Source organism: Typha latifolia, chromosome 7, assembly GCF_019914945.1.
Source record: "Typha latifolia isolate L0001 chromosome 7, TyphaL0001v2, whole genome shotgun sequence".
NCBI lineage: Eukaryota > Viridiplantae > Streptophyta > Magnoliopsida > Poales > Typhaceae > Typha > Typha latifolia.
In genome coordinates this window covers 9,513,708-9,585,796 of record NC_133092.1, presented here as the reverse complement: position 1 = coordinate 9,585,796, position 72,089 = coordinate 9,513,708, and the positions used below count along the sequence as shown (strand labels likewise).

The window sequence follows — 72,089 nt, the reverse complement described above, 5'->3', positions numbered from 1 at the left end:
ATATCTTTTCCGAGGCTACAATATATGAAAATATCATGTCGATCTGACAGTTGCATCTTTCAGGATCTATTTTCAAACTTCTGTCTTAGAGGACCTGTCCAGATCTAAAAACGGGAAAGATTGAACCTTAGCCTAAAGAGATCTTTTCATGGTCAATCACTTTCTGTTCCGCTAGTAGAAGCTAGAGGTACTCTCCAAAGGAGTACTTCTAACACAATTGATAAAGAGGGCGAAGAATCATAGCAATCACACTTGTAAGGTTTGAATGTTTCTTAAATAGAACAAAAGTCAACCAATTTCAAAATTTTAACCTATAAATAGAACAAAAGTCAACCAAATGAACTAAGTAAAATTACACAAAACTTTACTAAAGCGAACAAAATCACACCAATTGCAAAACTTATCATAGTACTATTTATCAAAATTTGGCTCAAAGCAAATCCAAATTTTGACATCCAAATCATATTCTATCATTTCCTAAATATTACAATATCAATTACTTGTATCTTGCCAAATATTACAATAAAATCCACTAGTATGCCAAATATTACGATTAAATTTATTTGGCACCTGTAAAATATTACCGTCAAGGACTCTTTAACACCAAAAAGAAGCTTGATCCTATAACTACAAAAACATAAATGGAAGTATAATAAGTTAGGGATTGTTTAGCTAACAAAAAGAAAGGAAGTATAATATGTTATGAATTGTTTAACACGGTCACTACCCCTATTGACATAACTAAATTAGGTATAGGGGTGGCATACAACCTATGATACTTGAATATGAAACTGCAGCACATTGAACACAAATGCAATCTCAGCAATAATATGGTGCTTTCTTTTGACTATTACTTTCTTCTTTCTTATTAGTTTTATTATCCACTTCATCAATATCAATTTCAATAGGTTCATTTTCACTAAATGCATCAAATGATTGAAAAAATTCTTAGTTAATGATTCTAACATCTACATAAAAAACAAACAAAAATAGAAATATTACTTAAATTTTTATAATATTTTATTAGCACAAAACAAAAGCATATGGATAACAAGCTAAGCATATAGCAGAAGTAGGATGGGTACCTGTCTGAAAGGATCAAGCTTAGAAAGCAAGTAGATATATTTTTCCCAAGTCAGAAACACAAGTCGTCAATTCTTCACATGCAACGAAAAAAAATTTACCAAGCAAGTAAAATATAATCATTCTTAACACAATTTTGCGATGGTTCGTTGAACATCTCTAGACTAAAATAAATGATTATCTAAATAATTGATCTAATTAAATGATTAGCTATAATAAATTTGCAAATCAATGAACACATTAAGATATAAATAATAATATTAATTAATGCGTAAGAATACCTAAGTGGAGAAGGAGGGCCAAAGCGACCGAGTGAGTGAGGATTGAGCGAGAGCTAGGGAGAGTTTGACCGACTGTGGAACTTGGGATGGGAATTGAGGCAGACTCACTAGGGACTCAGGGTTTGACTTGAGAAATCCCTTTTATACCGAGCCTGAGCAAGCTGGCTCCAACTCAGGCTCGGCTCAAAATTAGAGCTGAGCTCGAGCTTCAATTGAGTCAAGCCCGAGCTATTTGTTTATTTTGATAGTCCTATGTACAATAAAGGGTTAAATTAATGGTTTCTCTATTAATAATTTCTATGTATCAATGATTTAATGTCGATAGCTTGTTAAATCTTTAACTCTGGGTGTTAACTACTAAGATTTGTAACCTTGGATTCTATCAATGTTGCACAAGTGAAGGCTTATATTTTAATTTTGAGGACGAAATCTGTTTTTGTTGGAAGTGTTGTAGCATCCTATTAAAAAATTAGGCGCACATATTTTTCATCTCGCTATTTTTTTTCTTCTTTTCTTCTTTCCTTTCTTCCTCCCACCCAGCAGATGTTTTCCCCCTTTTTCTTCTCGCCACACTAGAGCATCATCAATGCTGGCTGACCTCGTCGATCAATTCATAAGTGAGTCCTTTACACCCCCTCTTAAATCAACATTTAATGGCTTAATTAGCTTTTCATCTTCTCTTTCCGTGTGTTTCAACACGTCGAGAAATCTACCGGCTGACAAACCCGTCTCCCCATGCCTATCTAAGAAGTTTCTCCTCGATGTCCACTTTCCCTATGTACACTTCTTGGGTACTCCAAGCATTCGGTGGAGGCTACACCCCATAGTCTCTCGTCACCGACTTCTTAGTGTGTTTCTAGCCGTATCTGCCGACATCTTCTCTCTCTGTCCAGTTGGGAACCTTCCCCTTCTTGGGACGAAGCTGTTATCTCACCCTTTGAGACTCTTGTGGCCTAGTGATGGTAGTGGAAACGCCGGCCATGGAGAGGGTGTCCTGCCGTCGACCACCCTAATCGACTAAGCATTGGACTTTGCGCACGCTCCTCAACTTCCTTGTCCTTTTAGCTTAGTTCTTTTTGCCAGTTACCTTGGTGGTTCGTAGGTTTATTCTTCTTTTGATTGTTGGGGCCTTTTTCCTGTAGAGGTGAACCCCCTAATTCACCACCAGATAGGTCACGCCTCGTGTCTTATCCCTAGCCCGTGGGAGTTTCGGTTCGCTAACCTCTACTACTAGCGGTAGTGATCGTTGGCAAGCCCTCTTTCTCTCGTGGCTGGTCTTCTATCTAGAGAAAGGAATGAGAGGGTGGGTTAGGCTAGTCAAACACTCATCCCCAAATACACGTACCAGTCACGTGGGTAGAACCCACATGATTTCCACGTGACCTTTTACTCAATGTTTATACATAATATATAGGATAAAACTTAATATTTTTATAATTAAGAAAAGTTAAAATAAGTCCAAAATATTATAGGCCAAAATAAGCCTCAAAATACATATCCATACATCTCATCAAATAAATGCTCACGTAGGGGCTACAACCATCTAACTTATCTTACAATAATAAAATAAATAAAGAAGTATAAATAGATCTTCGCCAGCTCCTCCATAGACTCGAGGTTCATCTATTAATCTGAAAATATTTTGATACGATTCAGACTTCACCAATGTCGTCTCGAGCATGGATACACCTTATGGGTGTCTTATCTTATTATTTTAGTGTTTTATTTCGGAGAAAAATAAGTTTTTTGTAGGTCACTTTCGAATACGGGTGTGTGCGTTCGAACGCGCTTGCGAACGCCTGCATCAAGTTCGCAAAAACAAAGAACATGAAAAGTGCGTTCGAACGCAATCGGGCACATTCGAACACTCACTTTCGGACGTCTGCATCATGTTTGAATCGACAGAGAATGTTTTTTGTGCATTCGAACATGGTCGACAAAAATCCACTATTTCTTAGGTTAATAATTGCCATTTTGAATTATTTGGTTAGCCTCTAAAGGTGTGGATGGCAACCAAAGAATCATTATTGAATGAATTGAGATTTTGCCATAATCTTCTTCTTCTCCTTCTCTCTCGTCCCCTCATTCCCCGGCTCCACCGCTTCTAGCCTCCCTTAGGGGCGGCCCACTTCTCCCCCTTGTTCAAATCTATCTACCCTTGCCCTAACCTTCCATTATCTATAACCCTTCCACCACCACACTTACCCACCGGTGCCACCCCATTACTGCCGGTCTACCACCTCCATAATCCACCTAGGATCTCATGCTTCCATCCACGGATCCATTGATAGACTCCTTGATGTTCGTCTACTTATCTGACTATATCTCTAGATCCCGCCGTCCGATTTCCCTAAAACTAGATTCATTGGAAAGCTCTTTCCAAGGGCTACAACATATCATATTTTCACATTGCTCTAATGGCTAGAAATTTCGGAATACTTTTCCAAAATTCCGTGCAAGATCCTGTCTAGATTTGAAAACGGGATAGATCTAACCTTAGCCCAAGGGGAGATCGTATCAAGACTGGTATCAAAGCCACCATTTCTCGGACACGCGCTTCCAATGACGACCACCAAAGCCATGGCTGTATGGCAAAATAAGCAGGAAGAGATCTCCCTAATAGAGGAGGGGGAGAGGATTGCAGGAACTTCCACTCGCGGAATTGCCCGACCAAATCTGAATACGGAAGAGCCTCAAAGGGTCTCTTTCTGTTTAGAATATGGAAGAGCCTCAAAGGGTCTCCTTCCGAACAGATGGCCATCAATAATCAAATGATGATAGAGATGATGCGGGAAATACGGGCAACAAGAGAAGCTATGGCGATCAGAAATGAACCAACGACTAGGGCTGGCAAAACTTGATTTGACCCAATAACCCAACATGATAACCCGACTGTTAATCGGGTTTGGGTTTAGGTTAATCAGGTTTGGGTCATAAACGGGTCAACCCGCCTAACCCGATTCGGGCTGTGTTCAGGTTTATACCTCTGACTCGCTTGACTCGTTTAATTCATTTAAGTAAACGGGTCGGGCGGGTCAGGTCAACCCACAAACCCGCCAACCCGCCACACACACACATATATTCTAAATTTCAAATTTAACCCAAATACCCTAATACCCTAAGATCCAAGTCACCCAAACTTATTTCCTCAATCCTCACACCAACCACCAGCACCGTCGCCCCCTTCCCTTACCTCCTTCCTTTACCCATGCCCGTAGCCTACTTTGGCGTCGCCCCTTCCCTCCTCACTCTTCACACTGACACATCGTCTCCTCACTATCGGCACCCAAGCTTCTGATGACGCCCAAGGACCAAGGTCCTCACGCCGGATCTCCCCCCTCACTCACGCCGGAGATTGTCACGTCGGATCTCCCCCCTCACGCCGCACGAGCTTACCGATCTGGCGATCCCCTTCAATCACGCTGTCGATCCCCCTCACTCACGCTTCCTCACGCCGCCCGAGCTCAACGATCCCCTTCACTCATGCCGTCGACACCCGAGCTCCTCGCGCTGCCGGACACCCGAGCTCCTCGCACCGCCGAACACCCGGATCGGTCTTCATACATTGAGGTTCTAATACATTTTAGTCATGATATTTTTCAGATTTATTTTTAATTTTAAAAGGCAAAGTTTTATCTTTAATTCACCATGATATGTACTTTTCGATGAAAGTTTGAATCTTTTTGCTCTGTTCCTTCTAATTCAAGAAAAGCTCTCCTTTTTCCTGCTCTTTAGTAATACAATTACAAGCTTGTTGTTTTCAATGCTTACAATGGAATTACCATTGTTTTAGGAGATCAATGATATCATCATGTTATGAAGGAACAATCTGAAGTATAAAATCTATATATTGCTCAACATATGTTATGTGGTTCCGGTAATGTAACGCCCCCACCTAGCATGGGCACGTGCACGCCCACGCGCCCACACGGCATGCGCGGCACACACGATAAGTCGAGTGGGACCCGTCACGCACAGATACTCTCCTGTGCACATATAATTATGACATCATCAAATAAAAACCTACTAACATATCCATGATTACATAATCCATCACTAGATAAATCATACTATTAACCAAATAAACCTGTTAACATATGAATATCCCAATCCACAATAATATACATTAAACAACTACATAATCTGGAAGGACCCACATAGGCGACAACAAACCATCAAGATACAACTAAAACAACTAATACAAGAGTACGCCATGATTCGACCTATATCATACAAATCATCGTCTAATACAAAAGAGTACAAATATCAAATACTGGTACAACTCAATTTCTATATAAACTATCATCTACACCATCTCGCATCTATAGCTTACCTCATCTTTGCTCTAAAATATCTCATCACGGTATCTCAAGGCGATATCACGTACCATAATATCTGTGTGGGTTAAAAAGAAAGAAATAAAGAGATTCATGTGCAAAAAGCTCAGTGAATAGACCTTACCCAGAATTAGTGATGCCAAACAGAGAATAAATTATGTACTAGATAAAATGAATCAGCAAGAGCATCATGTCATGAATGAGTATATAAAGGTATCCTCAATAATATATAAATGAAAAGTAGATAATATGTCATAACTGATAAAAGTATATAATCCTCGACAATGAGTAAATAGATCTCCATGTTATACTATCATCACAACTCTCTCTCAAATATAACACATGATGCATGCCGACTATGACCATACTATGATATCAAATACAAACATATATGATGCATATTGATCACTAGATAATCAGGTAACCAAATGATAATGAAATCATATGCATTTCTCAATATCACAATTATCACCGACATCTCGGTATAATATCATCATACTAGACCACTATGCACAGTCAACACCCGGTACACGGTCTCAAACATCATGTCTGTTAGGTTTTTATTTGTTGGCAATTGTGTACAAAATATTCTAAGTGTATTTTTTCATGTATATGAGCTTTACACAAGTCTAGAATATCTCTGGTTTGAAGAATTGCAAGATTATTGGAGAAAAGCCGTCAAGTTCACATCGCGTTCACAAACGCGTTCGAACGCGGGTACTGCGTTCACACAGACAGAGAGCCGCGTTCACAAACGCGTTCGAACATGGGTACTGCGTTCACACAGACCGAGAGCTGCGTTCATAAACGAGTTCGAACGCAACCTGAAGAATTCAAGTTGTCGCGTTCGAACGCACTCGGGCCCGTTCGAACGCACCTGAGTTCAAGTCATGCCGTTCGAACGCACCCATGCCGCGTTCGAACGCACCAATGAAGTTTGATAAAATTAGACTTTCGTGAGTACGAATAAGACTTGGATTTGTGAGTACGGATAAGACTTGGATTTGGCTCTATCTTGGAGATCATATATAAGGATTGTGATGCCCTATCTTGAGGGTGGTTGAAGAAGCATTATTGAAGGAGACTTCTTGAGGCTACATCGGTTCTTCAACTAACAAGGTTCCACTCATCTACAAAAGTTAATCTTTCATCTTAAGGGCTATCTAGACGAAAGATCAATCTCGAGGGTTACTGAGATTGGACTTCAATCACGAGAAGCGGTGAATCGTGGGATTTAGCGAGCAAGACTGAGAGGAACAAAGTCGTTTGGATTGACGGGTTGTTTTGTGAGTCAGTCTTGTAACTACTACTATTCTAGTGATTGGTTTTTGATCCGAGTTTGGATCCGTGGTTTTTTCCCGTTTGGGATTTTCCACGTTAAAATCTTGGCGTTCATCTCTACTTTCGTTCTGAATATTTCTTCGGACTTTTACTTAACCGAACGAGTGATATCATTGCCTAGTATTTAGATACATACTTGTGTCTAGGGATTTTTTCAATTGGTATCAGAGCAGGTTCTCTCACCCTTTGAGAGAGATTAAATAGGCATGGATTTTCATAGAGATGGACCATCATCTATTAGACCTACTATCCTAGATCGATCAAATTATGGATATTGGAAAACTAGGATGAGAGCTTATTTGAAGTCTATAGATGAGCGAGTATGGATGGCCATTGTGAACGGTTGGAGTCTACCAATGTACATGGTGAATGATAAGTTTATTGAGAAACCGATTGAGTCATGGGATAAGACAGATTATGAAAAAGTTGGATGGAATAGCAAGGCAATAAATGCAATTTTTAGTTGTGTTTTCTCGGAAGAATTTAAAAGAATTTCTTCTTGTGAGATAGCAAAAGAAGCTTGGACGATCTTAGAAACTACTCACGAAGGAACTATGGCTGTCAAACTTTCTAAACTTCAGAGGTTGACTACTAGTTTTGAAACTCTACGTATGAAGGAGAATGAGACATTTGATGAGTTCTATGCAAAGCTGAGTGATATAGTCAACTCCAGTTTAAACCTAGGAGAGAAAATTCCTGAAAACATAATTGTTCGTAAGATCCTTAGGTCTCTTCCAAAGAGGTTTCAGGCAAAAGTTATAGCTATTGAGGAAAGTAAGGACATCGATTCTATGAAAGTTGAACAATTGGTAGGTAATCTACAAACATTTGAGTCCAGCCTTTCAAAATCGAGGAAGTCCAAAGGGATTGCCATATCCACAGTTAAACAAAGTATAGAGGAGTCTGATGATGAAGGTGATTTAGATGTTGAGATGTTGGCCATGTTCGTTAAAAAGTTTAATAAATTCTTTCGGAAGCCAAACAAGTTGAATGCTGAAAAACTTGAGAAAAGCAAAGCCTTTGTGAAAAAGAAGAATACCGCGAGTTCGAATATAGGTGTGAGCAACAATAGTGTCAAGCAGAAAAGTAAGAATTCTGAGAATAAAGTTGGATGTTTTGAATGTTCTGGTTTTGGACACATAGCATAAGAATGCCCTAATCGCCTTAAGAAGAAGAGTAAAGCTATGAAAGTTACTTGGGATGACTCAGATGAATCTGATGATGATTCTAGAAAAGACGAAGAAAATTTTGTAGCTTTTGCCTCTTCTCTACTTAATATTGAGTCCGTTATTGATACTGATAGTACAGATGATCAGGATATGTTACCAGCTGAAGAAGATGAATCTGAAATTCAAAAGGCATATAATGACCTGTACCTGGAGTCGTTTAAACTCAAGAAAAGCAATCTTAGACTACATCAACGACTCAAGGTAATTGAACCAGGAAGAATTCAATTTGAGGAGAAGTACAAATTGGAGCTTGAATGTGTCAAAGACCTTTCTGAACAACTTGACAATGCGAAAAATAAAATGAAGGCTGATGAAATTGAACTAGAGCGATTGAATAAGGAAGTGGCATTTCTAAAAGAGAAGAACAAACTTGATGAGATTCTAAAAGCTCAGATCTCTGGAAAAGACAGGTATGGTGTTGGATACACTAGTAATTCAAATAATAACAAAACTGTTTTTGTTTCTGCAGGTATACAAAAGGAAGAATACCTGAAGTCATCAACCGCATTTACAAAGCAATCCTAGATGAATGCTTCTAAACTGAAGTTGAATCTACAAACTAGTGAAACTTCGACGGTACCAAAGGTAAACTCTAGTCACACTCCTCGACAAAAGGTGAGTAGAAAAAGGTTTGTTCCAACATGCTATCATTGCGGCATTCTAGGGCATATTCGACCTCATTGCAAACTTTTGCAAAAACCTAGAAGTGCTTTTATTTATGGGATGAAAACAAAGGCCATATAGGTCAAGAAAAGTGATTTGAAATGTTATGTTGTACATACTGCCTTGAAAGATTTAAATGCTGACTTGTGGTATTTAGACAGTAGCTGTTCAAGACATATGTCAGGTGACAAATCCTTATTTTCTAATCTCGAAAAACATGAAGGGGGAGTTGTGACATACGGAGATGGTAATTCATCCAAGGTAATAGGTAAAGGAAAGGTAAGTTCTCCGGGGGTTCCTATTCTTGAAAATGTTCTTTATGTTAAGGGCTTGAAATCAAATCTTCTGAGCATCAGTCAATTTTGTGATGAAGATTATAAGGTAAAATTCTCCAAAAATGATTGTACTATTCTAGATCATGGTGGTAATGTTATATGTTATGGATCTAGAACATCTGATAATTGCTATGTTGTTGGAAAGCCACATAAACTGAAATGTAACAGTGCCGCTTTCAACATTGCAGATCTTTAGCATCAATGTCTTGAACATGTGAATCACAAGGAATTATTTACTCTGTCCAAACAAGAAGTGGTAAGAGGAATACCTAAGATGAAAGAAATATCAAAAAGGGTTTGCGGTTCGTGTCAAATTGGAAAACAAACTAGGATTTCACACAAGAAGGTAAATGCAGCTACCACCGACCGTGTGCTCTAATTAGTTCACATGGACTTGATAGGTCCAACAAAAACGGAAAGTCTTGGAGGTAAACGCTATATTTTTTTAATGGTCGATGATTACTCCAGATATACCTGGGTTGCCTTTCTACGTGAGAAGTCTGAAACCTTTGATGTTATTAAATCACTATGCTTAAAATTGCAGAATGAAAAATCTACTACCCTAGTTAGGATTCGTTCTGATCATGGTAGAGAATTTGAAAATGAAAACTTTTCTATATTTTGCGATTCTCTTGGTATTCAACATGAATTTTCAGCTCCTATAACTCCACAACAGAACGGGATTGTGGAGAGAAAGAACCGAGTTGTGCGGAAATGGCTAGGGTTATGCTTCACACTAAAAAGGTTCCTCAAAGGTTTTGGGCAGAGGCGGTCAATACAGCGGTACATGTGATAAATCGTGTTTATCTAAGACCAGGTACAAAATTGACTGCATATGAAATCTGGAAAGGTAAGAAACCTAGTGTTAAATATTTTCGAGTTTTTGGTAGTATATGCTATATCTTGCGTGATCGAGAATATTTGACTAAATTTGACACTAGAAGTAACGAAGGCATCTTCTTAGGATATTCTAATAATAGCAGAGCCTACAGAGTATTTAATCTTAACACTTCTACTGTGATGGAATCTGCTAATGTAATGATAGATGAATCCACGACTGATTTAACTGAAGCTACTCCTATTTCTGTTTCTGCAGATACATATGACGAAGAAATAGGAAAGGAGCTTGATTTGGAAATTGAGAATCAGGACGAGGACAAAGTTGAAATGAACAAAGATGACTGCAACGTATCGGAATCATCTGCCAGAGTGAAATCAGATCATCCACTGTCACAAGTGATCGGAGATGTAAATGAACCAATTAAGACGATGACAAATCCAAAGTGAGGTATCATTTACTTGTTAGACATCTTCTTTTGAACCTAAAAATGTGAATGAAGCATTGTTAGACGATTCTTGGGTTAATGCTATACATGAGGAATTAGAACAATTTTCTAGGAATGATGTTTGGTATTTAGTTCCTAGACCTAAGAATGTGAACGTCATTGGAACAAAATAGATTTACAAGAATAAAAGTGATGAACATGGCAATATAGTTCGCAATAAAGCTAGACTCGTAGCACAGGGATATACTCAGATTGAGGGTATAGATTTTGATGAGACATTTGCTCCTGTTGCTAGATTAGAATCTATTCGTATACTACTTGCTATTGCTTGTCACTTAAAATTTAAATTGTTTCAAATGGATGTTAAAAGTGCTTTCTTGAATGGTACCCTGAATGAAGATATTTATGTGGAACAACCGAAAGGGTTCGAAGATCAAAAATTTCCTTCTCATGTGTTTAAACTAAAAAAGGCCCTCTACGGGCTAAAACAAGCTCCAAGAGCTTGGTATGAGAAGTTGACCACTTTTTTAGTGGATGCGGGGTTCACTCGAGGGAGAGTGGACAAGACATTGTTCATTAGACGGTCGAACAGAAGTTTAGTTGTGGCACAAATATATGTGGATGACATTGTCTTCGGGGCAACGAGTCAATCGTTAGCTAAGGAGTTTGCTGATCTCATGCATAGTCATTTTGAGATGAGCATGATGGGTGAGTTGAAGTTCTTTTTGGGACTTCAAATTACTCAATTGGAAAGAGGGATATTTATTGCTCAAACCAAGTATGCGAAGGATCTTGTGACTAAATTCGGTTTAGAAAATGCAAAATATGCTAGAACTCCTATGAGTACAACTACCAAACTAATATGGATATTTCAAGAAAAAGTATTGATCAGACACTGTATAGGAGCATGATTGGTAGTCTTTTGTACTTAATTGCTAGTAGACCTGACATTGCATTTAGTGTCGGTGTGTGTGCTAGGTTTCAGTCTGAACCTAAGATGACATATTTTTTTGCTGTGAAATGTATCATAAAATATGTCGGTGGCAAAGTTGATTTAGGTATCTAGTTTACTTATGACTCGGGAGCTATCATATCTAGATACACGGATTCTGATTGGGCAGGTTCATATGATGATAGAAAAAGTACTTTAGGTGGATGCTTTTATATTGGAAACAATCTGGTTGCTTGGCACAGTAAGAAACAAAACTCGATATCTTTATCTACTGCGGAGGCCGAGTACATTACAGCGGAGGCCGAGTACATTACAGCGGAGGCCGAGTACATTACAGCGGGTAGTTGTTGTTCTCAGTTACTATGGATGAAATAGATGGTCAAAGATTACGGCATTGAACAAGATACTATGGTGCTTTATTGTGACAACATGAGTGCTATTAATATATCAAAGAATCCTGTTCAACACTCGCGTACTAAACATATTGATATCCGACATCATTTTATACGCGAGTTAGTTGAAGACAAAATAATAGCACTAGAACATGTTGAGACAGAGAAACAGTTGGGTGATCTATTTACAAAACATTTGGATTTATAGAGATTTGAGTATCTTCGTACTTCTTTAGGCATTTGTCCTTTGGATTGATTTTCTTTTTATTTTGGTTTGCGTGTTTTGGTTTGCATGTTTCATTTTTTACTATTTTCTTTTCATTTTGTTTTAGGTTTTCTTTACTCTGAAATTTTCTTTTGTTTTTAGTTTCAGATTTGTCGAGAGTGTTTGTCATAAAAAAAAAATTTTGATGCACTCCTAGATTCAATAATATACTCTTGACATATAAATATGACTTTTCTCTTGATTATGAGTTATTATAGTCAATTTTGTCATCTTGTAGTATATTGTATCATTTCTGAGTTATTCACTCTCTCAACTTCTATGATAATTATATTGAAATTAATGCACTCATAACGTGTGTATATTCTTGAGTGAGCATGACATCATGAAATTCTTTTTAAATAGCTCACTATTGACCTTGATTTGCACAGTTTGACCTCATGCTTAGTCATCACAAATATGTTCATAAAAGATCAATGAAAATGGCTACAAAGAGTTAGTGTGAAAGCCATTTTGTTTAGAGTCCAATTTGACTCAGTACATTACTTGCAAATTAAATAAAAATTTTGCTATTTGTGTATATATTCTGGCACATTGTTTGATTTGTACTACAAGAAAAGGGCTACCTACTCATGTGTGAAAGTCATCATTGCACCTATATGGTTTATTTATAAAAGTGCAAATTTCAATACTAAGTCGGTTTGACTACTGTGTAGTATCATTTTTTAAATAGGAAAGTTTATTTAAGAAGAATGTTTCATGTTATCTATACTCACCTTGCATATGCATATTGTTATGATCAATCAAGATGAATTTAATTTTGAGTGATGCATTAGAATTGATTATAATATGCTTTTGATGATTTGGTTGATCTGTGTATGACTTATTTCATTCGATTGTCATATTCTATGTCTTGAATCTATTTTGAATTTCTAGAAGTGCATCTCCAAAAAGATTTTTTGATTTTTTTTTTAGACTTTTTACTTAAAAAATAAAAAATAAAAAAAAATAAAAGGGCGTTCGAATGCAGATTTTTGAGTTCGAACGCGGTGACTGGCGCGTTCGAACACGCAGACTGGTGCGTTCGAACGCACTCGAGGATTCTTTAAATATTGCGTCCAAACCCAAGGTAAAATTCTTCCATCTTCCAAACCCTAGAAACCCATCATTTCCTCCCTCTCAAATCTTCAAGATCTTAGTATTTTTCATCAAATTTCTCACTACAAACCCTTTTAGAGGGTAGTTCTCCTGTGGATCTTGCATCTTTCGGCCGAATTTCTGAGTTTCTCTTCACTTTTGCGAGGTATGATCATCCATCAATTTTCCTTTTTTTTTTATTCAATTAAGTCTTTTGATCTTGATTGATTTCGTGCGTTTTCAAGTTTTGATCACGTTAAAGTTACTATCTTGATGTTTCTTGTGTGATTGAACGTGATATCTTAGCATTTTCAAGTGGATGATGGATTTCATTTAGGGCCTTCATGGTTTCTTCATCGTTAGTTCCCTCCGAGTTCCTAGTCTTTGGCATTTGTGTCAAAAAGGGGGAGAGTGTCTAGTGTGTCGTGTGTGGTGCGAGTTTAAAGTTTTAGAGTTTACGTGTGTAGGGGGAGCATGGCAATAGGGGGAGTTTATTATAGTCTTTCTGTCTTTCTAATCTTGCTTATAACTTTGCTTGGAGAAATTGTGAACTTTGTCTGTTTAAGTACTTTTGAACTTATGCTCCTTTGATAACTTGTGGTTGGATTGTTTATTCATTTCAAGTTACTTTCACTTGATCTTGGATTGGTATATGTTTATTTGCAGGGATTGACGTGCAAAATATTCTAGACTTATTGATTGCTCAATTTGAAGTCTTTGTAATAACTTGTAACCTAGGTGTTTTGTCACAAATTGCCAAAGGGGGAGATTGTTAGGTTTTTATTTGTTGGCAATTGTGTACAAAATATTCTAAGTGTACTTTTTCATGTATATGAGCTTTACACAAGTCTAGAATATCTCTAGTTTGAAGAATTGCAAGATTATTGGAGAAAAGCCATCGAGTTCACACCGCGTTCACAAACGCGTTCGAACGCGGAATCTGCGTTCACACAGACAGAGAGCCGCATTCACAAACGCGTTCGAACGCGGGTACTGCGTTCACACAGACAGAGAGCCGCGTTCACAAACACGTTCGAACGCGGGTACTGCGTTCACACAGACCGAGAGCTGCGTTCACAAACGCATTCGAATGCAACCTGAAGAATTCAAGTTGTCGCGTTCGAACGCACTCGGGCCCGTTCGAATGCACCAATGAAGTTTGATAAAATTAGACTTTCATGAGTACGGATAAGACTTGGATTTGGCTCTATCTTGTAGATCGTATATAAGGATTGTGATGCCCTATCTTGAGGGTGGTTGAAGAAGCATTATTGAAGGAGACTTCTTGAGGCTACATCGGTTCTTCAACTAACAAGGTTCCACTCATCTACAAAAGTTAATCTTTCATCTTAAGGGCTATCTAGACGAAAGATCAATCTCGAGGGTTACTGAGATTGGACTTCAATCACGAGAAGCGATGAATCGTGGGTTCTAGCGAGCAAGACTGAGAGGAACAAAGTCATTTGGATCGACGGGTTGTTTTGTGAATCAGTCTTGTAACTGCTACTATTCTAGTGATTGGTTTTTGATCCGAGTTTGGATCCGTGGTTTTTTTCTCGTTTGGGATTTTCCACGTTAAAATCTTGGCGTTCATCTCTGCTTTTGTTCTGAATATTTCTTCGGACTTTTACTTAACCGAACGAGTGATATCATTGCCTAGTATTTAGATACATACTTGTGTCTAGGGATTTTTTCAATGTCCAAAGGCTCAGAGCATACTCTGTCACCCGCAAGAGTATCTCAAATATAACTATACCCCGCCACCCGCCACCCGCCACCCGCCACCCGCCACCCGCCACCCGCTATGGTATCAACATCCATCCAGACCGGGTACCCTTCCTTGATGATAGAAATCTCGTGAGGATAACTCGCCACATATGCCCTAGCACTGTGCAAAAAAAGAAAGAGCAGAAATCGAGGAAGGAGAAAAAAAAAGAAAGAAAGAAAGAAGAAAAAGAAGAAGAAGAAGAAGGAGGAGAAGAAGAAGGGAGGAGGAGAGGGAGGTGCGGACCTAGGCCGGCGGGGAGAGCATCGACAGCTGGTGGCCAGCCAGCTGCCGGCCTCTCGCTGGTGGCTCAGCTCCGACGGGCCCGAGCCCAAAGTAAGAAAAAGAGAAAGAGAGAGAGAGAGAGATAGTGATAAAGAGAGAGAGAAGAAAGAAGAGGAAGAAGGAGGAGGCTCACCTGCGGCAGCACGACGACAGCTGCGGTGGGTTGGCAGTGAGAGAGAGAGAGAGAGAGAGAGAGAGATCGAATGAGAGAGAGAGAGAGTAGAATAAAAAGATAGAGAAAGAGGCAGTGGGGGGGGTTAGCGGTCGCTGCGACAGTGCTGGGTCCCGCCGCAGCCAGCTGGCCGCAGTCGGTTGGCTGTGGCGACGCGAGGAGGGTGCGTGGCACCTCCCCTACGCTGCCCCCATTGCATGGGCATGAGGCCGGCCACACTGTGGCGGTCCACGTCGTGCCCATGCAAAGATAATTTATTTTTTTAAGGATAGGTTGTTACATTTTCTTTTCCCCCTTATAAAAATTTTGACCCCAAAATTTAAATCACACTGGTATTGTAAGAAAATCCACATATCTAGTTTCACCACCTTCTACTCAAATTGGCAACTATGTAATCTTATTTCTTTCAAATCTATAACTTATATCACCACAAGTAACTCCCTTACAAAATTAAAATTTCTAGCTCTAAGTCAGTCAAGTAATCATACCATGCCTATATACATCAATAATACCACTGGTCTGCCACAAAGAGTGCATTCATTCTACAATATAAAAAGTGTTGTCATCTATTACTTGAATCATATTCTACTCCAAAATACCTCAAGCTATCCAAATTTATCACTTTTTCTGCTAACTAGAACAATACACATCGTAATGCCATAATCACCTATGATAATACGATACAACATGTTTAAGTAAATTATTTTCAATCTACTGAATATATACTTTGATCCCAAACATACTCAATGGATTATCCTGCAATACTATCACTAATACCAAGTAGAACGATAAATACCAATTATTTCAAGGACATCCGAAATACTTAACTCATGCTTCTCTTTCTAGACAAATAATCTTACTAATCTAAACATACTCAGTATCATCCGATATCCTCCTAAAATTTAGGCGATAACACAAACTCTCTTATTTAAAGTGCATTGCTCATATGCTTAAATCATTATACAAATTACTAGATAAATCAATATAAGAGATCATTATACCTATCTATATTAGACTACAATATCAATGTGTATTCATAATACATTCTTTAGAATAACATGCAGTGCATTAAATCCAACCTATCAATGTAAATCCTAATGCAACTTCAAACGGAATTTATATCCTCTTCTGATTCTCTACATTATCTTCCTTCTTAATCTGCAATATCTGCAATATCCAAACTATCTCAAGAAATATGCATGATAAATTTTCTAATAATCTTTCTATCAATCATTTTCTATATCCAAACTATTCATTACTCGATTCACATATTTAAGTTTGATCATTATCTATTTAATTACTATTACTACTAGTATATCCACCAAAGTATCACTTAATAATATCGATATTCAAATCCAAAGACTATCCATTGAGTTTTACTAAGTAATCCAATAATCTCTTCAATATCTCGACAGATATAATATTCAATTCATAATATAACTCCATTGCCATCTAAATATTTACTAGTCTATCATACTTGATCTTTAAGAATACATAAACATATCTTAGACAAATCCATAAAATTATTGTACATGAACTAAAGCTACTAAGATTAATCTCCCGAATTGGTAATGCTATTATGATCTGCTAATAAAATAGCTGACACTAACTGATTCATATAGATTAGAAGACATCCAAAAATATAAATTACAACCTTACTAGTATATCTTTCATTTTACTTTAGATCAACTCACAACCTTAACATTGCAATTCATTAAAAGATCGAATTTTCACAACTATAATGGATCCAATGATGAAATCATTATCTCTCAATCAAGTATCTTTATTTTAAGACTCAATGGTAAGCTTCTACATCTTTACAATTATTAAGATCAATTTCATCATTCTAAAAAGCTCACTCAATAACCTCTAGTAATAATCGAACATGAAAGCCAACAGCTAAACAAATGCTAAAACAACCACTTTAATATGCATCATTAATATGTTTATCTTCTAGTAGTATAATAAACATCTATCGATACACTGAACATGATCCGTCCTATGAAGCAATTAGTTCAACTTCTAAACCATCTATCAGTCATAACAAGTGATTAATTCTATAGGTTCTATGAATAACTCTATCAAGTTATTTCTCCAATTAGTATCACCAAAACAACTAACCTGTAAAAGCACATAATACCTCAATTTAACATGTATGATTAAAAACCAACATATCTTATTTCTAATTAAATCACTTAAAACTTTATATTTCTTCAAGAGTCTCAACTTAATATTCTATCGCATCCTTTATATAAGGTGCACCGCATATACTGAACAATTTAGTCTTATAGCATCATTAAAATCCTTCTATAACATTATTAATATCACCTAATAATCACGAAAAATAAGTCTGTATATTTATAATCAAAATTCATCACCTTCATGCTATAATATTCTTATTCTCTCAATCAATGTCCAAAACTAAACTAATAATCAAAATATATTTTCACTGTCGTACAAGATATATCATGAGACTATCAGCTTTAGCAACTCTCATCACCCTATATAATTCATCTCATTATCATTCTTTCTATCTAATCAAATTCACAAGATCAGCAACTTCTAAACTAAACCTACTATCATGTCATCCAGAAAGATATACATTAAGTCTCCACTACTGAAATAATTCATAATCCAATAGCTATATCCATGTCATATTTTCTATGCTCATTACCCTATTTGCTAATCATCAATTTAAAGATTTAAACAAGACGTTAATCCTCTAGTGGTACTATTGGACAAACATATCCCTATTAAGTCATCCATCTTGTCGGTACAATCAAAATTTTATACCTACTAACACAAGTATCTTGCAAACATAATTTATCATATTAATCGTCCTAAAAATTCTTTTCCGTATACAATCTACATTCTATCTATATTACATCACCTAATATCTTTTCCACTATACCAAATCATCACATATCTTACTTATTCATCCATAATCAATAATTATAATCCTCATAAGAATCAGAATAGTCTCTCTGCACATATATCTCTTTACATCAATCTCCTAATCTCAAATATATCCATAAAGGATCAAACATCCCAAAAATATGCTATATCTGCTCAAAATAACCTCAAATCTACTGATAATAATCCTTCTGCACAAAATACCTATCTCCACATGTTTACAAATTTCTACACTTTATCACAACATATGAATATGTCGACATCTCCAATATTATGCTCCACTGAGTATAACACCTCGACCTCAATAACATCAATGCATGATTTAGTACTCTCTTCCTATTCATTAGTCGCTTAGATAAATTCTCAATATACCAATATCACAAATTATTTCTATCAATATCGTCAAGTATCAAAACTTAATAATCTCAACATCATCACCTAGATCTCTATCTCAACCAATTAATATCAACATCATCAAGTTTGACTACTAGGGTAACCCTAAAATAAACCGACAACTACTATACTTGATGGTTTGCGAGATCATCTCTAAACCTAAGCTCTGATACCACCTGAATTGTAACGCCCTCGCCCGGCACGGGCACGTGCACGCCCACGCGCCCACACGGCACGCGTGGCGCTCGCAACAAGTCGGGCGGGACCTATCACGCACAGATACTCTCCTGTCATCATAACTCTCTCTCAAATATAACACATGATGCATGCCGACCATGACAATGCTATGATATCAAATGCAATCATATATGATGCATATTGATCACTAGATAATCAGGTAACCAAATGATATTGAAATCGTATGCATTTCTCAACATCACACTAATCACCGATATCTCGGTATAATATCATCATACTAGACCATTGTGCACAGTCAACACCCGGTACCCGGTCTCAAACATTATGTCCGAAGGCTCGGAGCATACTTCATCACCCACAAGAGTATCTCAAATATAACCATACCCCGCCACCCGCTAGGGTATCAACATCTATCCAGACCAGGCACCCTTCCTAGCTGATAGAAATCTCGTGAGGATAACTCGCCACATATGCCTTGGCGAACGGTATATGTCCGAATGTTTGCTGCAGACACAGACTAACGACCTCAGACATAAGGCCAACAGGATCGCGACTATGTCAAGCGATCAATCATTCACCAAGCGTGTCCTAACCCTTGCACCCACTTGGGTATCCTCACGCTTTCTATCAACTATCCTATCAATCACATTTCATACTTTCCTTCTAAATGACAGATCATATGCATATATCTAGTATGGTAACAAGTTAATGCATAACAAGAATATAGGTGGAGTAGGAATCAAGAGAAAAATAATGCAATATAGTCTCCGATCATGTAGTCAACACATCTATACTCATGCTAATCTATTACATGCATACTCATGCTACAGATCAACTGGACATAACATTATAATAGTATAATCATCTCTCATGATCTCTATATATCACCATTGTGCTCATATCCCAGATCAATCTAATCAGATGCATGATAAAATATGCTCGACTATAATCATCTCTAGATAAAGTCATATAATCATGCTGAAGGCCAAAACATGCATGTACATAATATATAATATAACCTAATTTGAGAAAGGCATCTAGGGAATAAGACTACTCACTCTGATAAGAAGACGTAAACCATGTATCTCATACATTCGCCAATCAACTGAGTGACACTCATCACTACTAAGGTCCACGGGGTCTCAAATAAGGGGTTTGGGATCTGAAAATGTTCAAGTAACATAAAGTTAGTTGTTTATCCCTTTATAATCCGTTCAAGTAAAATATGATGATTTATTAGATTTTAGAATTTCTACTTATTTTTATAATTGGCTAGATTTTTAATTATAAATAAAAATATAAATATAGATAAAAACCTAATTATAATTAAATTATATCTTGATTAATTAGGGACTATGTAGTCATTACTTTATAAAATAATAAATAAATATGTAAGCTAATTATTTTATTTGTTACAAAATAATAATGTATAATAAATTATTAGAATTATTTAAAATGTATCTCATAAAAATATTAGTAGATAAATTTGATAATTATAATTTACAAATCTATATATTAATCTAATAGAGATATAAATAAATAAATAAATATGAGTATTACTTATATTTATACCTAATTAATCATTGATTATACAAATTATAATTAATACTAATGATATTGAAGATTATAGATTATTATTAAATTAATGTCTAAATAATCTTTTTGCATTAATTAAGAAGGAAAAACCTAAATAAATAACATCAATAAAATAAATAAATAAATAAATAATTAATTAATTAATTAATTAAAAAAAATTGCCATTAGTGCTGGGCTCGGCCCAGCACTGTGCAGAAAAAGAAAGAGCAGAAATCGAGGAAGGAGAAAAAAAAAAGAAAGAAAGAAAGAAAAAGAAAAAGAAAAAGAAGAATAAGAAGGAGGAGAAGAAGAAGAAGAAGGGATGAGGGGAGGGAGGTGCGGACCCGGGCCGGCGGGGAGGGCACCGATAGCTGGTGGCCAGCCAGTTGCCAGCCTCTCGCCGGCGGCTCGGCTCCGATGGGCCCGAGCCCAAAGAGAGAGAAAGATAGTGATAGAGAGAGAGATAGTGATAAAAAGAGAGAGAAGAAAGAAGAGGAAGAAGGAGGAGGCTCACCTGCGGTACCACGACGACAGCAGCAGCGGGTCAGCAATGGGAGAGAGAGAGAGAAAGAGAGAAAGACCGAATGAGAGAGAGAGTGGAAAATAAAAAGATAGAGAAAGAGGCGGTGGGGGGGTTGGCGGTGACTATGGCTGCGTTGGGGCCCGCCGCAACCAGTTGGCTGCGGCGACGCGAGGGTGGTGCGTGGGACCTCCCTCACGCTGCCCCATTGCATGGGCACGAGGCCGGCCACACTGTGGCCAACCACGTCGTGCCCATGCAAAGATAAATTTTTTTTTAAGGATAGGTTGTTACAGGTAAGTACGTTTCATGGGGTTTAAGTTTTTTCCAATGACCAAATTTTATGGTTTCGTACCCGCCTTTCCAAGTTCTAGCTCAACACTATATTAGTTTTGTAACACCCAAATCCTAAACACGTACATGGCACGAGCCCACACGACACGTGCGTGGCACATGACCATTTGGTTAGTTACTAACAATCAAATAAACTTGTAGCAACATCATAATTTTATCCACAACATCTAAACTAAGAATAACTCAAGTCTAACTGTCAACAGCATACAAATAACCCTACTTGGGCCCCACACAGGCCATAACACATCATCAAAAACTTTTTATAACTACATATACACAACGGTGGTATATACATAATTATTCAAGTACAAAGTCACCTGCTACCATATAAAACAAGAATAAAGACACACTTTGGAGGATGTCCACTTATACATCAGATAAGATAACTCATCTAGCGTATAATACTAACCACACTATACTCTTTACCCATTGGCAAGACCTCCAAGGGAGTATCTAGATCCACTCGTATACCTGGGTTTTTGGAAAGGAGAAAACAAGAGAGTCATAAGCTAAAGGCTTAGTGAATAGACCTTATCCCGAATTAGTGAAGTCAAACAGAGAATAAATTAAGTACTGGATAATATGAATCAGAAAGAGTATTATGTCTTGAATGAGTAAATAAATGTGTCCTCAATAATACATAAATAAAATATAGATAACATGTCATAATCGATAAAAGTGTATAACTTCGATAATTAATAAATAAATCTCCATGTTATATTATTATCATAACTTTTTCTCAAATATGACACATGAAGCATGCCAACCATGACCATGCTATAATATCAAATGCAATCATATATGATGTATAATAACCACTCGATAATTAGAAAATCAGATGATAATGAAATCATATGCATTTCTTAACATCTCAGTCATCAATGTCAGCTCTACATGTCATCATCATACTAGACCGCTGTGCACGAGCATACTCTTGCCACTCACAAGAGTATCTCAAATATAACCATACCCCGCCACTTGCTAGGGTATCAACGTCCATCTAGACCGGGCACCCCCTAGCTGATAGAAACCTCGTGAGGATAACTCGCCACATATACCCTAGAGAACGGCATGTGTCCGAATGTCTGCTCCGCACACAGACTAACGACCTCGGACGTAAGGCCAACAGGATCGCGACTATGTCAAGCGATCAATCATCTCTAGGCACGCCCTCACCCTCGCGCCTACTCGGGTATCCTCACATTTCATACTTTTCTTATAAATGACAGATCATATGCATATATCCAGTATGATAACAAGTTAATACTTAATAGGAATTTAGGTGGAACAGGAATCAAGAGAAAAATAATGCAATGTAGTCTCTAACTATATAGTCAACACATTCATACACATGCTAATCTATCACAGCATACTCATGCTATAGATCAATTGGACATAAAATTATAACAGTATACATCTTTAATCATCTCTATTTATCATCATCAAACTCATATCCAAGATCAGCCTAATTGCATGCATGATAAAATATGCTCAGTTTTAATCATCTCTAGATAAAATCATATAATATACTAGAGGCCAAAACATGCATGTACATAATATATAATATAACCTAATTTGAGAAAGGCGTCTAGGGGATAAAACTACTCACACTACTGCAAATACCAAACAACCACTCGTTCACGCTGCTACGACAATGATCAAGCCTCGATAGCTAAGTCCATGGGGTCTTGAACAGGGGGGTCGGATCTGAAATTATTTATAACAAATAATATCAGTCTTTCTATTAATTAAAATTAACCTGGCTAAAAGATAATTTCTTGTTGTAATCATGTACTCTTCATTTCTATATTTTTTTTATTTATTTATTAACCATAATTATATCATTTAATAGTGTATTTAAAACATTCTTATCTGTCCATTATTATCTTTAATAATTAAGAAAATAAGAATTAAGTTACTGCAAATAATTACGCAAGAATATACGTACATAACCCTAATAATTACTATTACCTACCTAGGATTAAAATAGTATTTTATGTTGTAGGTATTTTGCTAAACATGATATAATTAGATTTATTTACTAACTATGATATAATTATATTTAATTCATATAAATTAAATATATTAAATTAACTAGACTAATTGAATAATTAATAACATAAAGAAATATAATTAGTAATCAATAATATGCATATATATATATATATATAAACTATACACGGTGCTTGGCTCAGCCCGGCACCTTAACATAGTAAGTGCTGGGTCGAGCCCAGCAGCTCTTGCAAGGTGCAATCTGAGAAGAGGAAAGAAGGAAAGGAGGAGGAGGAGGAGGAGGAGAAGAAGAAGAATAAAAATAAAAGGAAGGAGAAAAAGTGAAAGGGGATTGGGCCGCAAGAGAGGAGGGGTATGGCCGCTGGTGGCCACTCAGCAGCCGGCCTCTCGCTGGCGGCTCAAACCTCCGGCGTCCCAAGAGGAAATTGACAAAGAGAAAGAGCAAGAGAGAGAGAGAGAGCCTCACTAGCGGACAGAAGGGCCAACGACAGCTTTTTTTGGCAACCGGTGATTGCTGGTGCACTAGAGGGAGAGAGAGAGAGCTAGAGAGAGAAAGAGGTTGGGAGAATGCGAGAAAGAGAGAGAGAGAGAGAAAAAATAATATTAGAGAGAGAGAGAGAGCTAGTCACGCGACGGCGACCTGCCACGACATGCTGTGCATGCTGGGCATGAGGCCAGCCACAGCATGGGCGGTCACGTTGTGCCTAGCAGTTTTAGTTTTTTTTTAACCCTACTTGGGTTATTACAAGTTTCCCCTGTTATTGGTATGATTCATGATTGCATGTTGACCTGAATAATGGTATCACATAGGAAACAATGTACAAGAATTGTATCTCTCTACAATAATGTTAACGGTACTTGAAAACTAGCCACCGTCTAAGATCTTATTATATAATCCCTCATCTTCTATTAATCATGTTTTCTTGCAGCACAAAATTTTCATAGTAGCAAATGTAAGTTCAGAAAGATCTATTTTAGAATTCCAATTAATTAGCGATTTAGCACACCATTCAGATTCATCCTAATCCTAGAATAACAATAGACTATGTTATAATAAAGTATCTTTTTTATTATAACACTGCATTTTCTTGACCTATAATTATCCTCAACACCTCATTCACTTTGGAGTACAAATGCATCTCATCAACAACAACATGGTGCTTGGCCATATAAATCTTTTTCTCCAGTCATATGGCATATGTTTGGTTTTTTCTTATTCTAATTATTCATAATTAGGGTCAAGGTTACACTTCCGTGGAATGATTACCCTAGCATAACTATAGCAATACTTGCAGAGGTCCAATCCAGATTCTTGCAAAAATCAATACATTAGTAATGGATTATATATGCTAGTGACGAACATTAGATCCATGTCAAGATATTATTTCTCTTGCTTTCATTTTAATTATGGGTGTTTTTTACTTAGATCTGTTTGTTAAATATCTTACTAATCTTATAGTAGCATCTTATCCATTAGCCTTTTTATCAATTATATACAAACTTTTTAATTAGTTTGAAGTGTTTAATTACTGATAATTGTTTAGTTACTTATTTTACTGTATTATTTTTTTAATTTCTTGTTAGATCTATTTAGTCAAGTCCATCTCACTTGATTTTAGTTCAATTTAATTTAGTTTCATAGCTTTGGTTCCATGTCATGATATTATTTCTCTTGCTCTCATTTAAGTTATGGGTGATGATAGTGTGGGGATATTTCCTAAAAATGGAGAAAATATTTCTAAGGAGGTTCCTCCTCCCATAGTAGGTGGAGAGAATTCTAGTAATAAAAGAAAACAAAAACAAACATCTAGTGTTTGGGAAGCATTTACAGAGCTACCAAAAGGAGAAGATGGGTTAAAGAGAGCCACATGTAAATTGTGTGGTGTTATATACATATTAGATAGTAAGTATGGGACTAGAAATATGAAACATCATATACATGTATGCCCAAAGTTGAAAACTAAAGATATAGGCCAATTATTCATTGCCAATTATTCCTTCTGCGTATGATTTGGCTTATCTTCTTCAGTTAGGACCAGTAGGAGATGAGCCTCAAATGAGTTCAGGTACTACCATTGAATTGTCTAATTTTATTAGATAATTTTTCTAGACTGTTTTAGGAGCTGTAGGAGTTGCCGCTGAGGAGAACGGCAGACCATCGCATAGAAATTGTACCTAGGGCTACACCAGCGAATATGAGGCCATATCGGTATATGTCAAGATCGCTGCTCCTCTAACTTCTTTGTTGAAGGACTCTTTTACAGCCTTTGAAAAATTGAAAACAACAATGATGATGGCACTCGTTCTAGTGCTACCGGACTTCACCAAAGAGTTTATTATGGAATGTGATGTGCCGGGTGTTGTTATAGGAGCTGTACTTATGCAAGGAGGATGTCCCATAGCCTTTCTTAGTAAATCTTTGTCAAAAAAATATCAGCAATTATCGACTTATGAGAGAGAGATGTTGTCAATTCTGCGTGCAGTGACAAAGTGGAGGCCTTATTTGATCGGTAGACGATTCATTTATCCAAACCGATCAAAGGAGCCTTCCATACTTTATGGGACAACGTATACACACTCCGGCATAGCAACGATGGGTCACAAAATTGCTGGGATATGATTATGAAATACAATACAGGAAGGGAATGGAAAATAGAGCGGTGGATGCACTATCGCGCCAACCTGATACTGCCGAGCTTGCAGCCTATTCTTCTCCTACCTTTCCCTTTCTTGACGAGCTGAGGTATTCATGTACATCTGATTCAAATATTTTGAGATTATTGTAGGAGGTGGTGGATGATCCAGAGCGCCATCCAGAGTTGGAGAATCGAGGCAGTTTGCTGCTGGACCGCGGATGTATTCAAGTGTCCGCAAATGATGGATTGCGGCAGAAATTATTGGAGCATTTCCATCACACTACAGAGGCTGATCGTGAGGGTGTCTTGAGAACTTATAGGAGGATATCTCAGAGTTGTACGTGTCCAGGATTAAGGCAGGATGTGAGGAGTTTTGTCCGTGTTTGCGAAGTCTGTCAAAGGGCTAAAGCAACCACATTGAAACTGACTGGATTACTTCAGCCTTTACTTATTTCGGACCGTGTTTGGGAGGACATTTCTATGGATTTCATTGAGAGTCTTCTGCAGGTACGTGATTATTCTGTTATCTTTGTGGTGGTTGATAGATTGAGCAAGTATGCGCATTTTTTGGCATTGTCACATCTGTTTTCAACCAAGTCAGTTGCTGTAATTTTTGTTAGAGATATTGCTCGATTATATGGCATGCCACACACGATTGTCTCGGATCGTGATCGTATATTTATGAGCACTTTTTGGACGGAGTTTTTCAAATTATAGGGGACTCGGTTAAACTTCAGTTCGACCTACCATCCATAGATGGATGGCCAAACCGAGGTGGTCAATCGAGGCATTGAGCAGTATTTGAGGTGCTTTGTGGGAGAGATGCCGAGACGATGGTTGGAGTTCTTACCGTGGGCAGAGTTCTTATAACACCACCTACCATAACAGCATTGGCATGACTCTATTTGAGGTGGTCTATGGACGCACGGCTCCGACGTTACGCGCTTATGATCTAGTGGCATCTGCAAATCGAACAGAGGTGGACTTATCATTGATGGATAGAGACGCCACATTGAGGAGGTTGCGTGCTCATCTTAAACTTGCTCAAAACTGCATGAAGCAAGTTTATGATCGTAGCCATAGGGAGCAGAAGTTCGACATCGGTAGTTGGGTGTTCGTGAGGGTGTAGTCGTATCGACAAGTGACCTTACATTTGATGCGTAACCAAAAATTAGTACATCGCTACTTTAGTCCATTTTGGGTGTTGGAGCGTATTGGCCTGGTTGTATATCGTTTGGAGCTGCCAGAGGGGTCGAGAGTGCATCCTGTCTTTCATGTTTTATTGTTGAGAGAGCGCATTGGAGATTATGAGATTGTTGGATCGGTTCTACCGGAGCCATTGGACGAGATAGAGATCGCAGAGCTAATTCGAGTACTTGCTAGACGCCGACGACGACATGGTACAAGATTGGAGATGGAGATTCTAGTTGAGTGGCTTGGCAAGCCATCTGATGAGGCAACATGGGAGTTGGAGACTAATATCTTGGAGCATTTCCTTGACTTTTCACCTTGAGAGCAAGGTGGGGGAAGCGTGGTGGGCTGATACACTTAGGTAGGATCTTTTCTTATTGCATTAGGTGTTTAATTTCATTAAAATAAAATTCCTATAGGTCGCATTCGAACGCAGGAGGCGTCGTGTTCGAACGCCCTTGCGAACGTCTACATCAGGTTCGCAAATAAAGAGAACACATATTGTGCATTCGAATGCGGTAAGGTGAGTTCAAACGCCTGTATCGCATTCGCACATCCAGATATAGAGCTTTTTGAGTGCATTCGATCGCGATCGGGCGCGTTCGAACGCGATCGACGGGAATCCTCTAGAATTAGGGTTTCATATTATTTTAGGACTTATCGGCTGGCCTCTATAAATATGTGGATGGCAGCCAACTTCATTATGCTATCAGAATATTGATTTCTTGCCTCCTATCTTCTCTCTGGACTCTCTCCCTCCTCCCTCTTCACCATTGTTCCACCTTTACCGTTGGCAAGGTTTCTCCTAACTTTTAATCTCCCTCAACTGTCGAGTCACCCCTCTTTTTTGGGATCTCAACTACTTCGTTCCCTTCGTCTATATCACTTAATCACATCCACCATCCATCTTCATCTCCATACCCATCCATAACCCTAACATCTACTCTACCCATCACTACCACCATCATCCACGTTATTCCGTATTTTCCTCCCTGCTACAGTTAGAATCTGTGAAGGGCGCAAATATAAAAGTTGTAGATCAAGAAGTTACGGATCTAACCCAATTGGTTTTGTAATTTTCTAACTACAGGAGAATATCCGACGAATATATATTCCCATGGTTGCACGGATTGATTCCTATAATACATTCAGATCTTGAAGGAATAGTTGTGTAGCCTATCTTTAGTTCGAGAACTTATCAAAGTGGTATCAGAGCTTATCATATTTTTTATATATTCAGAATAATAATTTATTTTTTTAAATAGGAGTTTGATTCATTTGAGAGTTTTGAGTTTGTGAGTAAATCACAAAAGTCACAATTAGAATTGTATCTTGAAGAGCCTCGAATTGATCGAAGTTCTAAATTGGATATTCTTAATTATTGGAAATCCAATCAATTTTGATATCCAAATCTTTCTCTCATGGCATGCGATATATTAAATATTCCTATCTCCATAGTTGCTTTTGAATCTACTTTTAGTGTTGGTGGTAGAGTACTTGATCAATATAGAAGTGCTTTAAAGTCTAAAACTTTGGAAGCTTTAATTTATACTCGAGATTGGTTGTTTCATACTAGAGGTAAGTATATTATTGTTTTCTTATATAAATATTCAAAAAGTTTAGTCTACTAATTATTTTACCATATTATGATAGACAATTTGGTAATATTAGAGGAGCTAACGGAAGATATTATAAATTTGAACTTAATTGGTAATGCAAGTGAAGTTGTAGAATCTGATGAATGCTCAAATGCATAAATCTAAATCCGGTAAATGCTCATTGACTAATGTAAGTAAAGTTTTGTATATATCTTATATTTTAGATGTTTACTTTTTGTTATTTGGAGATGGAGAGCTTAATGATAGTGTTTGCATATTTCAAACTATTTATAATTTGTAATGGATTGTTAACTCTAAATTTTGTTCTAATTGTCATGGGATTGTATGGACTTTGTTGGAACTTTGTTGGAACTTTGTTTTAAACTCCATTGTGTGGACTTTTGTTATGTTAAATTATTAAGATTGTAATTTTGATATTGTATAAGTTTTGAGTTGGAAATGTATTATTTTGTTTGTATGAATGTATGATATACCTTTTGAGAGTTAGAACTTTGTTCTAAACTCTATTGTATGGGTTTTGTTATGATGAATTATTAGGATTATAATTTTGATATTGTATAAGTTTTGAGTTCGAAATGTATTATTTTGTTTGTATGAATGTATGATACACTTTTTGAGAGTTAGAACTTTGTTCTAAACTCTATTATATGGGTTTTGTTATGATGAATTATTAGGATTATAATTTTGATATTGTATAAGTTTTGAGTTGGAAATGTATTATTTTATTTGTATGAATGTATGATACACTTTTTGAGAGTTGGAACTTTGTTCTAAACTCTATTGTATGGGTTTTGTTATGATGTTATTAGGATTGTAATTTTGATATTTTATTTGTATGAATGTATGATACACTTTTTGAGAGTTGGAACTTTGTTCTAAACTCTATTGTATGGGTTTTGTTATGATGAATTATTAGGATTGTAATTTTGATGTTGTATGAGTTTTGAGTTAAAAATAGGTTATTTTATTAGTGTAATACACCATTTATATATAATAAATCAGTAAATATTAAATTTTATATAGGATTTATATTAAATGGGTTAGACGGGTCATGTTAACGTGTCAGGTTAACACGACCCGTTTAAGTATACGGGTTAGACGGGTCGTGTTAGCGTGTCATGTTAACCTGACCCATTTATTAAACAAGTTAGACGGGTCGTGTCGTGTTACCCGTTTATTAATCGGATCGTGTTCGTATTTACCAAATGCAACATGTTTATTAATCGGGTCATGTTCATGTCAAGGTAATGTTGACCCGACCTGAACCCGCTTAACCTAACCCAATTGCCACCCCTACCAATGACCCCCCGACGTGAGTCTACCACCATGAACCCGCCACCACTAGTTCAGAATCTGCACTAGCAAGAACCTCTGCTGCCACAACCCTATGGGAAGAGGCAAGCAAGGATGGTTCCACCGGACCAAGTTGCGAGTGAGCCCGTCCGACGAGCAAACATAAATGGAGATCATCTTGGAGATCTAGATCCTTGCGCGGGGCAATACGAACCAAAACTGCATCAAGTTAACCAAAACTGAAGAAGGGATCATCAACCTTTCATGATGCATCCTCCTCAGGTTAAACAAAGACTTGGATATGATTCAGACCGAGACAACGGTATCCGTGGGCAAACCGTGCGTCTCGAATTTTCCAAGTTCAAAGGTGGTGACCTAATCGATTGGTTGTATAGGGTAGAACAATTCTTCACGTACCAAGGTACATCGGAAGAATATAAGGGGACGCTTGCGAGCTTCCACCTTGAAGATGCAGCACTTCATTAATTTTGAGCAGCCAATGCCCATAAAACGATTGAAAGTTGGGCTGATTTCTGCGCCGATATCACGCGGTGATTTGGAACATCGGGGTATGAAGACTTCGATGCTCTTCTCTCAAAGACTGTGCAAAGGACCACGGTTGGAGCATACCAAGAAGTATTTTAGAGGATAAGTAGTCGTTGCCAATCTCTATGGACTGATCAACAATTTTACAGCACCTTCATCTCCGGGCTACAAGGAGACATACAAGTCGACATGAGGGCTTTAAGTCCTAGAACCTTAAAGGAGGCCTTCGAGGATGGGTACTAATGGAAGACAAGCATCAAGCCATGAAGATACACCTCAACCAGAACTGGATGAGCTAAGAAAGTCGCAATCCAGTTTGGCCTACCATATCGGTAGGAAATCCGGCCAGCATACCAAGAGCTGCTGTTGCCATGGTGCATCCTCAAGCACCCCTGAGGCCCTCCCAAGATGTGAAGTATGCACCTAAAGGTCTGGGTCGAGCACTCACACCTGCTCAAGTGGAGAACGAAGAGCGAAAGGCCTATGCTTTCACTGGGATGAGAAGTTTGTACCTGGATATCGCTGCGCTAAATCGATAAGATCGATAATGTTAATAGATGGATTGAAGGAAGTAGAGGATGAGATTGTAGCTGAAGATGAAGGTGTGGCTGAACAACAAGGAGTAGCGGAGGAGTAGCCCGTGGAAGGCATTATGGCCAAGATCTCCCTCCACGCCTATTCCGGGACAGTCGAACTAAAGACCTTGAGGGTGAACGGTGTAATCAAGAAAACCACAGTGAGAATCTTAATCGACACCGGGTCCACCCACAACTTCATTGACAAGAGGCTTCTTAGGAAGATTGGGCTCGAGTTGGAACCCACGGACAGGTTCGATGTGATAATTGGAGATGGCACCACCTTGCGGGTAGATTTTATTTGTGGAGGTGTGGAGTTGAAGGTGTAAGGCCAAACTTTCATATAGGATCTTTATCTGCTGGCCTTGCAGGTTGCCGACATCGTCTTGGAGATACGATGGCTTCAAAGCTTGGGACCCATAACATTTAATTTTACAAACCTCACGCTTACATTTCGGAGGAATGGTCGGAGAGTGCTGCTGGATGGAAATCAACTTGCGGCAAGGGTCGCATTGCAACCGCTATTGGAACTTCCATGTGCAAGGGACCGAGCTTTACTCTTGCAAATGGCTATTGCTGAACTAGAACATCCACCACCAAATGGAGTACCCGCTGACATGAAGGAGCTGTTGTAGGAATTCAGTGACCTCTTCGAGGAGCCCCAAGGACTGCCGCCGACCCGTCGGCATGACCACCAAATTCAGATCATTCCAGGGGCTGAACCAGCAAATGTTCGGCCATATCGGTACCCATAGGTCCAGAAAGAGGAGATCAGCAAATTGGTGGTCGAGATGCTAGAGCAAGGGATCATCAAGCAGAGTAGGAGTGCCTACTCATCACCGGTGCTGCTAGTTTGAAAGAAAGACGGGAGTTTACGGTTTTGCATCGACTATCGAGCCTTGAATGTGATCACTGTCAAAGACCGGTACCCAATACCGGTGATCGAGGAGTTGCTGGACGAATTTACAAGGTCGGCTTACTTCAGCAAACTTGATTTAAGAGCAGAATACTATCAAATCCGCATTGATCCAAAAGATGTGCACAAAACGGTGTTTTAGACTCACGATGGCCACTATGAGTTTCGGCGAGTTTCACCCGCTCTTGCGTCAGTATGTGCTCATCTTCTTTGACGATATTCTAGTGTATAATAGGAATTTGAGCGAACACATGCAACATGTGCGTGAGGTGTTGAATATCTTGCGACTAAACTAGTTGAAAGTCAAGATGAGCAAGTGCCTTTGGGGTGAATCACGAGTGAGTACTTGGGTCACATAATCTCAGCAAGAGGAGTGGAAGCCGACCTAAGCAAGATCAAAAACATGGTGGACTGGTCGATTCCCACTAATCAGCAGGAATTGAGGGGATTCCTTGGGTTGTCGGGTACTATTGGCGATTCGTTGCCAATAATGGCAAGATCGCTGCCCCGCTGACCTCTTTACTCAGAAAAAGAGGGTTTCAATGGATGAGCAAGGCAATAGAGGCTTTTGAAGCATTGAAGACAGCCATGTCTACCGCCCCAGTTTCAACAAGCCCTTCGTGGTGGAATGCGACGCTTCGGTGCATTGGAGCTATCTTGATGCAGGAGGGCAGACACGGGCATATATGAGCAAGGCATTGTCAAACCAGTCATGACAGTTATCCACCTACAAGCGCAAAATGATAGCAATTTTGTACGCCATCACCAAATGGCGACCCTACTTAATTGGCCAACGATTCACTATTCGCACTGTCCAGCGTAGCTTACCCTACTTCATGGAGCAACATATACACACCTCGGCATAACAAAGGTGTCACTTGAGATATCTAATTGTGATTTATCAATTAAGATGAGTTTAAATTTTTTTCTTGCAAGTTTTGGATCATTATTTCCTTAAATTGTTTATACTACTCTGTTCTATCATTAGTCTTTGTTTAGGTTTTAATCTCAAAAGTGTCAATTTTAAATTGCTTTTTTCTCCTATAGCAGTACTTTGTTAGAAACTACTTAACAATTTAAATTGTACGAAGAAAATTATATATTACATTTAGAAATCATACTTTACTTTTTTACCCGGTCCCGAGCCTCCTTTTCAGCTCTCTTTTTGGTCGATGTCCTCACCGGTTCTATGAAGCTGCCTACTTGCTTTTCTCTCATATCTAATCGTAATGTTAGATATTTATTAATTGGTTCACTTGATTTTATGATCTATCCAAGTATGCAATAATTTCAGATTAGTTCAGATTCAAAATAATTTCAGATCCGGGTCCTTTTAAAGCGATTTGCTGCTGATTTAATTTCATATCTGGACTATTTAGATTTAATTTAGATCTGGATTTATTCCGGTTTACGTCAGATCTGAAACAATCACAGATGACGGCCAGATCTGAAATAGCTTTAGTTTAATTCATATCTCAAGTAATTCAAATATGAACTATTTGGTTACTGAAACCAGTTTACGGATTAAGTCCTTAAAAACTCTGGTCTACATTGGAGCATTGCAGTGTCATGCAAGATATATAATATATATGCAACAAAAGATTTTGGCACGACATGTACTGTGACACATGCTGAGCGAACACACTGCGACGAAGAAAAAAATAAAAATAGGTTTTTAAGATAAATTTCATGATTTGTCAAGTTCGATAGTTTAACTGTGACATACCTCAGTCGCAAATGTTTTAGTAAAGTTGTGGGAGTAATTGTATTGGTCATATGCTTTTAAATTATAAGGAATGAAAGTTTTAGTTACTTTATTTCTCAGACCTCCTTTTTTTCATTCACTGATATATGTAAATTTGTAATATTTTCTTTGTTTAGACTCGTGTTACTTTGAATCCAGAGATTTTGAAATTGAAACAAGCACAATTGCATATTTAGAATCTAATCTGTATCAGAATCACCTTCCGTTATAGCAATTTATAAATCAGAGTATACGAGAGAGTGATTTATTAATAGCTTTCCTTGAAATCATTTTATATATTAAATAACAGTATTATGTCATATTGTTATATTGACATATAAATTGATTTTTGAGATAGCAATTCATAAATCACTATTTTTGGGAGAGCGATTTATTAATCACTTTCCTTGATAGTTTTCCAGCATATTTGTTACCAATTAATTACTAATTGATATATGAGACCGCGATTTACTGAGCTAGCAAAAATTATAGGAGTTTTGAAAGTAGCTTGAACAATATTAAACTTTAAAAAATATTTTCATAGATGCTCGTGCATATTGAAGGGGACAAGAATTTAATTCTCGTGTAATTTTGATCTATTTGCACTCAAACGATGTTTGCAGAGATTCAGAACGCAAGTGCTTGGAGAATTTTCTGTTTTTAAATGAGCATTGTTGAAAGTACATCAGAATTTCCCCCAGAAGTACTGGTGATGATATGGAATGAGTAAAAGCCTGTTCAATGACCTGGGATTAGTATTTTAGTGGGTCCCTATAAAGATCCACTTTATTGAAATATTCGTATAGATTCTTGCTTGCATTGTTAGTTAATCGGCAACGAGGGCAAAGGATCTCATCTTTCACTAGTAGGGTAGGGATGTCGTACAACAAACTCTTTCTCTGTTTCATTAGCAAATCACCAGAACTCGTCTGATAGGTAAACAAAATAAAAATAGAGAATTTTCCATCCAAACTCCAGAAAAATGATAGAACTACGACGTACCAAAGAGAAAACAGTGTGCATTGATTTACTATATTGCCTTAAAAATAAAACTTCATAAAGCTTAATTATGCAACTCTCAACAGTGGAGTTGAATTGCAGCATTTGCATCTTGAGAACAAAAATTCACTTATCAACCATAGAAGAATACGTCACTACCATGCCCTTTAATCTCGTACAAGCTTTAAAAAATTTATGATATTGCCTACATTCTAACAATTAGGACCATACTCCTAGTGTTGACTCTTCGGTTCTGTTGAGTCTACAGAGTCACTTCTATTGGGTTTTCCACCAGCACCAGCAGCCCCTACTGGCATATCTGGCTTTGCTGCATGTGTTGGAGCAGCTTTTCCATGATCACCAGCTTCGCAGGGTACAGCCATTCCAATGTCTGAGCTTACCAGAGTATTAAGGAATGCTTACAAATGTAGGTCATGTATTGATCAACGAAAGCGAGCAAGTTACCAGACAATTATAGCTGATGCGAATATATCATAGAAATCACATAGAAATGAACTCCATCGATCTCACTTGCAGTAAGCATAACCTAGTTAGGAACAACATGAACCAAAAAAGATACGCTGAACTGTTCCACCAGACATAATACCCGAGTAGATCTTTCTCGACTTGCTGGACAAGCTCTGGCTGCAAATTCAAATGGATTTACCAGATTTAAAATACAGAATACAGGGATAAGCTTTTAAGACGAAGAAAAGACAATTTAATTGCATACATTCAGATAAGGTTCTCTGCACAATCCCTCATTAGAGGTGTGATCCCATGCTTTGTTTTCAAATCCTTCAGGAGCAGGATCACCTTCTTTCCGTATCATAACGATCTTCTCCAATCTCATCAGATTCAGTATACTATCAGATTCTGCAATAATTTGTACTGTTGTATGACCTGTTCAATGTCTGCAGTTTTAATTAGCACAGTATCAACATATGTTTTATAGGACTCCACTATGCAAGGTAGGTCCATGAGAGAGGCAGGGAAAAGTTCATAGCCAATCATGAACGTACTACTTCTTCCATCCTCTGTATGAAGCAAGTGTCACAAATGTTACACACTAACAATATAATGAAGTGAATAATGATATGATTTGAACCTCCAAGCTTTGAATCTAGATGTTTGCATGAGACCTATGGTTCTAAGTATCAGTTACGAGAATGGATTGGCCAGCCTTAAAAAGGACACATCCACCGTATTGGTTATTTTGGAATCATACTATCTTCTTAATTATGTAAAATTCTAAAAAATATTATTAAATGCATGAAAATCCTAAAAATTTAGAAAAAATTATTGCTGAAGTAGGAAAGTAGAATTCCTCACATATGAAGGTGAAAATTAAAACAAATAAGAAAGTAAGTTACTCATATATGCAATAGCGACCCTCTCCCCTCTCCAGGCTCATTGAGTGTCACCAAAGTGCAGTAGAGGTCATGGTTGTATTCATCGGACATAGAGGTCAGCTCATGAGTTTGCACAGGAAAGAAGAGAGATGCAAAATCTAAGGTTGGTAGCAGAAGTGAGAAGGATGAGACAACAAGACATAAATTATTGATGTCCTACAGGTTTCGGATCTGGGTTGGACTCGTTCCAAAAAAAAACCAAATCCAATCCATTAATTCAATGAATATGTTTCAGCCGAAACAACTTGAGTCTGAAATAAGTCCACTGACTAGTTTTGGGGTTGGATTTGGATTGCTTATGGTCAATCTGGATCCAGATTGCCTATTCCAAATCAGGATAGGGTAAAATTCCTAATCATGATGAGTGCAATTATGTGAGTAAAATGCCATACATAAATAATGCATATAAGAAGTCAATAATAATGAAATAAATTATAAAAGGTAAAGGAAATATTGTGAGTGATCTAATGCAAACCGAGTTAGATTGAATCATATCATAGAGATATTAGGCTCGATGGATTGAGTCTAATTATTTTACCTACTTATATAGTTTAGAGAGAGTCCTAATAAGTTTGAATTTGTTTAATTAAGCTAAATCCATCTTTGCGCAGTTTTAGGAAAAATATTTGTAGGATATTCATCCAACGTCTAAATATTATGAAACTAAATAGATAAGATCAGCAACGTCATGATCTAGAACTTTCATATTCAATGTTTCTGTAGTATCAGACTCTATTTGCAATGGAACGAAGAACTAATCTGAGAAGGATAAGAAAAACTGATTTAGCTAAGTTTATTAGTTTATTTAGAATTCTTTTGTGTTATTCTTTATAAATAAGACTTTATAGCTTGTATCCTAGTACAAGAATGATTAATTAGCTTTTGCCCTGCTATTCCCTACTATCTCCCTTCTCAGTTTGGCAGCTGACCTCAACATCTCCCTCATCCCTCTTGTCTTGCTTCTAATCTCTTTTTTTTGCCAATCCCCCTAATCCCATAGCGCTGGTCTACTTCTCCCCCCTCTTTACTTCTAAAGAATCAATCTACCTATTCACCACCACTATCATCCACCCTCCACACCATCTCCATTACCATCTATGATCCGCAATCACCACCTCACCTGCCATCACCGTCGGCTTTTCTTCCAGATTAGACCCAGATCTAATCCTAATCTGCCAAGACCTTGAATATCAAAGACGTAGAACGGGAAGCTACGAAACTATTCCAACTGGTTTCGTAAATTTTCGACATTAGTAGAATATTTGACAAATATTCTCCCTAGACTGTGCAGAACTGCCCGTGATTCGGATTGACCCCAAATTGGTTCTTATCGTGATCAACTAGCCATTATATCCAAAAGTAAGAACCTGGTGGAGACTTCAGTATTCACATGTTACATCCTACTTACTGATGCAAAGTTTTCCAAAGGGCCACTTATTGCTTGGAAATTCTCACTCTCAAACTGTGATGGTGAACATTTCAAAATGCTAGAATGGCATGACCTTGATGATTTCTTGAAAAATTTATTCGAGGATGGCTCCCCTACTACCAATATTTTCTTTACCATTGTTCTTTCTTTTTCCAGCATGCAGCCATATTTCATACTTTCAAATATGTTCAATAATCTTCAATAGTTCAATATGAGCAGAAACTTGTAACATTTAAGGACAGGAAAATAAGCTGGTGATCATTGCAAGGTTCTCCAAATATATAACCCTCCTACAATATTTTATATTCAAGGCCCAAAGGTGCAATGGTGAAGAAAAATAGGCATAGGTTTTCATTGATTCAGGCTTTCTCTATGCCGATTATGACTAGTACCACCATTCTGGACCTGACATGTAATTTGATATCACATTTTGATGTCACAATTGATCGGATATTACTGGTAGCTTATTCCCTCATATCCTAAAACCTATTACAATACTGAATATTGCAAAATTAGTCATTGCTTGAATTTTCTTTAATTAGCCAAATTTTCTAAACCAGATATCATAACATGGCCTCCTAGTTAGTATTTAATCCATTGATTTTTTTTACTAGCAATACAATCCTTCATATGAGCGAAAGATCCTTGTTTGAGAAAGTTTTCATGGTTCCAATAATCTACATAATTTTTTGGAGGATGAAAGTGTGAGAACTGAAAAAAAAAATTTGAGAGAGAAAACGGTGCACATCCGCTGCACGTGCAGGTCCCTCCTCTCTCCCTCTCCGACACGCAATGAGGTGGCCGTAGAAATCTTGCCGAATCCAAATCTAATTTAGATTTAGATTTTTACTCTATAAATTAAACCCTAATTCTCTCTCTCTCTTCTTAACACCCCTAGCCTCCTTTCCCTTTTCTTCTTCTTCTCCTCCTTCATTTTCTTCTTTCTCACCGTCGGAGTCACACCGTGGAATCAGCCTACCGGAGTATCACTGGAGCCATCGGAGACTACCATGTGACTCCTCGGTAAGTCCTCTCTCATCCCTCAAGATTAATTTCAGTTTAATAGGTTAAAATAGAAATACCTAATTCATGAGATTTCGGCTAGATCGGTGAATCACGCCGACCGGCGGCTTTAGGTCGCTGCCCAGTCCATTACTTGTTTTGGCTGGGCCTTGGCCTAGCCCGATTAATTTATTGGAGTGGGTTGCGGGCCAACAGCAGCCCAGCCTAAACCAATGGGTAATTTAACCCATTTTAGTTTTTTTTTTAGTTTTAAATTTTAAAAATTTTGATGTTATTCAATTTAAAAATTTTATTATTATTTATTATTAAACGTGGTGATTTTTAGCACGTGAGCTAGAGGTTAAAGATTTCAGTTGTCTTGCCGAGACACAGGTGAGTGAGTTCACTTATATATTTATTTATAGTTTACTTCGTACCTTTGTCGGACCGTGTAATTTTGCTCCGTGCAAATTTATTTATTTCATTCTTATATACAAATTTATTTATTATATTTTTTGTGTGCATTTAATCATTATACTCTATGCATCGCCATACTTTGTGCAAATTATAAATTTTAGTGAAAAAAAAATAAAACTAATATTGGTATGACTTAGAGAACGTTCCCGGTATAGGTCGCTTTTGGCTTTTCGTAGTAACTCAAGTCTATCAGGAAGTCTAGAGGAAAGTCCTATATCAGGTCACTATGGTGACTTTCTTAGGCGACTTTAGCGAAGTTAGGGAACAATCTTAAGATGAATGAAAAATTTCCTAAGGTGACCCTAACCTCTCTCAATGGTTAGTAGAAAAGACACGGTGTGTTGATCATATAGTGACACCATCTAATGACCTTAACTGAATCAGCTATGAGAAAAAGTCCTGAGCGTATCTCGTGGTTACTTCTAGTTGTGATGTAGATCCATAGAGTATAAACCCATTGAGACAAATGATATTATAAACATTGGAAAGATGTTAATATATTGAAATTGAGCAAGGCTACAAGTTATGATTCTCTATTATTATCATTGTCATTATTTTGAGAGCATGCCTATTGGAAAATTGTTATTTATATTGTTAAATATGAGTTTTATTTAACACTATAAAATTTTAGAATTTATTTGGTTTTTGAGTGGATTCCACTCACTGAGCTATAGTTGTTGGCTCATGGATTTTTTTCTCTTTTTTTATTATCTTAGGTAATGGTAAGTGTGGCGATTGAGCGTGATGCACCGGAACTCTACCTCTACTTAGGACCTTCCTATTTACCTTTCAGTTGTTTTGGTCTTAATTGTTAATTAAATTTCGTTTGGAAACACAGTAATAACGAGATTGTTTTATTGTAATTAGTTTAAATTAAATATAGCATATACTCTCCGTTTATATATTCTTGCCATTGTACACTTAGGAAATATTAGTAAAGCTTCGTGTATCTCAAGCGTATTGAGGTGCATGGCTGGTTATGATTCCGATATCAGGTCGTGATGATTTTAGTATCAGAGCCTAAATTTTAGTCATCCTAAATCACCCTTAGATTTATGTGGAGGTCCAGTTGCATAAGCTCAGGTTCATTATGAAATTATTCGTTATATTCAGTAAAATTATTCTTATCTCATTTATAAATCTTGAAGGGGCAATATGTATACGTGTCGTCGTCGACGAGGAGAATCCTACTCCTACCCAGACTCCTGCTCCGGTCCAGAATCCTACTTCTACCCAGACTCCTGCTCCTGCCCAGAATCCTACTCCTACCCAGACTCCTACTCCTACCCAGACTCCTACCCCTGCCCAGATCCCCACTCCTACCCCTACCCAAATCCCCCCTCCTGCCCTAGTTCATGCTACTAATATAGTGATATTAGGGCTACAGACCCTTCTTCAGGCCATCGAAGGACAGTCATCGTAGATTCCGGCTACATCAGAGTTAAGGCCCTTTAGTCTAAATAGGGGTATAGTGTTTGAGAAATTTTTGAAGGCATCTCCACCCACCTTTAGTGGGACTATTGATTTGATCCAAGCAGAGGCATGGCTGCTACGGATTGAGAAGATATTGCGAGTATTGGACTATTCAAAGGATCAGAAGGTTGCTTTGACAACCTATATGTTTGAGGATTGGGCAGAGCATTGGTGGAAAGATGATCGAGCGCCAATACATTGGACGAGAGAAGGAGCTGACTTGGGAAAACTTTAAGAGGATTTCTTCAAGAAGTACTGTCCTCGAGCCTTAAAGAAGAAGAAACATGATGAGTTCTTTGAGTTGAGATAGGGAGGTATATTTGTGGACTTTGAGATGAGATTCACCGAGTTATTGCGATTTGTTCCACATATAGCAGCGAGCGAGGATGAAAAAATTAGCTTCTTCGAGGGTAAGTTGCGGCCAGCCATCAGAGATAGGATATCACTTTTTCAGTGCCACACACTTTCAGAAATGTTGTCTAAGGCACTCCTCACTGAGAGAAACATTGGGGAGCTCCGCCAAAAACGAGAACAGTAGCATCCACAGAAGAAGCAGAGGAGATACCAGGAGCAAAACAGAGGAGGTAGTTAGTCGTCTGGACAGCCTTTAAGGGTCAGGAGCGGACCAAACCCTTCTGGGGGAGGTCCCAAACAGGGCCAGCTCAGAAATTGTACGAGGTATGAACACTCCCATTCATTTAGTATGGGTTGAAATGGAGTACCACGAAGCTGCTCCAACTGTGGAAGACCCAGCCACTTGGCGAGAGGCTGCAGAGCACCTCGTGGGGAATGGCATCCAGCCTCTCAGCAGGATTAGCAGCATCGACCGTCCCAGCCTGGAGTAGCTAACAATAGACCTCCAGCAAGTAGCGAGAGTCAAGGATTGAGGCTAGAGAATAAAGGAAGAGTTTATACTTTGACGCAGAAAGAGGCTGAGCACTCATCATCTGTGATGCAAGATATATTACCTATTTCTTCTATACCAGCTAAAGTCCTTACAGACTTTGGAGCCTCACACTCTTTTGGTTCACCTGATTTTATATCCTTATTACTTGTTGCTACTAAGACTATATAATCATATTTAGTAGTGACCATGCCCATAGAGAGGACCATACTTTTAAATCTTATTTGTAGATCTAAATTGTTTAGTAAAGATGGATGATCAGAAACTCCTAGTAGATTTTATTTGTCTAGACATGCATGATTTTGACGTTATACTAGGTATGGATTGGCTATCCGCACATCATGCTATAGTAGATTGTAGAATGAAAAGAGTTATATTTTCTATCCCGGAGAAGCCAGAATTTTTCTTCCAGAGTGAGCGAAAGATTCCTACAACTAGTATTATCTCAGCACTTCAAGCAAACCGGTTAATGAAGAAAGGATGTGATAGGGTCTACGGTACCAAATTGATAGGCTCTGATACCAATGATAAGTCACAGAATGATTCCTTCAAGATCTGAATTTATTGTAGGAAGCAGTTCGTGCAACCAAGGGAAAATATTCACCAAATATTCTCCCATAGTCAAAAAATTACAACACCAAGTGGAATCGATCCGTAACTTCCTGATCTATGTTTTTTGTATTTACGTCCTTCACATATTCGAACTGCAACAGCGACGAAATTACGATTTAGTGCGTATGATGGTGGTGGTGATGGGTGGAGTGGATGTTAGGGTTATAGATAATAATGGAGATGAGGGTGGATGGGAGATGTTGTTAAGGATAAAGACAAAGGGAAAGAAGTGGTCGAAATTCTAAATAATAGGGAGGACTCGACAGATGAGGGAGATTAGAAGTTAGGAGAGATCTTGCTAACGGTAGAGGTGGTAGGTTGGCGAAGATGAGGGAAATTAGGGTAGAGAGGATAGAGAGAAGATAGGAAGCAAGAAATTAATAATCTAATAGCATAATAATTTTGGCTACCATCCACACCTATATAGAGGCTAGCCAACAAGCCAAAATACAATTATTAAACCTAATTCTAGAAGATTCTCGCTGATCGCGTTCGAACGCGCTTGATTGCATTCGAACGCACAAAAGGCATTCTCTATATGTGCGAACGCAATGCAGGCGTTCATAAGGGCGTTCGAACGCGCCCGACTGCGTTCAAACGCACATTTTGCATTCTCTGTTTTTGCGAATCTGATGCAGGTGTTTGCAAGGGCATTCAAACGTGACCCCTTCTGCGTTCGAATCTACAATAATTTTATTTTAATGAAAATAAACAACTAATAGAATAAGAAAAAAAATTTAACTAAATATGTCAGCCCACCACGCTTTCCACACCTTGTCCTCAAGGTGAAAAGTTGGGAAAACGCTCCAAAATATTAGTCTCCAACTCCTATGTCGCCTCATCGAATGGTTTGCCAATTCACTCACATTTTGCCTCAATTCTGGCCACGTACAACTCTGAGATATCCTCTTATAAGTTTTTTAAGACATTCTCATGACCAGCCTCTGGAGTTTGGTAGAAATGCTCTAACAATTTCTGCCGCAATCCATCATTTGCGGGCATCCGAATGCATCCGTGGTCCAGCAGTAAACCGCCTCGGTTCTTCAACTCTGGATGATGCTCCGAATCATCTATCACCTTCTGTAATAATCTCAAAATATTTGGGTCAGATGTACACGCATACCTCAGCTTATCAAGAAAAGGAAAAGTGGGAGAAGAATAGGCTGCAAGCTCGGCGATATCGGGTTGGCGTGATAATGCATCCACCGCTGTATTTTCCGTTCCTTTCTTTTATTAAATTTCATAATCATACCTCAGAAATTTGGTGACCCATCTCTGCTGTGCCGGAGTGTGTATATGCTGTCCTATAAAGTATGGAAGGCTCCTTTAATTGGTTCGGATAATGAATTACCTACCGATCAAATAAGACATTTATTTAGGATCTTTTGTTATTGTATTAGTTGTTTATTTTCACCAAAGTAAAATTTATATAGGTAGCGTTCAAACGCCTGCATCAGGTTCGCAAATATAGAGGACGCAAAAAGTGCATTCGAACGTGGTCAGGCTAGTTCAGACACCACGTTTGAACGCGGTTGGGCTAGTTCAAACTCCGCATTCTCACATACAGAGAACGTCTTTTGTGCATTCGAACGCGATCAGCAAGAATCCTCTAGAATTAGAATTACTTATTATTATTAGGACTTGTTGGCTAGCATCTATAAGTATGTGGATGGCAGCCAAATTCATGATGGAATTAGATTATTAATTTCTTGCCTCCTATCTCTCTAATCTCTCTCCTTCCTCCCTCTTCACCATCCTTCCACCTCTACCATTGGCAAGATTTCTCCTAACTTCTAATCTCCCTCAACTGTCGAGCCACCCCTCTTATTTGGGATCTCGACCACTTCCCTTCGTCTACATCCCTTGACCACATCCACCATCCACCTTCATCTCCATAGCTATCCACAACTCTAACATCTATTCCACCCGTCACCACCACCATCACCCATGTTATTTCGTGTTTTCGTCCCAGTTGCAGTTCGAATCTGCGAAGGGCGTAAATATAAAAGTTGTAGATCAGGAAGTTACGAATCTAATCCAGTTGGTTTTGTAATTTCTAACTACAGCAGAATATTTGACGAATATTTTCCCACGGTTGTGCGGACTGCTTCCTGCAATAAATTCAGATCTTAAAGGAATTGTTCCGTAACCTATCTTTTGGTACCGTAACCCACCAATTTGGTATCAAAGCTAGGCAAACCTCAGACCTCCATTAATGGTTGAAACAAGGAAGATGACATCAATAAGGAGACTAATAGAGAGCACACTAACAAGAGAAGACTCAGCCCACGATAACCTTAACCATGAGGTCGATTCCTTTGGAGCAACCACGGCAGGTCCAAGTCAACCAACATCCATGAGTGTGAATATGGGCTTGGCGGATGAACTTAGGGGCATGTTCCAAACATTGCTGCATAGAGTTGACGCAATTCGAAAGGATCATAATGATTTAAATGAATATGTCATGAACCGATCGGTTTCGTCATCTCCTCGACAATGATCGGAGCCTCAAGAAGGACCAACGATGGAGCCTCATCGAATCGATACCCCATAGGTCCAGATGTGACATGTGAGTGTCAATGATCCCTTTTTACCCATGCCTACACATCATCCCCCACCTCCATTACAAAACCCAAGGCCGGCGGTGGTTGAACTCGAGAGGCGTGCAACACTAGTGCGCTACGTCGATGAGAAGGATTGACACTTTGAGGATGAGGTTAATCCCTTTAGAGATGGTGATGGACGTGCTCGAGGATTTAGAAAAGGTTATCAACATGCACAAAGGTTCAAACCTGAATCAAGGATCTTTCGTGAACCCAACAATGCAATTCATGGGAGAATCACATGCTTAGACCTTCAAAAATTCTAAGGAGGTGATCCAACGGATTTGGTGTTTCAAATTGAACAATACTTTGATTGTCAAGGGACAGCGGAGGACACAAAGGTCCAGATGACAAGCTTTCACCTCTAAGGAACGGCATTGCATTAATATAGATCAGTTATTCGTGGTGTAGGATTTACCGATTGGACTAACTTTTGTAAAAGGATTACACGCAGATTTGGGACAACGGCATATGAAGATTTTACTGCCACATTAAGCAAGATGGTTCAGAGGACATTCATTGTGAGCCACCTTGGCCCGAACCGATATTGACGAGCACATTTATTTTCAGGGCTGCGAGAGGAGATATAAGCATGTTCGTGCTCTTTGTCCTACTACTCTTAAAGAGGCCTTTGAGAAGGCCATGGGGATAGAGCAAAAATATAAGACTCTCAAGATGACAGCAAAAGCAAATTGGGGCAACCGAGATGGGTTGTTTGCACCTAAAACGTCGGCTGAAAATTCTGCAGGTTCAAAAATAGCAGCTGCGAGTACTAGACCACGACCACCTTTGAGACCTTCTTCCGATGTTAGAGTAGGCACAAGACCCCCCGTTCGAACTCTCACACCTGCCCAGGTGGAGGAGCAAAGGGCCTTTGCTTTCGATACGATGAGCGTTTCACCCCGGTCATCAGTGTTCCAAACCGATCGGGAGTGTGATGCTCATCGATGGCCTCGAGGACGATGATAAGATTGTTGATGATGGGGAATGTCTAAAGGAGGTCCATGAGGAGGCCGTTGAAGAGGGTGTGGAGGAAGATATCCAAGCTGAAATATCGATGCATGCATATTCGGTTACTTCCGCGCCGAGGACGTTACAAGTAGACGGACTCGTTAGAAAGCATTGTGTGCACATCCTCATCGATTCAGGGAGTACACACAACTTTCTAGACGAGAGGTTAGTGAGGAGATTGGGTTTGAATGCCGAACCGACCACGGGGTTTGACGTTGCTATTGGAGATGGCACGAAGCTTAAGGCGGAGAGCTTGTGTCACCGAGTCGGTATACGGGTATAGGGATATGATCTCATTGTGGACTTATATCTATTGGCACTGCGAGGAGCGGACATTGTCCTAGGCACTCAGTGCTTACAAAGCTTGGGACTCGTCACTTTTGATTTCCAAAGCATGTGGATGAAATTTAAGCAAGGAAGCAAAGATGTGTGGCTTGATGATGTTCGATCTTCACCGATTCCTGCGATGCAGCCATGTACGAGTGATTTGGCATATCTTCTTCAGTTAGGACTAGTAGGAGATTAACCTCAAATGAGTCTAGATACTACTATCGAGTTGTCTAATTTATTAGACAAATTTGCTGGACTATTTGAGGAACCAAAGGAGTTGCCACTAAGGAGAACGGCGGACCACCGCATTGAGATTGTGCCCGGGGTTGCACCGGCAAACGTGAGGCTATATCGGTATCCACATGTGCAAAAAGAAGTTATCTCCAAGATGATAGCCGAGATGTTAGAGCAAGGCCTCATTCAACCAAATCATAGCTCTTTCTCATCCCCCGTGCTATTGGTGCGAAAGAAGGATAGGACATGACATTTTGTGTCAACTATCGGGCACTAAACGATATTACCATCAAGGACCGGTATCCCATTCCGGTTATAGAGGAGCTGCTGGACGAGCTTGCAGGGGCGACCATATTTAGTAAGCTTGACTTAAGGGTCAAGTATCATCAAATTAGAGTTCACCCGGCGAATGTGCACAAAACTATATTTCGGACTCCGGACTGGCATTACGAGTTCCGGGTGATGCCTTTTGGTCTCACAATGCTCCAGCTACCTTTCAAGGCCTCATGAATGATATATTTCAGCCTCTATCGCGAAGGTATATCTTGGTATTTTTTAACGATATTTTGGTGTATAGAAGGACTGAATTGGAGCATTGGTAGCATTTGGAGGATGTGTTGAATTTGATGAAGTAAAATCAATTGAAGATCAAGAAGTCTAAGTGCCTATGGGGAGTACCACAACAGTATTTAGGCCACATCATTTCAGCAAATAGTGTAGCGGCGAATCCTCAAAACGTTGCATGTATGACCACTTGGCCTATTCCTAGTACTACCACTGGATTGAGAGGATTTTTGGGGCTGACCGGATATTATTGCCGGTTGTGGTAAGATCGCTAATCCTCTCACTTTTTTGTTAAACTTTTTTAGATGGACAGATGAAGCCACTATAGCCTTTGAAAAACTAAAAACAGCAATGACGACGGCACCCTTTTTAGCGCTACCGGACTTCACCAAATAGTTCATTGTGGAATGCGATGCTTTGATAGATAGAGATGCCACATTGAGGAGGTTGTTTGCCCATCTTAAACTTGCTCAAAACCGCATGAAGTAAGTTTATGATCATAGCCATAGGTAGCAAGAGTTCAACATCGGCAGTTGGCTGTTTGAGAGGGTGCAACAGTATCGACAAGTGACCTTGCGTTTGATGTGTAACCAAAAATTAGCACATCGCTACTTTGGTCCGTTTCGGGTGTATTGGTCCGATTGTATATTGTTTAGAGCTGCCGGAGGGATCAAGAGTGCATCTTATTTTCCATGTTTCATTGCTGAGGGAGCGGATTGGAGATCATGAGGTCGTTGGATCAATTCTATCGGAGCCATTAGAGGAGATAGAGATCGTAGAGCCAGTTCGTGTACTTGCTAGGCACCGACGACGATATGGTACTAGATAAGAGATGGAGATTCTAGTCGAGTAGCTTGGCAAGCCATCAGATGAAGCGACTTGGGAGTTGGAGACTAACATCTTGGAGCATTTCCCCAACTTTTCACCTTGAGGGCAAGATGGGGAAAGCGTGGTGGGCTGATACATTTAGTTAGGATCTTTTCTTATTGCATTAATTGTTTATTTTCATTAAAATAAAATTCATGTAGGTCGCATTCGAATGCAGGAGGGGTCGCGTTCGAACGCCCTTGCGAATGCCTGCATTAGGTTCACAAATACAGAGGACGCGAAAAGTGCGTTCGAACGCGGTCGGGCAAGTTCGAATGTCGCGTTCGAATGCCTGCATCGTGTTTGCACATACAGAGAATGTCTTTTATGTATTCGAACACGATCAGTGGGAATCATCTAGAATTAGGGTTACTTATTGTTATTAGGACTTGTTGGCTAGCATCTATAAGTATGTGAATGGCAACTAAATTCATGATTGAATTGGATTATTGATTTCTTGCCTCCTATCACTCTAATCTCTCTCCCTTCTCCCTCTTCACCATCCTTCCACCTCTACCGTTGGCAAAATTTTTCCTAACTTCTAATCTCCCTCGACTATCGAGCCACCCCTCTTCTTTGGGATCTCGACCACTTCTTCCCCTTCGTCTACATCCCTTGACCACATCCACTATCCACCTTCATCTCCATACCCATCCATAACCCTAACATCCACTCCACCCTTCACCACCATTATCACCCACATTATTTCGTGTTTTCGTCCCAATTGCAATTTGAATCTGCGAAGGGCGTAAATACGAAAATTGTAGATCAGGAAGTTACGAATTTAATCAATTTGGTTTCGTAATTTTTTGACTACAGGAGAATATTTGACGAATATTGTCCCACGGTTGCGTGGACTGCTTCCTGCAATAAATTCATATCTTAAAGGAATTGTTCCGTAACCTATCTTTTGGTATCGTAACCCACCACACAACGAAGCCCTGAGATGAAAATGTTTTTGAGAGCTGAGTCCGACCACCCATGGACTCAATTGTCAATTTTTTTGAACTCCTCTTGATAGGCTCTTATAGAGGTTTTTTCGGTTAGCTTCGTCAAGGTGGCTTAAAAATCTTCATAGTTAAAGGGCCTGAAACGCCCACAAAGCGCATTGGAGAACTCCTCCCAATTAGTGAAGGCACGCGTGCAATAGCTGGAAAACCTCACCGCTACGTCTTCAAAATGAAAAGAGGCCAGAAGCACCTTTTGCTAGTCAAGTATCCCTTGATAGGTGAAGAATTGTTCCACGCGATAGATCGAATCTAATGGATCGCCTCCACTGAATTTAGGAAAATCAACTCAAGCGGTCCGAGGTTGTAGCGCTTGATCACGTCCGTTCTCGCATCCTCGGTGTAGTGGCTCATTATGTTGGACTCCTGGTTGATATGGGTGCTCCTCCAACTCCTCCCAAGAGTCCTCCTTTGTGTATTGGGTCATGGGAGCATTCAGATGCACGGGTAGTAAATCAGCGTGGCGGTCTTGTAGTTCAGCGTATCATAGCCATGGTGCGGCCAAGATCGGCCCGAACCTGATAATGTTGTAAAGGATGCTCCTTAGTCTTCGAGGTTGGTCATAAAGGAGAGGTCGTCGATCTGGTTGGGTCACAGCCGAATGGAGGGCCACAAAGTCGCAGCCATCACCGGTTCTTCCACGAGCGCGGGTGGATCTGAATTGGTGGCTGCATTGGTTCTAGGCGAGGTGCCACCTTGTCCATCTACCCCATGAGTGGTAGGGTCTGCCTTGGACGTTGTTGATTCATATCTGCAAGGGTTGCCTTAATCTCTTTTATCGCCTGCGCCATAGAAGCTATGGCTTGAGGTAGATCGGCTAGGTACTCCATGGGATCTCACAAACGCAGTGGAGATGGCAACCTTGGTGGCGTTGTGTGCTCTCTCTCTGTGGTTTGATCTGCCACTTGTGATGTTGTTCTTCTTGTTTCACCACTCTCGATCTCGTGGTAGTCATGACAATCTAAGGAACGCCGGCTCTAATACTAAGTTGTTACGACCCAATTTATTAGATCGTAACCTAGGCTAGTTCGCACTTTGTTAACCCTTCAATGATTAGATAGGTGCCGAGTAAACTCTTTTTTTAGAGTGGAGGGGGAGAAATTGTTGCAAAAGAGGGCATTTAAGAGTTAGAGAAAGCCGACCAACGAGTTAGTGCAGTGAAAGGAAGGTGGGAGATGGGCGTCGACGACTAGATTAAAAAGGAGAGATAAAGAGCTGCAAATGAATAACTCTTTATTAATGGGTTTTTAAGATACAAGTCATAAAGCCCTATTTATAGAGATTAAATCAAAAAGTCCTAAACAAACTTAACTAAACTACTCTTCCTTATCTTCTCAGATTAACCCTTCATTTCACCATAGATAGATGTTGAATCTAAGAAAACTTCGAATATGAAAGTTATAAATAAGGAAGTTATCGATCTTCTCCAACTAGTTTGATATTATTCGGATGTCTGTGGAATATCCTGCGAATATTTTCTCAAAACTGTCCAGAGTTGGATTTTGGTGTTCTAGGCTTAAAGCTCAATTTGACAAACCTACCTTATTTTTTCATTAAATTGTATTCTTCCCGGGAGATAGCTGATATGCCCTTACTCGGCCACCAAAAATGTCGTGTCATCGGGGATCAAATTAAATAAAATCCTAACCTACTAAGACTTTGACTAAACTATATAAGCATAATAAATAAGATAACTATACTGATCCATCGAACCCAATGTCTTTTGAGGTGATCTGATCAAGTTCGAATCACATTATTCCACCATGCTTCCGACCACCTTATCCTCAAGGTGTCTATGGTGGTTTCAAACCTTATGTAATTGCTTCATCGATTGTGTGTCCTTTTCAATTTGTCCATGCTCTTCCCTCGATTTGGTCCTTCAAGTTGCCCTCTGGATTATCCTTGATCAACTCCTCCATGAGCATAATGGCAGCGGACTATTTGGCGCATTTATGGCCCGATACGAAGCACTCATCGCAATAGAAGCATAGGCCCCTCCGAGCACTGATCTTCAATCTTCGCTGGTATGAGGCATCTACTATCAAAAAGTCCTAAACAAAATTAACTAAACCAATGCCAGCCTTTGACTAAACCATATAAGTATAATAAATAAGATAACTAGGCTCGATCTATCGAGCCCAATGTCTTTCAAGGTGATCCAATATGATCCGAATCACATCATTGATTTTATCATTTCCTCTTTTGTTAGTTGTAACATATTTAAAGGCACATCTCTAATAAAGATGGGGATGAATGATTTTTGAGTAAATTGCTAAGCAAACTTGAGATGCAGGTGTGGAACCAAAGACCTAGAGATGTCAAATCCTAGTGTCTCTTCCCAAACTGCTGATCATCAACATTGTCTCCTCTCAAGAATGGGTTACATCAATAATCAACAAGGGTGCTTGATTCCATTTTCAACTCCAATGATGAGTCCAATGGCCAAAGTTTGGGTAAACTCTTTTCTCTTTCTAGTATCTTGAGTATTGGATTCGTATACTTAGAATCATATTTCATCTTATCGATAATCTTCGCCGATTATATTCACTAAGTGAGATTGACAGATTTGCTTGTTGATTTATGCTTTAATTGATCTAAGTATTAATCTTGGCATCATAGTTGAGCATCATAAGTATTTAACTTGTTTTTCAGGAATTAGAAAGTAAATGCTTGCCTTGTGAATATATTTTCCCTTTAGGCCTTGTAAGAACCAGAAGGAAAAAAAAAATTGATGATCAAGGGTTGAGAGAGGAGGGTGCACGTGCAGCCCCTCCCCTCTCCCTCTCCAGCACGCGACGAGGCGCAGAGATCTCATATAATCCGAATCTGATTAGATTTGATTTTCTTTTAATCTATAAATTAAAACCCTAATCCCTTCTCTCTCTCTGCTTAACCATCTCAGCCCTCTTCTCTCTCTTCTTCCTCCCCTCTTTCGCTTTCTTCTTCCTCACCGTTGGAGTCACTCCGTGGAATTAGCCCACCGGAGTGCCGTCGGAGCCATCGGAGACCACCACGTGACTCCTTGGTAAGCCTTCTCCCACCCCTCAAATTAAATTTCAATTTAATAAAGTAAATTAAAAATACCTAATTTGGGGGTTCTTCGGCTTCATCGGCAAATCTGGCCGGCTGGCGGCTTAGGGTCGCAGCCGCTCCGTCTGGAAGCATCTTGCTGTTGGCCTCGTGCCATGTGACTTCTAGTTGATATGGATCCACAAGGTTTAGACCCATTGAGACATATGACAGTATAAATATCGAAAAGATGTTAATATGTTGAAACCATGCAAGGTTATAAGTTGTGACTCTCTCTATTGTTATCATTGTTATTATTTAAAGAGCATGCTTATTACAAATTGTTATGGATATTGTTGCTTTTAGTTTAATCTTTTTCAGCATTAATAAATGTAGAATTTATTTGGTTTTCAAGTGAATTCCACTCACTGAGCTATAGTTGTTGGCTCATGAATTCTATTTTTATATTTATTTATCTATCTCAAGTAATAGTCAGCGGGGCAACTGAGCGAGATGTACTCGGACTCCACCTCCACTTAGGATTTACCTATTTACTTTTCCGCTTTTTTAGATTTTATGCTTTAGATTAGAAGATTTATTTATTTCGTTAGAGACTCAAAAACAATAATATTATTTTATGTAAATTGCAATTAGTATGAAATTTAATATATAAATTTTTTATTTTACTTTTTTATTTGCCATCGTACTCGTAGAAAGTATTATTAAGGCTTCGTGTATCTCAAGCATATTGAGATGCATGGCCGGTCATGATTCTGATTTCAGGTCATGACAGGCCCTAACTGATAATAAATCTTTTCGGGGAAAACCTAATTGGGTTCAATTAATACACAATTATTTGAATGATTCCCTGCTGTCCTGGTTCATTTGCATGCTCGTATTGCCTAAGCCTTCAAATAGAGCCATCTTTTATGAACTTGGCAGCACTTTAAATGCCAACATGATGAATTCCCTTTAACAGATTTTCTGTAAAGTTACAACAGTCTTCTACTATTTCTAGCTTTTACAAAGGTGATTACCATCCAAGAAAACTTATGTTATATGGTTTTCGAGCTATTGTAACTCTTAAGGATATCATAACCTATTGCACAATTCATGCATACTTTATCCTTTTTATATCTTATTGGTATCGGTGCTCTTGATATACCTAGTGCTCTAGATAACAATGTCATGCTGAGTTTTGAAACTGATCTCCAGGTTATAGTAAGTCAAATTCTAAGGCAAGTTGACCAATTCAGAAAAGCATGAGGCTTTCAGATTCGAAGTTTATGACTGAGAATTAAGAAGCATGATTAGTAACCCAGTTTGCCAGAAGAAACAAACCTGATTTGTACCAATCAACAACAAATCATGAAGCCTCAATTTCAACATTTGACAGCAATCTGGCTGCTTGCTGCTTCCTTTCTAAGTCCTCTATCCATCATCACCTTCCTCAGCTCATCAGCCCCAGCCCAACTTCCAACAGCAGCATAGAAATTTGAGACTAATATATAGATTCCAGGATTATCTGGATCAAGCTCTAGAAGGTGATTTGCCACCTGCTGGCCTCTAACCAAATCCATGCTAAACTTGCATACGTTCAGCATGGCCACGCAAACTGCACTGTTAAGTTTATTAGCACTTGCACTCAAACTACAATAAAGGTCCCAGGCCTCCTCAATTCTACTTGCACGTCCTAACAAGTCAATGAAACAAGCGTAATGCTCTTGACCTGGTTCCATTCCATGCTTGTCTCTCATTAAAAGGAAACACTTGCGCCCCTGATCCACCAGACCTGAATGAGCACAGGCTGAAATAACAGCAAGAAAAGTAACATCATTGGGCAAAACTTTGACAGATTTTTCTTCTTCCATTATTTTAAACAACTCTAAAGCTTCATGCGCATGCCCATGACTACCATAAGCATCTATAATACTCGACCAGGAAACAACATTCTTCTCCCCTGTCCGATCAAAAACCACACGTGCAGCCTTTAGGTCCCCACATTTGGCATACATGTCAATAAGGGCATTGCATGAGATGGTTTCAGAATCATGCCAACGACGGATCATTGCACAATGTACCTGCTTCCCATAAGCCAGATTCAATGTGTCCGAGCATGCTGATAGAGCACTAGTAAGTGTTATCCCATTTGGTTTCATCTTCCCCAGCATCAAAAAAGCCTCTTTTAACCGCCCATTTCGTAGACACCCACTAATCATAGCATTATAAATTGCGACATCTTTCAGGCAATTCAATCCCGCAAACACTTCAAAACTATCCTGAATCAACCCGCAGCTCGAATAAAAGTCAATAAGCGCAGTACCCATGACAACACAATTGTAACCATTTGCAACCACCCAAGAATGGATTTGCCGACCCTGACGAAGCATGCATGAAGCTGCACAAGCTTTCAACACGGAGCACAGAGTGAACTCAGTGAATTTGACATCTTCACGAACCATCGTCTGAAACGCTGAGATGGCAGAGGCATTACGGCCATGGCGAACGAGGCAAGAAATAAGAGCGTTCCACGTAACGGTGTCTCTACTGGGCATTTCGTCGAACAGTGAGAGGGCACAGTGGAGATGGCCAGATTTAGAGTACGCGCCAAGGAGGGCGGTGGTGGGGATGGGGTGGGAGAGAGAGGAGGATTTGAGCATAAGGGCATGGAAGTGAGAGGAGAGAGAAGGTTGGGAGGCGAGGAGCGGAAGGAAGACGCGGGAATCGAGGTGGGCTGCGCGATCGAAGCAGAGGTTGCGAAGGCGGCGGAAGTGGTGGAGGACAGAGATGGAGGACGGTGAGCTTTTGGGTGTTTCATCGAGGAGGTGGTGGGCGGTCGAGAACGTGGATGTGGAATTATGTCGATGACAGAGCCGCATAGACCGAGGTTTCATTGACCACTTACTCTTTTTATTTTCGTTTTTAAAGGTTTCAAACAAACGGCTACCAGGTCTGTCATAAATAGAGTCTGTCATATTATGGAGCCGAGAAACAACGTTGGCTCGCTCAAGCTAGCCGTGATTAGGCTCGTATATTTTATATATATTATATATAAGCCCTATTTGTTTTGAGTTTAGGGGGTTATTCATGAACCCGATCTGCTTCAGTAAGTAAATACTAAAATAATTTTATTTTTCTTAATCAAGTTCAATCCTCAATAAATAATTAAATAATAATATATAAATTTTAATATTCTTTTAATTTGATTTCAATTTTATTCTTACCTACATCTATGAGTTAATATTTTGTCAATCTTATCTCAGCTCTCTTTTCTCCTCTCTCTTCTCCTTTCAAAATACTCAAATATTTATATTACAAATATTATGTTCTCATGTAATGAGAATCCTAGAAATAAAATAAAAATTACAGTAAAATAGTGTAAATAATTTGAGTAAATAAAATATAATTATTTTTACTAATAATATAGGTTTAATAAAAATTATATAAAATAAAAATAATTTGTTGGTTAAGGTTATGTGTCCTAGAAAATTTGATCTCCATGTGGACAATAATATGACACATAAAAATATACTGTTGCTTTCTTAGATAGATATTTTTCTTCATATTTTGCCATTAGGAGAAGATGCCATGGTGGACAACAATTTGGCAAGAAGATTAAAAATTAGACTAATGAGAAAGATGCAATTTTATTAGAGCACTGGTGTCACCAACATGATGCAGGGAGAAAGAGTGGTAAGACTTTTACCAAAGATGGTTTGAATGAAGTTGTGAAGGGTTGGAAACTAAATACCAAGAGTAACATATTCAAGGATGAGTTAAAAAGTAGACAGAAAGATTTTGTGAGTATTACAAAAATTACAAGAGCCTAAAAGATAAAAGTGGATGGGGTTAGGACGACATCCTTCACAAGCTGGTCGCAACTAATGTTGAAGATTGGGATTTTTTTTATAAAGATATATTTTAATAATATTTTTCAAATTTAATTAAATTGGTTTATATTTTTTTATTTCCTGAACTAACAAATTGTCAATATAGTAATACAAAAATATTTTTTCCACTTTCCAAAATGACACGAGATACGAAATCAAAACAAATTATTTGTATGTTTTAAAGATATCGGGTTCCTAATAAGTAATGATATTACAACAGAACGATATGTTTTTGCATCTACTGAACCAAGTGACAAGACAAAATAAAAGTGATTGGTCTTCTAATATACCTAGTAGAGATGTATGTGGCAAATACCCTATCTATGATAGTCAGTTTGCTTATTGCACTTGGTAGACAGGTTTTTTAATCTCTCTCGTATTAACTTTACAGATTGTATTAGGACCTCGTCTGATAGTAAGAGACGAAATCAAAGTGGATCAACTACAGCCTAAAAAAAGAAGTCCCACATTAGAAATAAAACCTTTGATAAATTTGATGATAGTTTGTTAAAAAGACATGAAAGAAATAAATGCAATGATAAACCTTGAATTGGAAAAATTAAAAAGGGAATACTGAGAGGAAAAGAATAAAAACATACAACACTATTTGTCATTAGCCTATGAAATTCCAGGTATAGATTGCAGAAAGATAAACTTTCTTAAAAAGGCTTTTCTAGATGATAATACTAGGTCAATTTGAAAGGGATTGCAAAGTGTTAAGTATCGTAGTTACTTGGTAGATATGAAAATGAGTTTGCCACCACCATTCACACAACAAGGCGATTCAAATATGCCTAATTTTAATCGATTGTACTATTATTGAGTGTACTGTTAGGCATTATACAAAATATAATGTACTATATGATATTTATTATTTGTGACGTATGATATGATATTTAGTTTAAATTTTGGTACTATATAGTGATTGTGAACATGTAATATCATCGTCATTTTTATCACATATCATGAAACTTTATTGATAAGTTTATATTATTTGTATATGAAACTATGTGGTTGCGACCATAATTTTATCTCATAATATTTCAATTTCGGTAATATGTGCTTCTAACCACATTTAAAATATATTGTTTGTATATTAAGTATGCTTTATTTATAAAAAGTTTTAATTATTGAAATATTCTAATTTATATTTTATTATTGCAGAAAGCAATAAGACTCATAATTAGACAAAAAAAATTGGCAGGTGATATTTCGTGCAGTCATCTTTACTCTAAAAGGAACATGGTTGATATATACTGCAACTATTTATAAATTTTTATTATGAATAATAGGGAATAACTCCATATGGAAATGTTTGGAGAACAAGTTGATATTAATTATAATTCGGATAGTACCTCTTTAGATAGTAGTAGTGTATTAGTCGCTAACCTACATGACAACTCGTCAATTTCGAAAGAATTGGATGAATACCTAGATGAAGTTGAAGAATATTTTCTGCCATCTAGTTCTACAATACCTACACTAATGATATCCTAAATGACCATTCAAACTGGTGCATCGATGAGTTTTGATTGAGTGTTGAAACTTTTACTTATTTCGTAGAAACACAAATATCTCAACAAGTGAGAAATTAGCTATCTTTTTATATATGATTGCACATCAATAAGGATTCTTGCAAAGAAATTTTAAAACTCAACTCAAACAATTTGTGAGTATGTTCATGATGGTGCATCTGCTGTTTGCTCTCTAAAAGAAACTTATATTAAAATGCCACTCTCCGACGTTGAGATTTATTTAAAGATTCAAGGAAGTAATTTATTTTATTTGTACTTCAGGGTTGATATTGTAATAACTCAGCCTTTAAAATAATAAAATTAAAAAAAATCTTTTTGGGCACAACGCAATCAGCCACATTATGGTCGATCTCGTGCCTAAGCTAAGCCCAGCAGGTGAGAAGTTTTCTCACCTGCCGTTGCTACGTTTGGGCGGGCCGGCCAACCCGGCCGGGCCAGCTAGGTTTGGCGGGCCTGCAGCTGCTGTCACCACCGTAGACCCCTCCTAGTGCCTTCTCTCTCTCGATCACTCTCTCACTCTCCTCCCTCCCGAGCACTCCCTCTCTTTCCCTCTTGTTGCCGCTGGCCTACCACCACCAAGGTGAGCCTCTCTCTCTCACTCTCTCTCTCTCTAGTAGGTTATAGAACGATCCCTTCAACATCTGGATTGATTGTATGAAGTAGTCTGCGCAACTGAAAAAAAATATTCACCAAATATTCTCCCGTAGTCAGAAAATTACAAAACTAAGGTGATTGATCCGTAACTTCCTGATCTACATTTACGTCCTTCGCAAATTCAAACTACAACTGGGACAAAAACACGATAGAGTAGGGATGATGGTGGTGGTGATGAGTGGAGTTAATGTTAGGGTTATGGATGACAATGGAGATGAAGGTGGATGGTTGATATATTTTAAGGGATAAGGATGAATGGGAAAAAGTGGTCGAGATCCCAAGGAGGAAGGAGGACTCGATAAATGAGGGAGATTAGAAGATAGATGAGACCTTACCAACGGTAGAGGTGGCTGATTGGTGAAGAGGGAGGAGAGAGATTAGGGTAGAGAGAGGATAGAGGACGATAGAAACTAATATTCATTCATCATAATAATTTTGGCTGCCATCCACACCTTCATAGAGGCTAGCCAACAAGCCAAAATAATAATTATTAACCATAATTTTAGTAGACTCCTGCTGATCGTGTTTAAACGGGGTCGACCGCATTCGAACACACAAAAGACGTTCTCTATGGATGTGAACTAATGCAGGCATTGCACGCGGGCGTTCGAACGTGTCCGACTGCATTCAAATGCATATTTTGCGTTCTCTATATTTGCAAACTTATCCAGGTGTTCGCAAAGGCATTAGAATGTGCCCCCTTTCGTATTCGAACGCGACCTATAAAAAATTTATTTTAATAAAAATAAATAACTAATGCAATCAAAAAAGACTATAGCAAGGTGTATCAGCCCACGACACATCCCCTACCTTGTCCTCGAGGTGTAAAATCAGGGAAACGCTCCAAGATGTCCGTCTCCAACTCCCATGTTGCCTCGTCAGATGGTTTACCAAGTCACTCGACTAGGACCTCCGTCTCCAATCTAGTACCATGACATCGTCAGCACCTAGCAAGTACATGAACTAGCTCCACGATCTCTATCTCCTCTAATGTCTCCGGTAGAACTGATCCAACAACTTGATAATCTCCAATCCGCTCCCTCAACAATGAAACATGGAAGACAGGATGTACTCTTAACCTCTCAAGCGGCTCCAAATGATATGCAACCGGACTGATACGCTCTAACACCCGAAATAGACTGAAGTAGTGATGTGCTAACTTCCGATTTCGCATCGGACGCAAGGTCACCTGTTGATATAGTTGCACTCTCATGAACACCTAACTGCCAATGTTGAACTCCTACTCTCGATGGTTACAATCATAAACTTGCTTTATATAGTTTTGAGCAAGTTTACGATAGGCACGCAAGCTCCTCAAGGTGGCGTCTCTATCCATCAAAGCTAAGTCCATCTCCATCTGATCTGCAGATGTCACTAGGTCATAGGCGCGTAATGTCAGAGTCGAGCACACATACACCACCTCAAATGGAGTCATGCCAATACTGCTGTAGTGGGCGGTGTTATAAGACCACTCTACCCATGGTAAGAACTCCAACCATCGTCTCAGCATCTCTCTAACAAAACACCATAAGTACTGCTCAATTGTAACGCCCCCGCCCAGCACGGGCATGTGCACGCCCACGCGCCCACACGGCACGCGCAGTGCACGCGACAAGTCGGGCGGGGCCCGTCACGCATAGATACTCTCCTATGCACATATAATCATGACATCATCAAATAAAATATGCTAACCTATCCATGATCACATAATCCATCACCAGATAAATCATACTATTAACCAAATAAACCTGTTAACATATGAATATCTCAGTCCATAATAATATACATTAAATCACTACATAATCTAGCAGGACCTACATAGGCCACAACAAACCATCAAGATACAACTAAAATGACTAATATAAGAGTACACTATGATTCGACCTGTATTATACAATTCATCGTCTAATACAAAAGAGTACAAATATCAAATACTGGTATAACTCAATTCCTATAAAAACTATCATCTATACCGGCTCGCATCTATAGCTCACCTCATCATCGCTATAAATTAGGGTTAATAATTATTATTTTGGCTTGTTGGTTAGCCTCTATAAAGGTGTGGATGGCAACTAAAATTATTATGCTTAATGGATATTGATTTTATCTTTCTATATTCTCTCTCTAGTCTCTCTACCCTAATCTCCTTCCTCCTTCACCAACCAGCCACCTCTACCGTTGCTAGATCTATCTTCTAATCTCCCTCATTTATTGGGTCCTCCCTTCTCCTTGGGATCTCGACCACTTCTTTCCCTTCGTCATTATCCCTTAAACTACATCAACCGTCCACCCTCATCTTCATTATCATCTATAACCCTAACATCCACTCCACCCGTCACCACCACCATCATCCCCACTCTGTCATTTTTTTGTCCCAATTGTAGTTTGAATTTGTGAAGGGTGTAAATATGAAAACGTAGATCAAGAAGTTATGGATCGATCAAACTTTGTTTCATAATTTTATGACTATGGAAGAATATGTGGTGAATATTTTTCCTTGGCAGCACGGACTGCTTCCTATAATCAATCCAGATCTTAAAGGAATTATTTCGTAACTTATCATTGGTATCAGAGCTTGGTGAACCTCAGACCTCCATTAATAGTGGAGATAAGAAAGATGGCATCAACAAGGAGATCAATGGAGAGCATACCGACAAGGGAAGACTCAATCCACTATAACCCTAACCGAGAGGCCAACTCCCTTGAGGCGGCCATGGTAGAACCGAGTCAACCAACATCCATGTGTGTGAACATGGGCTTAGAGGATGAACTTAGGAGCATGTTTGAAACATTGCTGCATAGGGTGGACACAATGTAGAATGATCATAATGCCTTGAAGGAATATGTCATGAACCGATCAGCTTCGTCATCTCCTCAATAAAGATCGATGCCTAAAGATGGACCAGTAGTGGGACCATACCGAACCGATACTCCACAGGTCCAAGTACGTCATGTTAATGTCAATGATCCTCTTTTACCTATTCCTGCACATCATCCCCTATCTTTGATACACAACCCAAGGCCGGTAGTTGCAGAACCCGAGAGGCGTGCAGCACTGGTGTGCTTCGTCGATGAAGAAGATTGACACTTAAAGGATGATATTGATCCCTTTAGAGATGGTGATGGGCATGCTCAACGATTCAGAGAAGGAGATCAACAAGCACAGCAGTTCAGATCTGAACTAAGGATCTTTTGCGAGCCGACAATGCTATCTGGGGGAGAACCACACGTTTAAATTTTGAAAAATTTCAAGGTGGTGATTCAACAGATTGGGTGTTTCAAGTGGAGCAATACTTTGATTCTGAAGGGACAGCAGATGACGCAAATGTACTAATGGCAAGCTTTCACCTCTAAGGAACGGCATTGATTAGTATCGATCGGCTATTCGTGGTGAAGGATTTACCAATTGGGCAGACTTTTGTAGGAGGGTTACACGTAAATTTGGAACGACGACGTATGAAGATTTTGCTGCCACATTAAGCAAGATGGTTTAGATGACAACTGTATAGGAGTACTAAGCAGAATTTGAAAGAGTTAGTAGTTGTTGTGAGCCATCTTGGCCCGAACCAACATTGATGAGCATATTTATTTTAGGGCTACGGGAGGAGATTCAGGCGGATGTTTGTGCTCTCTATCCTACCACTCTTGAGGAGGCCTTTGAGCAGGCCGTGAGGATGGAGAAAAAGTACAAGGCTCTCAAGATGGCAGCGAAAGCAAGTTGGGGCAACCAAGATGGGCGGTTTGCGCCTAGAACGTCGGCTAGAAATTCTGCGAGTTCAAAGGCAGTGGATGCTAGTACTGGAGCACGACCACCCTTGAGATCCTGTTCTGATGTTAGAGGAGGCACAAGACCCCCCCCATTCGAACTCTCACACCTACCCAGGTGGAGGAGCGAAGAGCGAAGGGTCTTTGCTTTCGATGCGATGAACATTTCACTCTCGGTCATCGATGTTCCAAACCGATTAGGAGTGTGATGCTCATCGACGATCTCGAGGGGGACGATGAGGTTGTTGGTGATGGAGAGTATCTAGAGGAGGTCCATGAGGAGGTTGTGGAGGAGGGAGCAAAGGAAGATATCCAAGCTGAAATATCAATGCATGCATATGCGGGTACTTCCGTTCTATAATGCATTATGTGCAAATCCTCATCGATTCCTGGCATACACACAACTTTCTAGATGAGAGGTTAATGAGGAAGTTGGGCTTGGACATTGAACCGACCGTGGAGTTTGTGGTTACTATTGGTGACGGCACGAAGCTTTGAGCGGAGAGCTTGTGTCACCGGGTCGGTATAAGGGTGCAAGGACACGACATCATTATGGACTTGTATCCGTTGGTGTTGAGAGAAGCGAACATTGTGCTAGGCACTCAATGGTTGTAGAGCTTGGGACCCGTCACATTTCATTTCTAGAGCATGTGAATGAAATTTAACCAATGAAATAGAGAGGTGCGACTTGATAGCATTCGGTCCCTGCCAATTTCAGCAAGGCAGCCGATGGTGGGGCTGCCTTGTGCGAGTGATTTGGCCTATCTTCTTCAGTTAGGACCAGTAGGAGATGAGCCTCTAATGAGTCTAGGTACTACAATTGATTTGTCTAATTTATTAGATAAATTTGCTAGACTGTTTGAGGAACCAAAGGAGTTGCCGCTAAGGCAAACGGCGGATCATTGCATAGAGATTGTGCCCAGGGCTGCACCGGCAAACGTGAGACCATATCAGTATCCACATGTGCAAAAGGAAGTTATCTCTAAGATGGTAGCCGAGATGTTGGAACAAGGCCTCATACAACCAAGTCATAGCTTTCACTCATCGCCGTGCTATTGGTGCGAAAGAAGGACGGGACATGGCATTTTTGTGTCGATTACCAAGCACTAAATGCTATCACCGTCAAGGACCGGTATCCCATTCTGATCATAGAGGAGCTGCTGGACGAGCTTGCAGGGCCAACCATATTCAGCAAGCTTGACTTGAGAGCCGAGTATCATCAAATTAGAGTTCACCCGGCGGATGTGCACAAAATTGCATTTTGGACTTCGGACGAGCACTACGAGTTCTAGGTGATGCCTTTTAGTCTCACCAATGCTCCAGCTACTTTTCAAGGCCTCATGAATGATATTTCTTAGCCTCTACTGCAAAGGTATGTCTTGGTATTCTTTGACAACATTTTGGTGTACAGTGGGGCTGAAATGGAGCATTGGCGACATTTAAAGGATGTGCTGAATTTGTTGGAGCAAAACTAGATGAATATTAAGAAGTCCAAGTGCCTATAGGGAGTACCACAAGTGGAGTATTTATGTCACATCATCACAATGGAAGGAGTGGAGGTGGATCCTCAAAAGTTGGAGAACCGAAGCGGTTTGTTGCTGGACCGCGGGTGCATTCTGATGCCCGCAAATGATGGATTACAACAGAAATTAGAGCATTTCCATCAAACTCCAAAGGCTGGTCATGAGGGTTCCTTGAGGACTTATAGGAAGATATATGACGAGATGTGAGGAGTTTTGTTCGTGCCTGCAATGTTTGTCAAAGGGCGAAGGCAACCATATTAAAATCGGCCGGATTACTTCAGTCTCTACCAATATCATACCGTGTTTGGGAAGATATTTCTATGGATTTTATAGAAGGCCTTCCATTGGTAGGTGGTTATTCTGTTATTTTTGCAGTGGTTGGCAAATTGAGCAAGTATGTTCACTTTTCTGCATTGTCACATTCATTTTTAGTCAAGTTAGTGGCTGAAATTTTTGCTAGAGATATTGCTCAGTTGCATGGCATGCCTTGTACGATTGTTTCAGATCGTGATCGTGTATTTGTGAGCGACTTTTGGATTAAGTTTTTCAGATTACAAGCGACTCGATTGAATTTTAGTTCGGCCTTCCATCCACAGATGGAAGGCCAAACCGAGATAGTCAATCGAGGCATTGAGCAGTACTTGCGGGCTTTGTTGGAGAGATGCCGAGAAGATAGTTGGAGTTCTTACCGTGGGTGGAGTGGTCTTACAACACCGCCCACCATAGCAGTATTGGCATGACTCCGTTTAAGATGGTGTATGGGCACACGGCTCTGACATTACGTGTCTATAACCCAGTGGTATCTACAGATCGGACAGAAGTGGACTTAGCTTTGATGGATAGAGATGCCACATTAAGAAGGTTGCATTTCCATCTTAACCTTGCTCAAAACCGCATGAAGCAAGTTTATGATCGCAGCCATTGGGAGCAGGAGTTCAACATCGGCTATTGGGTGTTTGTGAAGGTGCAACTGTATCGACAAGTGACCTTGCGTCCGATGCAAAACTAGAAGTTAGTACATTGCTACTTCAGTCCGTTTTGGTTGTTAGAGCATATCAGTCTAGTTGCATATCGTTTGGAGCTGCCTGAGGGGTCCAGAGTACATCCTATCTTCTATAGTTCATTGCTGAGGGAGTGGATTGGAGATCATCAGGTCATTGGATCAGTTCTACTGGAGCCATTAAAGGAGATAAAGATTGTGGAGCCAGTTCGTGTACTTGCTAGGCGCTGACGATGTCATGGTACTAGATTGGAGATAGAGGTCTTAGTCGAGTGGCTTGGCAAACCATCCAACAAGGCATCATGGGAGTTGGAGACAGACATCTTAGAGTGTTTCTCTGACTTTACACCTTAAGGGCAAGGTGGGGGAAGCATGGTGGGCTGATACATCTTGTCAGAGTCTTTTCTTATTGCATTTGTTATTTATTTTTATTAAAATAAATTTTCTGTAGGTCGTGTTCGAATGCGGAAGGGGGCGCATCCAAATGCCTTTGTGAACGCTTGCATTAGTTCATAAAAACAAAGAATTCGAAATGTGCGTTCGAACATGGTCGAGCGCATTTGAATGCCCGCGTGCGAACACCTGCATCAGTTTGTATCCACAGAGAACGTCTTTTGTGCATTCGAACATAGTCGGGCGCATTCAAACGCAATCAGCGGGAGTCCACTAGAATTAGGATTAATAATTGTTATTTTGGCTTGTTAACTAGCCTCTATAAAGGTGTGGATGGTAGCCAAAATTATTATGCTTAATGGATATTGGTTTTATCTTTCTCTATCCCCTCTCTAGTCTCTCTACCCTAATCTCTCTCCTCTCTCTTCACCAACCAACCACCTCTATCGTTGGCAGGGTCTCTCAACTATCTTCTAATCTCCCTCATCTGTCGAATCCTTCCTCTTCCTTCGGATCTCGACCACTTCTTCCCCTTCGTAATTATCCCTTAAACTACATCAACCATCTACCCTCATCTCCATTTTCATCCATAAACCTAACATCCACTCCACCCATCACCACCACCATCATCCCCACTCTATCGTGTTCTCGTCCTAGTTGTAGTTTGAATCTATGAAGAGCATAAATATAAAAAACATAGATTAGAAAGTTATGGATCGATCAAACTTGGTTTCGTAATTTTCTGACTATGGGAGAATATTTGGTGAATATGTTCCTCAGTTGCGCGGACTTCTTTCTACAATCAATCCAAATCTTAAGGGGATCATTCTCTAACCTATCTGGGACATGAGTACAGACCCATATTTTTTGTGCATCTCTCTATGGTGATTCAAGTCTTTTTTAAAGTTTATGGAACATACTGATACACTTAGTTAGGATATTTTCTTATTGCATTAGTTATTTATTTTTATTAAAATAAAATTCTAGTAGGTCGCATTTGAACGCAGGAGGGGTCACGTTCGAACGTCCTTGTGAATGCCTACATCAGGTTCACAAATACAGATAATGCATATTGTGCATTCGAATGCGGTCGGGCGAGTTCAAATGCCTGCATCGCGTTCGCACATACACAGAACGTCTTTTGTGTGTTTGAACACGATTGGGCGCATTCAAATGCGATCGGAGGGAATCCTCTAGAATTAGGGTTAATTATTATTTTAGGACTTGTTGGGTAGCCTCTATAAATATGTGGATGGCAGCCAAATTCATTATGCTATTGGATTATTGATTTCTTGTCTTCTATCTTCTCTTTAGACTCTCTCCCTCTTCACTATCTTTCCACCTCTACCGTTGGCAAGATTTCTCATAACTTGTAATCTCCCTCGATTATCGAGTTGCCCCTCCTTTGGGATCTCGACCACTTCGTTCCCTTCGTCTATATCCCTTAATCACATCTACCATCCACCTTCATCTCCATTATACTAAAATGCTTAGTAAAATTATATTAGTGAGTATAAATTATCAAAATAATTAATTACCTAAATAGACTATGTTACCTATCATTAGGAACTAATTATATATAAAAATAATAATAGTTCTCTTCCAGCACTGTCTGCTACACAGCAAAAGGAGGAGGAGGGGCCAAGAATGGAGAAAGAAAGAAAGAAGAAAGAAGAAGAAGAAGAAGAAGAAGAAGAAGAAGAAGAGAAGGAGAAGGAAGGAAGAGCGCGGACCTAGGCCGGTGGGGAGGGCGCCGGCCGCTGCTGGCTAGCCAGCGGCCGGCCTCTCACTGGTGGCTCGGTTCCGATGAACCCGAGCTAAGGAGGAAGAAAAGAGAGAGAGAGAGAAAAAGAAGAGAGAGAAGAAGATAGATAATGAGAAAGAACTCACTAGCGTGGCGGAGGTGGCGGTAGTGGTACCCAAGGATGGAGGCGGCGGCGATAAGCTGGCCTTGGAGAGAGAGAGAGAGAGAGAGAGAGAGTTTGAGGAAAGGAGGAGAGAGAGAGAAGGACCGAAAGAGAGAGTGGAAAGGCGGTGGGGGGGGGGGGGTTGGCAGTGGCTGCGGTGGCGCTGGGACCCACGTGGCCACGTCGTGCCCATGCAAAGAATTTTTTTTATTTTTTATTTTTTTAAAGGATAGGTTGTTACAACGCAAGACAAGGGGAGTGTGCCTATAAACCCCCTCAAAGGGGGAGTGCGCCCATAAACCTCCTCAAAGGGGGTCATGCCGATAGTAGAGTGATGAGCGGTATTATATGACCACTCGACCCATGGAACGAATTTGACCCAATCCTTTGGTTGGTTCGCCACAAAGCATCGCAAGTATTGCTGTAGTCCGCGATTCACCACCTTGGTTTGGCCATCTGTCTCGAGGTGATAAGTTGAACTAAGGTTGACTTGAGTCCCTTGCAATCTGAAGAACTCAGACCAAAACTCGCTAATGAAGATGCGATCCTAGTCTGACACGATCGTTCTAGGCATCCCATGCAAGCGCACCACTTCCCGAACAAAAATTTCAGCAACCTTTTTCACTAAAAACGGGTGTGTCAATGCTATGAAATGAGCATATTTGCTTAGTCTATCCACCACAACGAACACCACCGATTATCCTCGAACCTTCGGCAGCCCCTCAATGAAGTCCATGGAGATGTCCACCCAAATATGCTCCAGTATAGGCAGTGGTTGCAACAGCCCGCTAGGCTTGAGTGTCTCTGATTTGACTCGTTGGCAGATTTGGCATTCACGTACATACTTCTTCATGTCTGACTTCATCGCTGTCCATGTATAGTTTTGGGCCAGCCGCTTGTAGGTACGTAAGACCCCTTCATGACCTGCTATAGGAGTATCATGGATGTGTGCTATCAATAGTCTCCGTAGCTCTTCGTCCGCAGGTACCTTGATCCGCCCGCGCTCAAGTACTAACCTATCACGCTCCTCGTGCTCGGGGTGGCTTGATGGGTTCTCTCTCAACTCCTCCATGAGTCAGACCAGATCACTATCCTCTGTGCTGGCTCTCCATAGATTTGAGAAGAAAGGAAAGGTGGGTGCTGAGAAAGAAACGAGCTCCCTTGCGTTCCCTATGTTTGGAAGTTCAAACAACGGTTGACTTCCATCTAGCAGCACTCTCTGGTTATTCCTCCAAAATATCAATGTGAGGTTTGTAAAGTCAAATGTCACAGGCCTCAAGCTTCGAAGCAATTGAGTCCCCAAAATAATGTCGGCACCTCGCAAGGCCAACGGATAAAAATCAAATGTGAAAAATTGGCCTTGCACCTTCAACTCCACACCTCCACAAATGAAATCTGCCCGCAATGCGGTGACATCTCCAATCGTCACATCGAACCCTTTCGTGGGTTTCGACTCAAGCCCAATCTTTCTAAGAAGTCTCTTGTCAATGAAGTTGTGGGTGGACCCGGTGTCGATCAAGATTCTCACTATAGTTGTCTTGATTACACCGTTCATCCGCAAAGTCCTTGATGCTGCTGTCCTGGAATAGGCATGGAGGGAGATCTCGGCCATCATGTCCTCCACAGGTTGCTCCTCAGCTACTCCTCCTTGCTGTCCAGCCACACCCTCATCTTCATCTGCAATCTCATCCTCAGCCTCCTCCAATCAGTCGATTAGCATCACCGATCCCATCGGTTTAGCGCAGCAATGCCCAGGTACAAACTTCTCATCACAATGAAAGCATAGGCCTTTTGTTCTTCGTTCCTCCAATTGAATAGGTGTGAGTGCTCGTCCCGGACCTCTAGTTGCATACTTCACATCTTGGGATGGCTTTAGGGGTGCTCGAGGAGGCACCATTGCAGCAACGGTTCTTGGTACTCCGGTAAAATTTCCTACCGCTATGGTTGGTTGAGCTTGATTGCGGCTTCATTGGCTCGTCCAGTGTTGTTTCAGATATAACTTCATGGCTCCATGTTTTTCTTCCATGAGCACCGCATCTTTGAAGGCCTCCTTAAGGTTCTAGGCCTTAAAGCCCTCACGTCGGCTTGTATGTCTCACCGTAGCCCGGAGATGAAGGTGCTGTGAAGTTGTTGATCCGTCCATGGGGATTGGCATCAGCTACTTATCCTCTCAAATTCTTCTTTTTATGCCCCAACTGTGGACCTTTGCACCGTCTTTGAGAGGAGAGCAAAAAAGTCTTCATACCCCGATGCTCCTAATCGTCGCGTGATATCGGTGCAAAAGTCGGCCTAAGTTTTAGTAGCCTCATGGGCATTGGCTGCTCAAAACTAATGAAGCGTTGCATCTTCAAGGTGGAAGCTCGCAAGCGTCATCTTATATTCTTCCGATGTACCTTGGTACGCGAAGAATTGTTCTGCCCTATACAGCTAATCGATCGGATCGCAACCTTTGAACTTAGGGAATTCGAGACGCACGATTTGCCCACAAATACCGTTGTCTCGATCCGGATCATATCCAATTCCTTGTCTAACCGGAGGAGGATGCACCATAAATGGTTGATGATCCCTCCTTTGATTTTGATTAATTTGATGTTGTACCAGTTTGTATTGCCCCACCCAAGGATCTACATCTCCAAGGTGATCTTCATAGTGGTTCTCTCGTCGGATGGGCTCACCTGCAACTGGGCCTCGTGGAACCATCCTTGCTTGTCTCTGCCCATAGGGTGGTGGTAGCAACGGCTCTTGTGGTTGCAAATTCTTGTAGAATCTCGAGATATCATCCGATTAGTAGATGAACATCAGGGAGTCCATCTTTGGATCCATGGATGGAGGCACAAAATCCTTGGAGATGGTGGAGGTTGGTGGACCGACGTTAATGGGGTGGTACCGGTGAATAAGTGGTGATGGTAGGGTTATGGGTGATGGAAGGGTTAGGGCAAAGTGATAGATAGATTGGAAGAAGGGGGATGAGTGGGCCGCCCCTAAGGGACTATGGTGATTGGCCGGTCGAGGGAGGCTAAAAGCGGCGACGCTGGGGAACGAGAGAACGGGAGAGAAGAAGACGAAGGAGACAAGGCAAAATCTCAATTCTATCAATAATTCTTCCCTGGTTTCCATCCATACCTTTAGAGGCTAACCAAATAATTCAAAAATGGCAATTATTAACCCTAAAACAGTAGATTTTCGCCAACCGCATTCAAACGTGCCCGATCGCGTTCGAACGCACATATTTCGCACTCTCTGGATGTGCGAACGCGATGTAGGCGTTCGCAAGCGCGTTCGAACGCACATTTCTCACTCTCTGAATGTGCGAACCTGGTGCAAGCGATCACAAGCACATTCGAATGCACTCCACCCGCGTTCGAACACGACATAAAGAAATCTTATTTTTTTAAGAATTAAACACTAAAAGAAGAAACAAAGACACCCCCAAAGTGTACCCATGCTTGAGATGACATCGGTGAAGTCCGAATCGTATGAAATAACCTTCTTGGTAAGGGGATTAAAAAGTTTATATGCTTTGGATATTTCACTATAGCCTATAAGAATACATTTTTTAGATTTATCATCCAATTTCTTCCTTTTTTCATTGGGCACATGCACATAGGCAATGCTTCCAAAAACCCTCAAGTGAGCAACACAAGGCTTGTGTCCACTCTAAGCTTCTTGAGGCATCATGTCATGCACACCTTTGGAAGTTGCACGATTCAAGAGATAGACTGCACATGCAATGGCTTCAGCCCAAAATGTATTAGGCATTCCTTTTGCCTTTAATATGCTTCTAGCAAGCTCCATAATAGTCTAGTTCTTCCTTTCTGCCACCCCATTTTGTTGTGGTGTATAGCGAGTAGTAACTTAATATTTTATGCCATGCTCTTTGAAAAAAGAGATAAAATCTTGTGAATTATATTCACCTCCTTGATCAAAACACAAAGTTTTTAAGATATGTCTACTTTGCTTTTCGACCAAGGCCTTGAATTTTTTAAACTTGTTCAATACATCTCTCTTTTTTTAAGAAAATAAATCCGTCTTTCTACTATAATCATTAATGAGGAAATAACAATTACCTCCAATGGATGTTGTGTGCATAGGGCCACATAGATCGGTATGAACAAACGCAAGAGGTTTGGATGCTCTCCAAGCTTTTCCACTTGGGAAAGAGACCGGTCATGCTTTCCTAGTGCACATCCTTCACATACTTGATTATGTTAATGAATATTTGAAATGTCATATACCATATGTTTCTTGCACATGTGAGAAAAAGAGCTAAAACTTAAATGACCATACTAGAGATGCCAAAGCCATGACTCATCCTTTATGATCGTGTTGAAGCATGGAAGAACTTCACTTTGTATCTTCAAGGGAAACATCTTGTTTGGTGTCATCTTCACTTTGGATATAAAAATATTGTTCTTGTCCTTGATCTCGCATATGTCTTCCTTGATGAGAACATCATGACCCTTGGAAAGAAGATTTTTCTTAAGGTTTGAAACATAGAAGACATCAGTAATGCGTTTGACACCTTTCTTTGTTTTGACAAGAATGTCACCACTCCCTTTGACTTATAACTTGTTGTTATCGCCAATGCGAACCTCACTTTAAATAAATTCATCCAAAATGACAAAAGCACATTTGTTCCCTGTCATGTGGTTACTACAACCACTATCAACATACCAAATCATCATTAATAACTTCTTGTACATTACAAATAAGAAAGAGAGAACCATCATCCTTCTTTTGATCATTTTCTTCAGCATAGTTTGCATCGTTATGTTCCTCCTCGGCAATTCTTTTTCTACACATTTTTTTTATGTGGCCATATTTGCCACAATGATAACATTGGACGTCTACATACCATTGTTGACCTCTACCTCTACCTCTAGTTGAAGTAGATGAGAATGTATTATTATTTTCATTTTCTTAGCCTCTTCCTCCATTGTTTCTACCTCTCCCATGGCCAAAACGTCGTCCACCTCTCCCTCTAGAACCTCCTCTCAATGAAATTGATACGATCTCCCCTTGGGCTAAGGTTTGATCTATCCCATTTTTTAAATCTGGATAGGATCTGGCACAGAATTTTCAGAAAATATAACCGTCGAATGAATGTGAAATTTTGATTTTTTGTAGCCACAGAAGAGAGCTTTCCAGCAAATCTAATTTTAGGACAATCAAACGGTGGGATCTCGAGATATCACCCAAGAGGTAGATGAACATCAAGGAGTCCGTCTATGGATCCGTGGATGGAGGCACGAGATCCTAGGTAGATTATGGAGGATTAAGGATGAATGGTGGAGATGGAATGTCTATGAATGGTAGATGAAATATGATGGAAGTGAATAGGGAAGATATGGAAGGATATTTAAGTAAATATATAGGAAAGAATTAGAAATAGATAATGATTGAGGTCTAATTTGGATTTAAATATAGCAGTATCTTCCAGGCTGATTTACTAATGATCCGACCATTGGATACTTATCAAATTTGTTTGAAGATAGATCTCTGAGTCAGCTTTCCGAAATGGG

The 72,089-nt window shown here is 39.5% G+C and overlaps 1 protein-coding gene across 3 annotated transcripts; it reads right to left on the bottom strand.

Annotated features, from left to right (window-relative positions):
- Positions 1-35,007: 35,007 nt before the first annotated feature.
- On the bottom strand, positions 35,008-54,848 carry LOC140791718 (pentatricopeptide repeat-containing protein At5g66500, mitochondrial-like). Of its 3 annotated transcripts, none has more exons than XM_073142352.1 (4): positions 53,242-54,845; positions 35,700-35,880; positions 35,547-35,611; positions 35,008-35,362 (listed from the first exon to the last, which is right to left on the bottom strand). In XM_073142352.1, the coding sequence occupies exon 1, from the start codon at positions 54,792-54,794 to the stop codon at positions 53,283-53,285; it is 1,512 nt and encodes a 503-aa protein (XP_072998453.1). In that variant the 5' UTR covers positions 54,795-54,845; the 3' UTR covers positions 35,008-35,362; positions 35,547-35,611; positions 35,700-35,880; positions 53,242-53,282. The 3 variants fall into 3 exon arrangements, with proteins under 3 accessions (XP_072998453.1, XP_072998452.1, XP_072998454.1); XM_073142351.1 differs by having other exon boundaries at positions 35,008-35,357; XM_073142353.1 differs by having other exon boundaries at positions 35,008-35,611; positions 35,700-35,869; positions 53,242-54,848.
- Positions 54,849-72,089: the final 17,241 nt, after the last annotated feature.

What these genes read in the sequence shown, in the direction of transcription:
- LOC140791718 (XM_073142353.1), bottom strand. Translation starts at nt 54,794, where the DNA reads ATGAAACCTCGGTCTATGCGGCTCTGTCATCGACATAATTCCACATCC.